The sequence below is a fragment of the Oncorhynchus kisutch genome, linkage group LG4 (genome assembly GCF_002021735.2).
Source record: "Oncorhynchus kisutch isolate 150728-3 linkage group LG4, Okis_V2, whole genome shotgun sequence".
Taxonomy (NCBI): Eukaryota; Metazoa; Chordata; class Actinopteri; order Salmoniformes; family Salmonidae; genus Oncorhynchus; species Oncorhynchus kisutch.
This window is the reverse complement of record NC_034177.2, coordinates 33,927,386-33,997,614: the sequence shown is the minus strand read 5'-3', so window position 1 is coordinate 33,997,614 and position 70,229 is coordinate 33,927,386. Positions and strand designations below refer to the sequence as shown.

Here is a 70,229-nt window from a genome sequence, read left to right as displayed (position 1 = left end):
GTTTTTCAAAGCTTGGCCTATCGAATACACAGTGTCTATGGAGTCAAATTGCACTTCCTACAGCTTCCACTAGATGTCAACCGTCTTTAGAAACTTGTTTGAGGCTTCTACTATAAAGGAGGGGGGAATGAGTGCTCTTTGAGTCAGTGGTCTGGCAGAGTGTTACAGGCTCGTGACTCGCGGTCACGAGAGAGTTAGCCCTCGTTCCATGGCTTTCTACAGACAATGGAATTCTCCGGTTGGACCATGATTGAACATTTATGATAAAAAACATCCTAAAGATGGATTCTATACAACGTTTGATGTTTCTAGGATCAGTAATCTAACTTTTTGGGAATTTTCGTCCGACCTTTCCGCTGGAAGTTGCAAGCGCGTTTCGATTTGTTTACCAAACGCCCTAACTAAATCAGGTATATGGACAAAAATTCATAACTTTACCGAACAAATCAAACATTTATTGTGGAACTGGGATTCCTGGGAGTGCATTCTGATGAAGATCATCAAAGGTAAGTGAAAAAAAATGTATCGTGCTATTTCTGACTAATGTTGACTGCGAAACATGGCGGGTATTTCTTTTGGTTGGTTTGGGCTCTGAGCTCCGTCCTCAGATTATTGCATGGTAAGCATGATACGTGTCAAAAAAAATCTGACACAGCGGTTGCATTAAGGAGAAGTGTATCTAAAGTTCCATGCATAACACTTGTATTTTCATCAACATTTATAATGAGTATTTCTGTAAATTGAATGTGGCTCTCTGCAAAATCACTGCATGTTTTGGAAGCAAAACATTACTGAACATAACGCGCCAATGTAAAATTTGATTTCTGGATATAAATATGCACTTTATCGAACAAAACATACATGTATTGTGTAACATGAAGTCCCATGAGTGTCATCTGATGACGATCATCAAAGGTTAGTGATTAATTTTATCTCTATTTGTGCTTTTTGTGACTCCTCTCTTTGGCTGGAAAAATGGCTGGGTTTTTCTGTGAGTTGGTGGTGACCTAACATAATCGTTTGTGGAGCTTTCACTGTAAAGCATTTTTGAAATCAGACACCATGGCTGGATTAACGAGAATTTTATCTTTAAAATGGTGCCTAATACTTGTATGTTTGAGAAATTTGATTTATGAGATTTCTGTTGATTTTTATTTGGCGCCCTGCAATTTCACTGGCTGTTGGCGAGGAGAGGAGTCACCGTTCCTAGACAGGTTAAGGTCACTAATTAGTAAGGAACTCCCCTGGTTGTCTTGAGCTTAATTGAAAGGAAAAATCTAAAACCTGCAGATACTAGGCCCTCCATGTATACAGGGCATACGATAGGCCTCTGCATATCAAAAGCCAAACACAGTAAATCAGGGTTTCCAAACTCAACTGGGTACGGTAATGGATAAGGTCCTCTGCATTCTTCACCACCTCGACAACACCCGAGAGGAGGATCCTCTACCACGAGTCGTCCCAGCGAGCCTGTCCCTCAGCCCATCCAGCAGTCCGCTCAGGTCAGCGATGCTCTATTGTCCCTCCCAGACAAATATGACAGGACTCCATCGACATGCTGTGGCTTCATACTCCCAGTGATTCTCTACTTCGCTCATCAGAGAGGAGCCCCCACCACCGAGATGTCCAAGGTTGCAACAGTTATTTCCCTGCTGACCGGATGGGCTTTGGAGTGAGCTACAGATATCTGAAAGAGAGGAGAGGAGGAGCTGGGTTCCTATGAGAGGTTCATGGCTCTGTTCAGGTCTTCGCGTGTTGGGACAACAACCTTTCCTTGGATGCTTTCATAGCACTGGCCATCCGTCTGGATAACCTTCTTTGAGAGCGCCAGCACCCTCCTCGTCTCTCGCCTTCCTCCTTTGGCCGTCCTGAAACAGAGCCTGAACCAATGGAGGTAGGGGCCACACACCTCCCTGCGGCAGAGCGGCATAGCCGGAAACAACTAGGGCTCTGTTCCTATTGTGGTCAGGAGCTTCAGCGGTGTAGGGTGCGTTCCAACCAGGAGTCCACGAGGGCAGAGGGGCGGCCCCGTGATCAACCGTCTCCCGGGGTAGGCATGAGTATTACGTCATCACTTTCCACCAATACCATTTCTGGTTTCCATTTCACTGGCTGGCTATCCCTCATGTGTTGTCTCTCCAGCTCTAGTGGATTCCAGGGTCGGTGGGAATTTCATCGACCAGGCCCTCGCATCCTCCCTAAACATCATCTCATACCTGCTCTCCTCTCCTTTTCCAGTCCAAGCACTGGATAGTCAACCATTGGGATCCAGCACCATAACCCACATCACAGCACCACTCATCCTCACATTGGAACCCATGCATCAAGAAAGCCTTCCTCATCATGAATGCACCAGTACACCAAATCATCCTCGGCCTCCCCTGGCTCCAACGTCATGACCCCACCATCTCATAGTCGAGGATGAGAATCACCGACTGGGCACCCGAATGCTGGAGGACATGCTTTCCCTTCCCCTGTGGTTCCACGTCGGTTGAGAGTCTTGTGGTGCCCTCCAGCCCAACATCCCGGAGATATACCAGGATCTCAGGGAGGTTTTCTCCAAGACCCACTCCACCTGTCTCCCTCTTCATCGCCCTTGGAACTTTGCAATGGACCTGCTTTCAGGCTCTGAGCCTCCGCATCTACCCTCTTTCTGGGGCTGAAACCAAGGTTACGGAGGAGTACATCCAGGAGGCTCTCCAACAGGGTTTCATCCGCACATCCACCTCCCCTACGTCGGCAGTCTTCTTCTTCATAGCCTAGAAGGACAGAGGTCTACTCCCGTGCATCGAATACAGAGGCCTCAATTTCATCATCACCAAATGCCGCTACCCTCTCCCGTTGGTGCTGGCCACGATCGAAACAGCTCTGCGGGGCCTGGTCTTTTACCCAATTAGAGCTGCGGAGTGCCTACAATCTCATCTGATTGCTGAAACACCCTTCGTGGTGGAGGTGAACACTTCAGAAGTGGGCGTGGAGGCCTTCCTGTCCCAACATCAAGGTAACCCACAGCAATTGTATCCATGTGCATACTACTCAAAAAAACGGCAGAGAGGAACTATGATGTTGGCGACCGGGAGCTCTTGGCAGTGAAGGTGGTATTAACAGAGTGGAGACACTGGCTGGAGGCGGCCAAGGACCCATTTCTCATCCTCACCGACTATCGGAACCTGGAGTACATACCGACAGCAAGGCGGCTGAACCCTAACCAAGCAAGGTGGGCACTTTTCACTAGATTCAATTTAACCTTCATGGAGAAGCTGGGGGTCACGGTTAGCCTCACTTCTGGGTACCAGCCTCAGTCCAACAGGCAGCTGGAAAGTATGAACCAGGAGCTGGGGAGGTTCCTTAGGAATAACTGCCAGAACCGACAGGGGGAGTGGGCCCGGTGCCTTCCCTGGGCGGAGTACACCCAGAATTGTGTCACTGTGTCACTCCTCCACTGGGTTGAACCCCTTCCAGTGTATCCTGGGATATCAGCCAGCCCTGGCTCCGTGAACCCCAAGCCAGACCGAAGTGGTTCAGGTGTGCAGAGGAGGTTAAGTACGTGAGCCTCCAAATCTCACCCTCTTTTCATGTTTCCCTCCTCAGGCCGGTGGTTCCTGGTCCTCTGGCTGGTGCTGTTCCCTGTTACAACCCTTCACCTCCCCTGGACATTGATGGGAGCCCCGCCTATACCTTCAGGTCCGCCTATGCCGTCAGGTCCGTCCTGTACTCCCAACATTGTGGGGGTTGGCTCCAGGACCTGGTGGGCTGGGAGGGGTACAGTCCAGAGGAGCGCTGTTGGGTCCTGGTGGAAGACATTCTGGATCCCGACATCGTCCGGGATTTCCACCTCCATGGTCCGGATCGGCCCGCTCCTCGCCATCTGGGCCTTCCCCTTGGCTTGCGTCGTCCTGCGGCTGGAGCCGCACATCAGGATGCGGGGGATACTGTCACGCCTACTACTGCTCTGGTACTCGATGTCGCCGTTCTACTAACCACCGTTCCAGGCAACCCAAATTAAGCACACCTGGCAACCATAATTGCGCACACCTCCTGGATGCACACCTCATCACCCTGTTTACTCTCCCTTTATTTAGCCCTCCTTAGCCTCCCTCTTCAGGCAGTATTGGCTTTGTTTATGTTCAGTATGTTACTCCTATTTTGTTTATTTTCATGTTTCTTGTCAGTAAACTAACCTTCTGCACCTGTTTCCTGACTCCCTGCCTATACATTACACCACCGAGCTAGGTAAATGTGGTTTTAGTTTCAATGCACCATATTGCTGGAACAACATTTTAAAAATAAATGTAATCTTGATGTTCTAGTGCTGTTCGAGCAACTTAAAGTATTGATTTAGTGATTTATTTGTGGAGGAAAGTAACTGTTTTTCTGGGTGATTTGGGATGTTTTATTTGTTCTCAGAATGTTTTTTTAAATACATTTTTCATTTAACCTTTGTTTAACTAGGCAAGTCAGTAAAGAACAAATTATTATTTACAATGTCGGCCTCCATCAGCCAAACCCGGACGACGTTTGTCTGCCTCCCTAGGGGACTCGGTTGTCATACAGCCTGTATTTTAATGTGTGCATACAGTGCATTCGGAAAGTATTCAGGCCTCTTGACTTTTTCCACATGTTGTTACGTTACAGCCTTATTCTAAAATGGATTAAATTAAACATTTTCCTTATCAATCTACACGCATTACCCCATAATGACAAAATGAAAATAGGTTTTTAGACATTTTTGCAAATGTATAAAAAACTGAAATACCTTATTTACATAAGTATTCAGACCTTTTGCTTATGAGACTCGAAATTGAGTTCAGGAGCATCCTGTTTCCATCTATCATCCTTGAGCTGTTTCTACAACTTGGAATCCACCTATGGTAAATTCAATTGGTTGGACATGATTTGGAAAGGCACACATCTGTCTATATAAAGGTCCCACAGTTGACAGTGCCATGAGGTTGAATTGTCCGTAGAGCTCAGAGACAAGATTGTGTCGAGGCACAGATCTGGGGAAGTTAACAAAGCATTTCTGCAGCATTGAAGATCCCCAAGAACACAGTGGCCTCCATCATTCTTAAATGGACGAAATTTGCTTCCTAGAGCTGGCTGCCAAGTCAAACTGAGCAATTGGGGGAGAAGGGCCTTGGTCAGGGAGGTGACCACGAACCTGATGGTCACTCTGACAGAGTTCCAGAGTTCCTCTGTGGAGATGGGAGAACCTTCCAGATGGATAACCATCTCTGCAGCACTTGTGGGAGAACATCATATACATGATTATAGTAATACAAGAAAAGATACATGTATGGGTTAATTTCCTGTTCTGGTAAAATGCATTGTCTATTGTATAGGACAGAAAGCTGAGAAAGACCATGGGAGTATGGAACAGCCGGGAACACTAAAGGAATGCAGACACATAGACGCCTAGAAATGACTGGATATACAAAGGTCAGAGTGATATATGAAGGAGGGTGTCAGCCAAATGACCCCAGACGAATTACAGATATCAGTTACATCGTAGGGGAGACACAAGTCTGTTTAATCTTATACAAACATATGAAGAGAAGGCGACCAGAACAGCTAGTCACAGGAAAGGGGGATGTATATTATCTTTAGGTCAAAAGAAGGGTCTTGTCATTATTTTTAATCTGACCGAAAGCAGATGTGGGCGTTACTGGGCTGAACAAGCAGGATGCACGAAGTAGGATGGATTCCTGGATTGTGTGTATAAAAAGTCAGAGCGAGAGCTCTGGAGGGTGTGGGTCCCGCGGGGCTCTCCGGCTTATGATATGGGTGTATTAAAAGTCTATCATTGAATTCAAAGTTCTTGGACGTGTCATTTTTGAACCGATTTTCCACTACACACTCCACCAATCAAGCCTTTATTTTAGAGTGATAAGACGGAAGCCACTCCTCAGTAAAAGGCACATGACAGCCCACTTGGAATTTGCCACCTAAATGACTATTATACCATGAAAAACAAGATTGTCTGGTCTGATGAAACTAAGTTTTAACTCCTGAATTCCAAGCGTCACGTCTGGAGGAAACCTGGCACCAACCCTATGGTGAAGCGTGGTGGCAGTATCATCCTGGGGGGATGTTTTTCAGTGGCAGGGACTGGAAGACTAGTCAGGATCGAGAGAAAGATGAACGGAGCAAAGTACAGAAAGATCCTTGATGAAATCCTGCTCCATAGCTCTCAGGACCTCATACTGGGACGAAGGTTCACCTCCCAACAGGAAAACGACCCTAAGCATACAGCCAGGCGATGCAGGAGTGGCTTCAGGACAAGTCTCTGAATGTCCTTGAGTGGCACAGCCAGAGCCTGGACCATAACACGACCGAACATCTCTGGAGAGACCTGAAAATAGCTGTGCAATGATGCTCCCCATCCAACCTGACAGTGCTTGAGAGGATCTGCAGAGAAGAATCTGAGAAACTTGCCAAATACAGGTGTGCTAAGCTTGAAGCATCATACCCAAGACGACTTGAGGCTGTAATTGCTGCCAAAGGTACTTCAACAAATGACTGAGTAAAGGGTCTGAATACTTATGTACATTTTTTATACATTTGCAAAACATTCTAAAAACCTGTTTTTGCTTTGTCATTATGTGGTATTATGTGTAGATTTACGAGGGAGAAAAACAATTGAATACATTTTAGAATAATGCTGTAACGTAACAAAATATAAAAGAATCCTGGGGTCTGAATACTTTCAGAATGCACTGTATGTACATGTGTATTTTATTGGTTTGTTTACTGTGTATTTTAAATTGTATTATACAGGGCGCATTTGGAAAATATACCTAGGTCTCAATATGTCTTCCGTGTCAAAATCAAGGTTATATAAAAAGTTGCCATACAACCAAACCACATCATATTCTCCTTTCTATCTTTCCTGTAACAAAGCCAATAATTTCTAGAGCAGTCACCAAGTAAATTGAAGTTTCCCTCTTTCTGTTCTGAAAATCAACCAAATGTTAGCTTAGGCTTCACCAGCGTCGACATGGGAGGGTTAGGGGGGAACCAGTTCAGCTGCTTCTCAAACCAGTCAATATTCAAGCTGTTTGCAAAGTTACATTTTATATTCCTAACATTTGAGAAAACATGTAACATCTGTTTTATCACAGCATGCATCATTAATGACTTTCAACGACAGAACACACTATGACCAACACATGATAAAAAAGAAGGGGAAAAAACACATTAGGACAAAGGCACCAACCATAGTATCCCTAAAATAATAGTCTGATTCAAGTGTTGTTTTTCATCCTACTCTGGGGAAAACAGGCAACAACATTTTCCAATACAAAACAATACAAAACAAAAATTTCCAAAACAGTTAATCAATTACACCCATTAAAAAGCTTCATGGCTGTGGGTAAAAATGACCATCCAAACCTCTCTGTGGAACATCTGGGAAGGATGAACCTGCTACTAAAGCTGCTCCTGTGTTGGATTAGAGTGCTGTGGAGTGGGTGTGTGTCAATGTACATAACCATATGTGTTTTTAGTTGCAGCCTTTTTAAGAACATGTCCTGCATTGATTCCAGGCTGCAGCCAATTGTAGCACTGGCTTTGTTAATGATTTTGTCAAGTTTGTTAAAGTCTTCCTTAGCTAAATTCCCTTTCCAGCACACAATGGCATAGGTCATTACACTCGCCACGACACTGCTATAGAACATACGGACCATTTTGTCACATACATTAAAATATCTAAGCTTCCTTAAAAAGTACAGTGTGGATTGGGATTTTTTGTAGACACTGAGGATTCTCCTTCCAGTTCAGTTTGTTGTCCACTATTACACCCAAGTACTTATAAGAGTCAACAGTGCCAATCTCTTAATAGAAATGGGATTAAAAGCATCTTTCTTTTTCCTAGAATTTATCACTAGCTCCTTGATACTTCAGTACATTCAGGTCCAATTAATTGGCCTCACACCATTCCACAAAGGACTCCGTTATATCCCTGTGATGAGCATAGTATCCTCTCCTGACACAGCTCACTATAGCAGTCATCAGACTGTGGTCTATTGGTCAGTTAGTTCACAATCCAATTTATTGTGTGTGGATTTACGTGAATGTCCTTTAGCTTTTGGGCCAGCAGGTGGGGTTGTGTGGTATTGAAAGCACTGGAGAAGTCAAAAGAAAATGGTTCTCACCACACAGCCGGGTTTCTCCAGGTGCTCATATACTCTGTAGAAGAGATCGAGCAGAGCATCTTCAACACCAGTTTTGGGCGGTAGGCAAATTGCAAAGGATACAGATAGGCTGCTACCTCACTGTATAGGATGTTTTCCATTTAGTAGCAATATCTGATAGTATTAGGGTTGAAATATATTGTATACTGCAGTATGAAAGTTGATTAGCACATACCTTGAGTACTCTGGCATTAAAAACATCAGGCCCTGCTGACTTACTGGGACTGATCCTCTTCAGCTGCTTCACCACTTGTTTCTCAGAGATTCTCATGGGCTCAGTGCTTCCCAGATCAGAGTCCAGCACATCCCTCATCTGCTGTTGCTCTGTTGAGAAATCGTACTTATTGAATCTGGTAAAAAAATAAAATAACTGGTTATGGCCTCCCGAGTGGCGCAGTGATCTAAGGCACTGCCTCGCAGTGCTAGCTGTGCCACTAGAGATCCTGATTTGAGTCCAGGCTGGGATGTGTTTCAGAGGACACATGGCTCTCAACCTTCTACTCTCCCAAGTCTGTACGGGAGTTGCAGCAATGAGACAAGACTGTAACTACCAATTGGATTCCCACGAAATTGGGGAGAAAAAAGGCTCTGTCCCTTCCCTCATCACTTGTAGTCGTGCTGTAGCTGGTTATCTTCTTCATACCATCCCAGACATCCTTCATGTTATACGCTTGCAGCTTGCTTTCTAGCTTCAGTTCGTATTTGTGTTTGCCTTTCCTGATCAGCTCTTTAATTTCCTTCTGTCAACTCATCCCTATTTCCAGGTTCAAAAGCCTTATTTTTCCTGTTCAGCGCCTCATTGATTCATTTTGTTTTGCTTGGCACCACATTGTCAGTACAGAAGTTAACATAGTCTCAAATCAAATCACATTTTATTTGACACGTGCCGAATACAACATGTGTAAACCTTACAGTGAAATGCTTACTTACAAGCCCTTAACCAACAATGCAGTTAAGAAATAATAAGTGTTCAGTAAAAAAATAGATAAGTAAAAAACAAAACAAAAATAATGTACTGGGCCATACGCATTACCCTGTGTAGCGCCTTGTGGTCGGAGACCGAGCAGTTGCCATACCAAGCAGTGATGCAACCAGTCAGGATTCTCTTGATGGTGCAGATGTAGAACTTTTTGAGGATCTGAGAACCCATGTCAAATCTTTTCACTCTTGTGAGGGGGAATTGGCATTGTTGTGCCCTCTTCATGACTGTATTGGTGTGTTTGAACCATGAGAGTTTTTTGGCGTTGTGGACACCAAGAAACTTGATGCTCTCAACCTGCTCCACTACAGCCCCGTCGATGAGAATGGGAGTGTGCTCCGCCCTCATTTTCCTGTTGTCCATGATCATCTCCTTTGTCTTGATCACATTGAGGGAGAGGTTGTTGTCCTGGCACCACACTGTCAGGCCTCTGACCTCCTACCTCTAGGCTGTCTCATCATTGTCGGTGATCAGGCCATCCACCGTTGTGTCGTCGGAAAACTTAATGATGGTGTTGGAGTTGTGTTTGGCCACACAGAGAGTACAACAGGGAGTACAGGAGGGGACTAAGCACACACCCCTGAGGGGCCCCCGTATTGAGGATCAGCGTGTCAGATGTGTTGTTGCCTAACCTTACCCCAGTTGCAGAGGGAAGTGTTTAGTCCCAGGGTCTTTAGCTTAATTATGAGCTCTGAGGGCACTATGGTGTTGAACGCTGAGTTGTAGTCAATGGACAGCATTCTCATATAGGTGTTCCTTTTGTCCAGGTGGACAAGGGCAGTGTGTTGTACAACAGAGAGTGTGTCATCTGTGGATTTGGTGGGGCAGTATGCAAAATGGAGTGGGTCTAGGGTTTCTGGGATGATGCAGTTGATGTGAGCCATGACCAGCCTTTCAAAGCACTTCATGGCTACAGACGTGAGTGCTACGGATCGGTTGTCATTTAGGCAGGTTACCTTGTTGTTCAGGGCACAGGGACTATGGTGGTCTGCTTGAAACATGTAGGTATTATAGACTCGGCCAGGGACAGATTGAAAATGTCAGTGAAGACAATCATTTGTATGGCCCTGCAGCCTTGTGAATGTTGACCTGTTTACGGGTCTTATTCACATCGGCTAAGCTGAGTGTGATCACACAGTCATCAGGAACAGCTGGTGCTCTCATGCATGCTTCAGTGTTGCTTGCCTCAAAGTAGGGCAGCTAGCACCTTGTCTTACCGGAGGTAGCTGCTCTGTCTTGCCGATGCACGGAAAACCCAGCCAACTGTATATTATCCATGTCATCGTTCAGCCACGACTCGGTGGCTGATGTCCCGTTGGTAGGATAGTCTTGAACGGAGCTCATCCAGTTTATTCACCAATGATTGCATGTTGGCTAGTACACACTCACTCATAAATTCTCACAAGGCACCCGGACCTGCGTCCCCTGAATCGGCATCTTTTCTTCATGGATTTCACATCTTTTCTCTATGGATTTCACATGACTGGCAATACAGATATGCATCTGTTGGTCACAGATACCTTTAAAAAAAAGGTAGGGGAGTGGATCGTAAATCCAGTCAGTATCTTTTGCCTCATGCAGCACATCATCTCCTTTGCATACAGATGATCAGGCTGTTGATTGTGGCCTGTGGAATTCTGTCCCACTCCTCTTCAATGGCTGTGTGAAGTTGCTGCACATTGGCGGGAACTGGAACATACTGTCGTACACATCAATCTAGAGCATTTCAAACATGCGCAGTGGGTGACCATGTAGGCAGCTGAGTATGCAGGTCATGGAAGAACTTGGACATTTTCCATGAATTGTGTACAGATCCTTGCAACATGGGGCGGTGCATTATCATGCTAAAACATGAGGTGAAGGTGGTGGATGAATGGCACGACAATGGGCCTCAGGATCTCGTGATGGTATCTCTGTGCATTCAAATTGCCAATCGATAAAATGCAACTGTGTTCGTTGTTCGTAGCTTATGCCTACCCATACCATAACCCCACCGCCACCACGGGGCACTCTGTTCACAACATTGACATCAGAAAACTGCTTGCCCACACGGCGACCATCTGCACGGTACAGTTGAAACAGCTACTCATCTGTGAAGAGCACACTTTTCCAGGGTGCCAGTGGCCATCGAAGTTGAGCATTTGCCCACTGAAGTCGGTTACGACGCCAAACTGCAGTCAGGTCAAGGACCTGGTGAGGACAACGAGCACGCATGCAGATGAGCTTCCCCAAGATGGTTTCTGACAGTTTGTGCATAAATTCTTTGGTTTCATCAGCTGTCCGGGTGGCTGGTCTCAGTATAGTATTTTTCATTTTCCATGATCAGGAAAGAAAAATTGTTTCAGCTCTCAGGATGCATCTCTAAACAACTCAGCTGCCAGGACGAAATTTGAAGCAACTTAATTGGCTAGTTCATCTACCTATCAATAAATGGTCAGGTTCCCACTGCTACGATTGGAGCTTCGCCTCACATCTCTCTCCATCACTCATTACTTGCTGCTGTTTACTGCTACTATGATAACTAGCTCAATGGCGATAACATTTGCTAGCAAGCTATAAATGTGTGTAATATCTAACAAGGAGAGCGAGGGTAGGGAAAAAGATGAAACAACGATACACGTTCAGTCTGAATTACTCGAATCTGCCCATAGTTTGAGATGTGAGAATGCGCACACTGTAAGGGATTTCCTCCTCTTCTTCCAAAGAGGAGAGGCGAGAAGGATCGGAGGACCAATATGCAGCGATGTTAAAGTTCATGGTTCTTTAATCAGAGAAACTATACATGAACAGAATACAAAACAAGAAACGTGAAAACCCGAAAACAGTCCCGTGTGGCACAAACACTGACACAGGAGACAACCACCCACAAATCCCAACACAAAACAGGCTACCTAAATATGGTTCCCAATCAGAGACAATGACTAACACCTGCCTCTGATTGAGAACCATATCAGGCCAAACATAGAAATAGACAAACTAGACACACAACATAGAATGCCCACCCAGCTCACGTCCTGACCAATACTAAAACAAGGAAAACACAAAAGAACTATGGTCAGAACGTGACACACACACACGCTAATATTCATCTTTATGGTCCATAAACATGCAGGAAAATTCTTAGGTAGGCCTATTGCTAACATTTATTTAGGCATTTTAAAACACTTCTTTCTTTCCCTATTATGACAATCCTCTAATCCAACTATCTGTCAATTTATGGATACAATTGCGGCTGGTCATATCAGCAAACTAGTAAATGGCTAACGTTACACCACAAGGCAGATGGCTCGTTGCCGAATATGGTTCATGTTCAAAATGACAACAAGCTAACGTTAGCTAGCTATGTTGGCTATTAGCTCCTATCTGATATCTTAGCACCCTGTTTATCTAGCCAGCTAACTACCATAGTAGCAATATATCTAGCTAACATCACAGATAAAGTTTAATATTCATAATCTTTGCTAACAAGTCACATAGCTATCTGATTATCTAGCTACAAGCCATATTATTAGTGAATTAAACTAAACTATTTACAACAGGAGTTACATTTTGGTTACTGTGTCAATTCAACCTTTTCTCAATACTGCACCTTTCAGTTGTAGAATGAGCTTGTGGCGGCTGGCATAGCAGCAGTTTTGCTTTGGGAAGGAACTATCTGCAAATCCGATCGAGAAGGGCCGATGGACCGATATTGGCCTTTTCTGGTCTGATATATCGGCTCTAATCACAATGGGTTTTGCTCAGTACAGTGTCTGACTTTCAGCTGACGCAGATGCACCTCCCAACTTCACTTGGCAACTTTTGTCTACAGTCGGATACTACTGCCTGAGGGAGTCAACCTGGTAACAGAGTGTTGCATTATGGGGATAAAAATTGTCAGACTTGCGCCTACATGTAGACTGCGTAAACTTGACATAAATCATGTGATCAAGGGTTATTAAGTTTTGACTGCAGTCCACTGCAAGTTTCTGCAGTCGCTCTTCATCAACTTCACCTTGCAGCCATCGTCTGCATTGTGGGCGGCTTTATTATCAACCAATCCCTAGGGTGTTCATGTTTGACCCAAGCGAATGTGACCAAAGACATGACTGAAAAAGGAAAAAAACTTTGCCGTGATTCATGTATACAGTGGATTTTACAAATGAATGTGATATGAGTCTCTCTCTCTTTCTCTCTCAATTGATTTACAATGTACACACACATAATTCCAGTATGTGAGTGTGTGATATGTGGGTTGGAGACATGTTTATTTCGACATTATAAAGAAAAACGTTCATAAATCTTCTTAGGGCTAGGCGTCCCGCTCGCGGGACAACTTCGGGTGAAACTGGAGTGAGCGCAATTCAAATAAATAATCATTAAAATTATGGATATTAAACATGTAGGTATATACAACTGTCTTACATCGGTTGAAAGCTTAAATTCTTGTTAATCTAACTGCACTGTCCAATTTACAGTAGCTATTACAGCGAAAGCATGCCATGCGATTGAGGACGGCATCCCACATCAAAATATTTTTCCACCGGCACAGGTTTCATAAATTCACAAATAGCAATTAAATATTCACTTACTTTTTGAAAATCTTGCTCTGATTTGTCATCCAAAGGGTCCCAGCTATAATATGTGGTGTCGTTTTGTTAGATAAAATCCTTCATTATATCCCAAAAAGTCTGTTTAGTTGGTGCCATCGATTTGAGTAATCCACACGTTCAACATGCAGAGAAAGGAATCCAAAAATCTACCGCTAAACTTTTTTTAAACAAGTCAAAATACGTTTCTATTGCCTCCTCAGATACCCTCAAATGTAATCAAACTATAATATTTAATATGGAAAGAAGTATGTTCAATAAGAAAACCGATATTAGCAAATACACCTTGTCTTCCTCGTGCGCCCAAACACGAATTTCAAATAGTATGTCCCAGTGCTAAAACTCAAATTTCAATTTTCTAAGAAACAAGCCTGAAACCTTGAACGTAGAGTGCTGACACCCTGTGGAAGCCATAGGAATTGAATACTGGGAGTTTGATTTAATTATTTCCCTATACTTTCCATTGTAAGAGCATGGGCTCTCAAAAATGTTTTATTCTGGTTGGTTTTTCTTTGGATTTTCTCCTACCATATGTATTATGTTATAGTCTCCTACATTATTTTAACATTTCTACAAACTACAAACTGTTTTCTTTCCAATGGCACCAATTATATGCATATCCTGGCTTCAGGGCTTGAGCAACATGCAGTTGACTTTGGGCACGTCAGTCAGGCGGAAATTGAGAAAAAAAGACTCTAGCCCTAAATGGCAACACTCCCATGTTGATCTGAGCCTTGCTGTTGGAAAACCACTTTAATGTCTGACTTTTAGCTGTTGCAGATGTATCTCCCCCTACTTCACTCCTCGACTTCCGTCTGCAGTCGGTTTCTTTAGCCTTACCACTCAAACGAGCCCAATGACTTCTCAAACCCCAGCCTGGTCTGCTTGGTCTGTTTCACAAGTGTTCCCGGAAGTCTCGCAATGTTGCGCCTATGGGTTTAGAAACTCTGTGGGTTCACTACCAGTGTATATCTTTTATTTCCTAATTGTGTGACGTACATTATGTCTGTCCAGTCTGTCCAGTTGTATGGAACTGTTTTTCTGACCACATCGCCATCCAGTGGAAACAAACTATGCATGCACATTTCCAGAACTCATGAAGTCAAACGTCTAATACAATGACACAATTGCAAATGCATTATTTTCAGGTTATCGATACAAGCCAGGGAAATCCATGTATAGATTAAATCTATTTGGTGTCCCTCATCTCTGAGCGAGTGTGTTTTTCTCTTCAGCTGCATTTCTTTCTTAACTACAGTGCCTTGCGAAAGTATTCGGCCCCCTTGAACTTTGCGACCTTTTGCCACATTTCAGGCTTCAAACATAAAGATATAAAACTGTATTTTTTTGTGAAGAATCAACAACAAGTGGGACACAATCATGAAGTGGAACGACATTTATTGGATATTTCAAACTTTTTTAACAAACCAAAAACTGATGAATTGGGCGTGCAAAATTATTCAGCCCCCTTAAGTTAATACTTTGTAGCGCCACCTTTTGCTGCGATTACAGCTGCTTGGGGTATGTCTCTATCAGGTTTGCACATCGAGAGACCGAATTTTTTTCCCATTCCTCCTTGCAAAACAACTAGAGCACAGTGAGGTTGGATGGAGAGCATTTGTGAACAGCAGTTTTCAGTTCTTTCCACAGATTCTCGATTGGATTCAGGTCTGGACTTTGACTTGGCCATTCTAACACCTGGATATGTTTATTTTTGAACCATTCCATTGTAGATTTTGCTTTATGTTTTGGATCATTGTCTTGTTGGAAGACAAATCTCCGTCCCAGTCTCAGGTCTTTTGCAGACTCCATCAGGTTTTCTTCCAGAATGGTCCTGTATTTGGCTCCATCCATCTTCCCATCAATTTTAACCATCTTCCCTGTCCCTGCTGAAGAAAATCAGGCCCAAACCATGATGCTGCCACCACCATGTTTGACAGTGGGGATGGTGTGTTCAGGGTGATGAGCTGTGTTGCTTTTACGCCAAACATAACATTTGCATTGTTGCCAAAAAGTTCAATTTTGGTTTCATCTGACCAGAGCACCTTCTTCCACATGTTGGGTGTGTCTCCCAGGTGGCTTGTGGCAAACTTTAAACGACACTTTTTATGGATATCTTTAAGAAATGGCTTTCTTCTTGCCACTCTTCCATAAAGGCCAGATTTGTGCAATATACGACTGATTGTTGTCCTATGGACAGAGTCTCCCACCTCAGCTGTAGATCTCTGCAGTTCATCCAGAGTGATCATGGGCCTCTTGGCTGCATCTCTGATCAGTCTTCTCCTTGTATGAGCTGAAAGTTTAGAGGGACGGCCAGGTCTTGGTAGATTTGCAGTGGTCTGATACTCCTTCCATTTCAATATTGTCGCTTGCACAGTGCTCCTTGGGATGTTTAAAGCTTGGGAAATCTTTTTGTATCCAAATCCGGCTTCACAACAGTATCTCGGACCTGCCTGGTGTGTTCCTTGTTCTTCATGATGCTCTCTGCGCTTTTAACGGACCTCTGAGACTATCACAGTGCAGGTGCATTCATACAGAGACTTGATTACACAAAGGTGGATTGTATTTATCATCATTAGTCATTTAGGTCAACATTGGATCATTCAGAGATCCTCACTGAACTTCTGGAGAGAGTTTGCTGCACTGAAAGTAAAGGGGCTGAATAATTTTGCACGCCCAATTTTTCAGTTTTTGATTTGTTAAAAAAGTTTGAAATATCCAATAAATGTCGTTCCACTTCATGATTGTGTCCCACTTGTTGTTGATTCTTCACAAAAAAATACAGTTTTATATATTTATGTTTGAAGCCTGAAATGTGGCAAAAGTTCGCAAAGTTCAAGGGGGCCGAATACTTTCGCAAGGCACTGTACCTTTTTAGTTTGGTTCATTTACTCAAAGTATGTATAAAGGGAGTTGAGTGAAATGAAAACGTAGCAGAAACATGGTTAACAAGGCAGATGTATTAAGTGGTGAAACCAAGCCAAATAAGGGGGAAAAACACCCACTAAGAGTCTGAGGTGGATTTTTACAAGATAATCCATTGTTTGAACTTTTTTATTTATAATATACCACTATACCATCCATATAGTATCTTTGCTTAGTAGCATCCAATACTTTGCACTGCCTGTAACAAGTAACGGTGAAGCAGGGACTTATCTGCAATCCAACTAAATGCACTCATCAACCCCTACTATGAAATACGAAATTCAGTGAAAAAGCACAGCAAAAATGTATGTTGTTTGTTTACATTAGTTATCTACTGGTTCCATACATTTCTTTTCAAAACCTGTAGTCAGATTGTTTTGTATTCATGTGCATTCTTTTACAGTCATTCAATTCACCTTCTTTTTTATTTTACCCCACCTCGTAATTTAAATGATTATTGTTGGACTTCAGTACACATTTGACTTCAGGGTCAAAATATGCACATTTTGTGTTGCATGTTTTGTTCTTGACTTGTTTGTTAAATGTGTGTTCATGTTTGGTAAATGTGTGCTCTGTGCATGGTGTTGGGTGCTGGCATGGACATAATACATAGAATGGCAGAGAATCAAGCTGCAGCTCAGAACTCCATTCATACTGTAGTTATCTGTTGCTTTGTAGTACAGTATGGAACACAGACTGATGGTCCTATTCATTTAGAAATAGTAACTTAGTGGCCGGAGGAACACAACAACTCTGTTGCCGGGCAAGATTGTATGTTAACACTTATGATCATCGAAAGTGTTAACGCTGTGGGAAAAAAGCAGATGCTCAATTGCATAGTAAGTCAAATATGTTCTTAAACAGGATGTTGTTTTTGACCTTTCTCTATGATGGGGTCTGTTTGAATGGGGCCTAAACTCAATGTATGGCCTACCTGTTTCAGCATTCTCTCTAGTTAAACTATTACAGCCAGTCTGTTTTAAGAGTCTCTAGAGTCATTCTACCTCTTCAAAACAATCAGGATGATTTTGCACATTTTATGTTTGCATGACAAATGAGCAAATGTATAAAGGAGTGAAACTAAATGATTCAAAAACATGTTTTTGGTTATAGACAATGGAAGCTAATTGCACAACATATCTCAGAGAGCAGCTTTTGAAAATAATAATCCTAGTTATATACTGTACAGCTTTCAGTATCAGAATGTGCTAAATATCATCATCCTTTTTTTGTTGTTGCTGAAAGCCGTCTGGCTTTTATGAAGTCATTGCAATCTGACTAGGTTTACCTTGCGTTCTAAAGCTGTTCCATTACTAGTAAATGGTATAGAACTGTCTGTCACAATTTGACTATTGTAACGGATCTATTCGTCGTCTGACGACGAGTATGAAATATCGGACCAATGCGCAGCGTGGTAAGTGTCCATGTTAATTTATTAACTGAACACACAAAACAAAATAACGAAGTGAATGGAAGAAACGAAACAGTTCTGCAAGGTGACATACACTAAACAGAAAACAACCACCCACAAACAAAGGTGGGAAAACAGGCTACCTAAGTATGGTTCTCAATCAGAGACAACGATTGACAGCTGCCTCTGATTGGGAACCATACCAGGCCAAACACACAGAAATATCAAACATAGAACAAAAACATTGAATGCCCACCCCAACTCACGCCCTGACCAACCTAAAATAGAAACATACAAAAGGAACTAAGGTCAGGACGTGACAACTATGCCCAACGTTTAGATGTTTGTCATTTTCCATTTCATACCAAGAACCACAATAGCTAAATAAAACTGTTCATGACTTTGAACAACAGATTTTGTGTCTGATTAAAATGTGCATTTGGACACTGTTTGTGTATGCCTAAAGTATAATTTAAACCAAGTGTAATATCATCTGCATGATTTTTAAATTCAGATCCAAAGATAATGAAAATGGGATCAGGTTGAAAGAAAAGTTATTTTTTTCCTTGGAATGGCAATCATTTGAACACGTCAAAATGTTGTTCAGTATAATTTCTAATGTTGTAAATGATTTAGTATATTTGTTTGCTAAGTGCAGTACCCTCAGTTTTGGTATGTCGGTTATAGTAAAGGTTTCCCTATGAATTGACCCTATAATATCAGAATTAGAATGTATGCTGTGGATATAGGCCGGTGTTAGATTTTAGAGAATATGAAACTGCCTACTTTAGAAGCCAGTGCGTCATCATCTAGCTTCATTTTTGAGTATTTTACATTACATCTCAATCCTGTCCAAAATCCCCCTGCGGTGTAAATATGATAAATTAACAGCTAATAAACATGCTTGATACCTGATTGATTATGGATATTACTTTATTGATATGGCAACAGTTATTTTCACCTTGTACGTGTACTGTAGAAAAACAATATATGTTCAGGAACCAGAGCTCCCCCTAATGGTACAATTCTTAGCAGATTTAGGGGAGTCGTATTTCACACTAGCATACTTAATGCTAATCTATAAGGATTGGGTAGATATTCAATATGGAAATAGCTGCACCTCTTAACTAGGTGGGAGTTTCACTATATCACTAACATCTATATTTCTTCCTTTCAGTGCATAGAAGGAAGGGGAATGGGGAGTACTTAGGGGTAGGGGCTATGGGTTCATTTGGAATTAGGCACAAGTCCCCCATGATGCCTAAAATAGATCAGTCCTGTAGAGCTGTTTTTCTGCACCCAGTTCCATGTAAGCCCTGCTTGGACTGTCTATGGAGAAGAGGCTTTATAACTGACCTTGTCTACTCTCACACGGGGATCGAAGCTGGATTTTGGATTTATGCACGTTTGGGATGTCATTGTTAGGGGTCCAAGCAACATAGTTGCTGTGGACCAATTGCATTTCTTTCTTCTTTTGTGTGGCCACTGGTGTGTGGCATTCAGCGAGTATTACAGCTGCTGCTGCTGCTGCTAGACTGTTATCTTATCAGACATGTGACTCTGAGCTGCGATGGATCAGGGAGATAAATGTGTGTTAGGACCCTCGAGTGTCTGTTCAGTGTTCAGTGTGTTTCCTTCGTGCTCTGTATTGTTGTTGTGTAATGCAAGCCCTTCTCCTTGAGTTCTCTATAGCAGGAGGTTGTTCAATGTTTCTAGGATCTAAGTTTAAATCTGGGTTTCTCACAGTTAGTGGCTAACATATGCCTGTTTTTCTTCCTATGACAAATAGTTATACAATATTAGCATAATTGGTCAAATGTATGACATGAATCTTTAAAAAATGACACAGATATATTTTGGCTAGAACCTAACACAGTTTTGAGAGACAGAAAATAAGATTGATTTGTGAGATAGATGAGGTAACGCCCTTTAATATTAGTAAATCATATTTTCTCCTCAGTATGATAAGTCATCTCAGACCGTATGTGAATGTTGTGGTGCTGTGGATCAGCGGGTGGTTGAAGTATGCGTTAGAGAGGGTGTGGAGAATGCCGTTCTCAGTGCCACACACCTGGGTGACATCACCAGGCAACTCAGGTGAAGGACTGTATGACAGGTTGTCAAAGGAGTGGCTAACCAATGAGGTGTATCGTACCTATCACCATGGAAGTGGAACAATGGTTACAGTCCAGACCAGCACACATGCCTTCTACGTAAGTTAACCGCTGCTGTATGTCATCACATCATCCCTGCATTGCCTTTAGAAATGGTACACCTCACTTCTCCATAATGGAGTTTGTCTCATCAGACATACTGCAGAATTTTTCCATAACTTGACATAATGACAAAGATAACATTCCATCTATGTTTTTTTGTTCTTTCATCTGTGTGTATAAGGTGAACCTTGGTCGACTGACTGACTGTAGTGAGTACTTCAGAGCCCTGTCCCAGTCCAGTATGAGAGAGACCACAGAGAGCCTGATTGTCCTGGACCACATTCCCTCCTCAGTCTTCCATTCCCTCCTAGAATTCTGCTTCCGGAATGACTTCAGCGTTCCCCCGGAGGAGTTGGGAGAACACATCCAAGTGGGTGGACGTCTTATTCCCCATATATCATACTTATTTTCCACTCATATGGAAATGAATCTGTCCCAGGCTGGCACATCACACAGAGCACCAGCAATTTATTGTTTGAAATGTTGTATGTATGATAACTTAATTTCTCTGTCTGACTCTGGAGGTGGGCAGCTACCTGCTGGCTGAGGCCTTTGTGTCGCAGTGCCTGTTGGCCCTGTCTGGTGTTCTAACCCCAGACACCTGCCTGTCCTACCTGGCTCTGGCCCGGGACATCAGCTGTACTGAGCTGGAGACGACTGTGTTCTCCTACCTCAGCAGACACCTTCTGGAGCTGTCTCACCTCACCAGGTACAGCATGACATTCCCCAATACTTGACCTCATTTAATCGGCCTATTCATGGGTTTCAAGTTCCACACCAAGCAAATAATCTTCAGCTGCAAGGAGTGAACTCTCCTTTCAACTGAAAATTGATTATTCTTCATATTGTGAATGCATGGCCAGGTGTTTGCCAGCTGAAGACAGGGCTGAACTGACCCGTCTGAGGTGGCAGGGTGATCTCCGGCTCTGCTGCGTGAGGAAGGAGAACCTGACCTCCTGGAATGACCTAGAAACAGAAGCCGCCCGCCACCTCTTCACCCTAGATGGATCAGAGGTCACTGGTGACTGGCGTCCACTAACAGAGCTCCCCTTCATGTCTGATAAGTGGTGCTTCACCACGGTGGTTCTACTCAACTACCTCTACCTCATCGGTGGCTACAGGCAGCGGGCCAAGAGGGGCTGGGAGTTCAAAATGGCCTCCTTTAGGTACAACCCCTTCACCAACACCTGGGTCTCCACTGCACCTCTCATCAAGGTACAGGAAAGACATCCACCTCATGAAAATCAATCATTGTTAATCATTGTTATATAAAACGTATATTTAAGTGTCTGTATTTGTTGTCTTCCCGACAGCACAGGAGGCATTTCAGTGCGGTGTCATGTGATGGCTGTATCTATGCTGTGGGAGGCTGGTACTTGGACTCTTTGGTGACTCCTGACTCTAGCACAGCCCTCTACACTGCTGTGGAGCGATACCACCCCAGGGACAACACATGGACGTAGGATACGGCTCCTACCTGGATATTATTGTGTATTATTATGTTGCTACTATGGCTGTCAAACGATAAAAACATTTCATCGTCTTAATCACAGTATTTGCTGTGATTATTTACTCGTGATTAGTCACAAATTCAGAATTGGAAGATCTTTTTTATATATATACAAAAAGCATTACATGAATATCGATGTCTTGATTTTGTCCAAAGTAACTTTTGACGGATTAACTCTGACAGCCCTAGCTGCTACTGTACCTCTTAGTCTAACCTATAGGTTTGTGTGTGTTCTCTGCTGCAGGTTTGTCTCCTCTCTGCCTTTGACTGACTTACAGTTCACCATGTCCCTGTCCCATGACCTCCCTCTGGCCACCAGCCTGGGCTCCCGTCTCTATGTCCTGGGGAACATCCAGAGGACTGGAGAAAAGCTGCTTCTACAGTATGACACCAGGCAAGGTAAAGCAGTATCAATCTTGAGTGGAGTTGTTCCTTGCAACCTTACGTGTTGGTCAATTGCAGGCTGTAGTCTAATCAATAACAGCCTTTGAGCCCCTATCACACACATACAAACACACACAGACAGACATGCACACTCCTGTTTTCTCTGTCTTTCCCAGACGTATGGTCTGAGCTGCTCCCTACCCTAACCAAAGCCAACGCTGACCTCCCCAGCCTCTACTTCCTGGGTGCCACGGACCGGCTGTTTGTTATTGGAGGAAACAACTCAGAGAATGTGGTGACATCATTCTGTGTGGAGTCTGGGAAGTGGGGGCAGGTGAGACCACCACCTAAGCGTTATCTTGAATGAGATTAAGTTGCTTTAAATGCCATAGGCCTATCTATCTAATCCTCCCGTTTCTGGTCCTAGGTGAAAGGGGCTGAGAAGGTAGCATTAGCTGGACAGGGGACAGTGCTGGGTGACCAGGTGTACATGCCAGGTATAGAACACAACGCTGCTGTAAGGCTGGATCTCCACTCCCTATCTCTCACTGTCCTCCCTCCTCTACCCATTTGCATTCGCTATGAAGCCCTCCTTCACCTTTCCTTCTAAAACAACTTTCATCAATTAGTCTGATTTGACTTGCCTTGCTGTTTCTGGGGTTCAGGTCAGGGTTAGTGCTTCTGGACAAACGCAGACTCATCATCAAGGGGGTCTTTGCTACATGTGGACACCATTCTGTGTCAGCAACAATATGCCTTGTCCTGCTTTCATTCTGCCTTACATGACAATTTTTAAAACTTAAGTAGGCCTAATCTAAAGGAGATAACTCACCGGACCGATTGTTGGTCTGTACAGTAGGGGGCTTGCACGGTGTCCTCCGGCTTGTGTTCAGTTTGCAAATTACAGCCAAGACTGTTCAGAGGTGCTAAGTACTCTCGCCAGCAGATGCTAGACAATCCTACCGGTCTGGCCGTCTTGACCCGGAGGAGGATGGGCTCCCAATCTAATTTTCTTCTTAGTCAGGTTCCTTTTCAAGGTTTCCTAAGGAGTTTTTCCCAGTAACCACGTTTCCTTCCAGTTTTTATGTGAGTGAAGTTATATCATATAAATAAATAAAAATCACGAGAGCTGTGGTGGAAACAGGAAGTTTTGGTACAATTGTATAAATGCCGACAGATCATTTGTGCGTTCGTCGTGGTGGGATCTTTTTGTGTTGGTAAGATTCATTATGGCGTTGCAGTGGAAACAACTTAATGCGCAAGTATTGATATATTATAACAATATCGAAGGTAACCTGGAGTCACGTGTGATGATATGGTGTGTGGTCCTACTACTAAGACTTGGGAAATCATGCAGTTTATTAGGATGCAGATGAAATAAGTTATGATGAATTTCACAAAAGTGTGCGGTGATGAGTTTGATGCGCCTTTCCAATAAATGTTGAGTGTGAAATCATGATTGATGCTTGACTGCCATTTGACAAATAAAGAAATTCTGTCTCTTATCCATAATAATCTCATCATGTAGACTCACTAGCCTACCCGTACATTGTGCACAGCCTATCCGCACTGTACAGTATCTGCCAGCTCTTGCGTAGAGCGCACATGCTAAGTACAGAGTAGGCACATTTGCTATTTAATGCAACAGTTTTTATGACAAAATTATCGGTAGAATTTGATAGGCATAGAAACACAATGAACTCTAGATATTTATTCAGTACATGAAAGCGTGTGTGCACTACATCATTAGTGTGCACTACATCATTAGTGTGCACTACATCATCACATACTGATTTTTAACAGAAACATGTCAGTTTGGTGGAAACACCACTGGTGGGACAATGCACACATTTTCTTTATGCAGAATTTGGAGTATCCGTGTGTGAAAATCATTTGCTAATTGGATTGAAATATAGCTACTATTAACTTTGTTTACTCTTTTGGGAGGTTTACTTACTTATAAGCACTTTGTGACAAATGTATTTGTGATATAGAGGTTAAAGGAGAATTAACTGCTTGGTTGACTGCCTAAAGCTTAAAGCCTGCCAAACCATAAAAAAAGTGTGTCCACAGACGTAGACACACTGTTCACAGAGAGATGAAACTCGCCTCAAAAGTTGCCTCATAACTATGAATTATTAACCATTTGTCACTGGGTACCACGGCCAAAACAATATATATATACGTAAATAGATTGATGAATAAACATCAGGTGTTTCTAGTAGTACTCTGCAGGGATTTGAATGCTATGTGGTCAGCAGGCACACGAGGATACAGTCTAGCTCTAGATGGTGTCCAGTTGCAGAAAAGAAAGGGGGTAGAATTTTGCTCCCAGTACCTGAGGAAAGCCGCTTCAAGGGCATAGGAGTCACAGACAGAGCACAGAGGCAGCACACACACAGAGAGCTCAGCTCTGGTCCAGAGGGATTCCACTGTGAGAAACCAACGTCCCTGTCTTCTTCTGTTTCACTTCAGCCAAGATTGAATTGAATCGATTTTCAAGGTATTGAATTACTGAATGTTTGGTTTTTGGATTGTTATTATGTATCAATTCTTTGGCTACTGTAGATGTCTATGTCTCTGAGAAACACTAAGTATGTAATACTGTACTAGTGTAGTTAGTTACCATATAGATTTGTTGCTGGTGCTGGGTTGGGTGTCACCGTCTGTGCACCTGAGAGCTATAGGAAACATTTCAGATGCTTGACAAACAAAAGCAAGTCAAAAGTTAGTTATTCTCTAGCCCCCTTGTGCCACACAATAAGTGTGTGTAATAGGCTAACGGAAAGTTAATTCATAGGAAGTCTGCATCCTCACAATTGATTTGAAAAAGTAAATGTTAACTGAAGGAAATGACTTGTCTCATTCTTCAGTTGATATTGTTAAAAACTAAACTTTTAGCTGACCGGACACATATTATAAAGCTATACTGGAGAAATATCCATTTGGCACTGATGGCACTGTATTATGTATTTGGCACTGTAATATGTATTTGGCACTGTATTATGTATTTGGCACTGTATTATGTATTTGGCACTGTAATATGTATTTGGCACTGTATTATGTATTTGGCACTGTATTATGGCCCTGGTGATCAAACCTAATTATTATAATATTTTTTATGAATACACCATGCAAAATGTTTTGTTATGTGGTCAGTGGTGTAGTAGGCTGCTCTTCCTAGTCTGCAGTGTTTATATTTATAAACCGGTTCCACTTCTGAGCGCATGCCAGTAACCCAGGCTACACCGGCCTCTATATCTGCCATTTCAACTTTGCCCTACTTGGCTGCCGGGCACGGCATATGACATGGAAAAAGGAATTCAAGCCCAACTTGTCAGTCAACCGGGCCACAACATAAACAGACTTATGACCTCCACATACAGTTAGAAAATATTGAACTAATCCTTGAAATTACAAAAGGGCTGCCTATGGCTATTTCTTAGTCATTGTTTCCATGAGTCTATGAAAATTAACGTTTCTCTCACCTGAAATTGATGTGAGAGAGGTTCGACTACATTCCTGCATGCATCCATTCCCAACCATCAGCCTAAAGTTGGTTTGGTTTTAACCATTAGGCTAGAGCAATAGTAATGGCGTCTTTTAGTAGGCACTAACTCCGCCATGGCTCGTTGGCCAATGCCTATGGGGAAATTACTGTTTTTTTGTGTGTTTTTGGATAAACGCCAAAAATAAGGTCTGTGGTTAACACAGGTTTAGGAGATTTTATACGTTTTGTTCTATGATCTTCATTGGCTAACGTAACCTTTTGTGAATTTCGAAGCATATATGTAATCAAAACAAGCACATAAAGGCTTCATATTCATGAAGGTCATGTTAACTGACTGATGTTATCTCATTAAAAAAAGTATATGATCTCCTAATTGCGCATACATAGGTTCTGTTAGGTCCTATCAGAACTCGGCTAGGAGAAGTGAACATCTGTTCTCACATACTCCTTAAAAACCATTGTTTGTTAAACTAGAAAAAAGCAGCAATATTACTGTTGTTTGTCTCTAGAGCCACCATGGCAACAACATTTCCATGCACTTCCTCAAAATAGTCAGAATGAATCAAAGAAAAATCAAGAAATCTGTAATACATTTTTACGTTTGACATCTACCTAAGATGTTTGGTGCAGTACTTCTCAAGTGAAAGATTGTGCATGAAAACTAGTAGTGCACATACAGTAGGGCCTAGCTGCTGCTTAGCTCTCTTGTCTCTCGTTGAATGACAGCAAGCACTTCATTGAACAATCCCATCCACATGTCCTACCCCTACTGTTGACCAATCACCAATGAAGGGGTGTAGACATTAGCTACCAAATTTCAACTTGCCTCAAGAAAGATGTGTGTGGCGAAGAGCTGGAGAAAAAAAACTGCCGAACACCGAAATTAACAAAAACGCCACAAAATGGCGTCATAATATATTTGTGAAACAGGCGTAAGCCTGTGTTAACTTTAGAACTTATTGCCGGCATTTATCCCATAACCCCATTCTTTCCCCATTCATATCCCCCATAAGAATGGCTGGAACCAAGCAGAAATAACTAATTTCCTGGTTTTTAGAAATATAAACAGACATGCTCTATTTGATAATTGCGCGAAAAAAATAAGGATTTAATATTTTAAATATATTTCCACACTATGAAGTTGGAATAATACTGTGAAATTGGAATAATACTGTGAAGTTGTGAAAATTAAGATAATGTTCTTTTAGTGTATGAGCTGTTTGAAAAGCCTGCCTGACATTTTTGCTTGTTTTGCATGGGTGGGGTTTTAAACCACCGGTGACAACACTAATATTGAATCCTACTACACCGGCTTTGATGCTCGTCGGATGTGGCAGGGCTTGTTTTGCATGGGTGGGGTTTTAAACCACCGGTGACAACACTAATATTGAATCCTACTACACCGGCTTTGATGCTCGTCGGATGTGGCAGGGCTTGTTTTGCATGGGTGGGGTTTTAAACCACCGGTGACAACACTAATATTGAATCCTACTACACCGGCTTTGATGCTCGTCGGATGTGGCAGGGCTTGTTTTGCATGGGTGGGGTTTTAAACCACCGGTGACAACACTAATATTGAATCCTACTACACCGGCTTTGATGCTCGTCGGATGTGGCAGGGCTTGTTTTGCATGGGTGGGGTTTTAAACCACCGGTGACAACACTAATATTGAATCCTACTACACCGGCTTTGATGCTCGTCGGATGTGGCAGGGCTTGTTTTGCATGGGTGGGGTTTTAAACCACCGGTGACAACACTAATATTGAATCCTACTACACCGGCTTTGATGCTCGTCGGATGTGGCAGGGCTTGTTTTGCATGGGTGGGGTTTTAAACCACCGGTGACAACACTAATATTGAATCCTACTACACCGGCTTTGATGCTCGTCGGATGTGGCAGGGCTTGTTTTGCATGGGTGGGGTTTTAAACCACCGGTGACAACACTAATATTGAATCCTACTACACCGGCTTTGATGCTCGTCGGATGTGGCAGGGCTTGTTTTGCATGGGTGGGGTTTTAAACCACCGGTGACAACACTAATATTGAATCCTACTACACCGGCTTTGATGCTCGTCGGATGTGGCAGGGCTTGTTTTGCATGGGTGGGGTTTTAAACCACCGGTGACAACACTAATATTGAATCCTACTACACCGGCTTTGATGCTCGTCGGATGTGGCAGGGCTTGTTTTGCATGGGTGGGGTTTTAAACCACCGGTGACAACACTAATATTGAATCCTACTACACCGGCTTTGATGCTCGTCGGATGTGGCAGGGCTTGTTTTGCATGGGTGGGGTTTTAAACCACCGGTGACAACACTAATATTGAATCCTACTACACCGGCTTTGATGCTCGTCGGATGTGGCAGGGCTTGTTTTGCATGGGTGGGGTTTTAAACCACCGGTGACAACACTAATATTGAATCCTACTACACCGGCTTTGATGCTCGTCGGATGTGGCAGGGCTTGTTTTGCATGGGTGGGGTTTTAAACCACCGGTGACAACACTAATATTGAATCCTACTACACCGGCTTTGATGCTCGTCGGATGTGGCAGGGCTTGAACAATATTATAGACTACAAAGGGAAACCAGCTGCCCAGTTACATGAGCGTACCAGACGAGCTAAATGCTTTTTATGCTCGCTTCGAGGCAAGCAACACTGACTCAGATGCATGAAAACACCAGCTGTTCCGGATGACTGTGTGATCACGCTCTCCATAGCTGATGTGAGCAAGACCTTTAAACAGGTCAACATTCGCTGTTCTACCTCTCCCTGGCCAAGACTGTAATACCTACATGTTTCATACAGACCCACACAGTCCATGTGCCCAAGAAAGTGAAGGTAACCTGCCTAAATGATTACCGCCCCGTAGCACTCACGTCGGTAGCCATAATGTGCTTTGACCAGCTGGTAATGGCACACTTCAAGACAATCATAACAGAAACGCGAGACCCACTCCAATTCACATACCGCCCCAACAGATCCACAGATCGTGCAATCTCAATCGCACTCCACACTTCCTTTTCCCACCTGGACAAAAGCAACACCAATGTGAGAATGTTTTTCATTGACAACAGCTCAGCGTTCAACACCATAGTGCCAATAAAGCTCTTTACTAAGCAAAGGACCAGCAACTCCTGCGGTGGGCCGGGCGCAGTGTGCGCTAACCAGGTGCACAGTGTTTCCTCCAACACATTTGGTTGGGTTGTGTTTCGGAGGACGCATGGCTTTCGACTTTAGTCTCTCCCGAGCCCGTATGGGAGTTGTAGCGATGAGACAAGATAGTAACTACTAACAATCGGATACCACGAAATTGGGGAGAAAAGGGGGTAAAATTCAACAACAAAAAACAAAACAAAAAGTTAATGAAAGAAAGTGTTACTACTTCACAGACAGTATCTCTTCACAATCATTACCAATTTGGGGTAAAATGTTTTACCCCTGTTTGCGCTTTTAAGATAAAAATGTGTTGGCTCATTTAGGGTTAAAAAAGTTGAACGCCTCTGGAACGCCTCTGTCTATATCTCTCTTTTTTAACAGGGTCTTCGACGTCACCGGGATGGCAGAGGCACATCAGGCAGTTGGCTTCCAGTTCACCGTCACCTCAGACGGCATCGACCTCCACCTGAGCCGCGAGGTACTCAAACACATCTACCTGTCGGGAGTGACGTCATGGACAAAGCGCGCCATAAGATTTAAAGTTTGTTTTCAAATTATTAAGTAGCCCTACAGTTATTACCAATCCTGGACATGATAGCTAGCTTGGTGTTTGTTGCAGTCCAGCAATAAAACAAATTAGTCAAGTTATTATTATTGCCTTGATTTATTCAGGTGTGTGTAGCCTACTGCTGAGCTGGGACAAATGCTTGCACATCTAGGAATAGCCTAGTTGGTCTGTTTGTAGGCTAACTACCTAAATGAACATTGAATTATATGATTTTATTTCAGAATGGGATATTGACAGGTGTCTACCCTGCCAGCCCATCCAGTTTGCTGATCGTTGTGATAGCCATAATGAGCACCATATATGCCAGGATAGACCCATCACTGGGAATGATAGACACAATCAAGAGGACCATGTCTGTCAGGTCAGTGAGCAAATAACACAATGATGAACAGGCACTGTGGAACAATGATACATCTTCTTTTCAGCCTGTGGTTATCTGTCAAAATAATTTCCTTGTGAAGAACAATAAACATAATTTTGATTGTTTGATGGTTTGACTTTTTGCCTAATGCTATTTTGTTGTGATAAAATTAGGTAAAGTTGTGTTCTCTCCTGTGTCCAGTGGCTACATGACAGTGATGAGTGCCATTCCGTTTGAAAAACCATTTTTAAAAATTTGCTTGCTGCATTACCTGACTGGATTTTTTCCTTTCCACTCTCTCGTCTCCCCTCACTCCAGTGGCTACATGACAGTGCAGACCCAGACAGTTCTGAGTGCCATCCTGTTTTCCACAGGCCTGTGGCTCTCTCTCATCCTCATGCTGAGGTACATTCTCAAGGCCCTTCTCTCCTACCATGCCTGGATCTTTGAGTCCCACGGCAAAATTAGCTTCTGCACCAAACTCTGGCTGGTATGTCTGTTAAATGTCTCTATTTCAAAATCAACATGACCAAAAGTGCAGCTCACTCATAGCTCAGAATCAAGACAATATATTGTCTGAGCTCAGTATTGGATTATTCTGGCAATTAACCCAGTCATTGTGTTGTGTTGTTTCTCCTCAGAGTCTGGTGAAGATGTTCTCTGGGCGCAGACCTCTCCTCTATAGCTTCCAGACCTCCCTACCCAGACTACCTGTGCCTAGTGTGGATGACACCATAACCAGGGTGAGAGAAAGAGAGATGTTTATGTGTCTCATCTGCTTGGTTGAAATACAATATCAAACTGATCATTTGTTCAGGAGAGACCAGGACCAGTATATAAACATACATGTACACTACATATCGGTATTATATCATATAATCTCTCTATGACCTTGCAGTACCTGGAGTCAGTGCGCCCCCTGCTGGATGATGAGCAGTACAACCAGATGGAGGTGGTGGCCAATGACTTCAAGAAGGACCAGGCACCCAAACTCCAGAAATACCTCATCCTCAAATCCTGGTGGGCTACTAACTATGTACGTATTCAGTTTCAAAGTGCCATGTTAGGATACATTAAACAATAATGTTGGTAGCTTTATTTATAAAAAATAAATGACTGTATTAATGTTTTGGTGAGTGATGAAATTGCTCTTTAAAACAAAATAGTAGTCAAACAAATGATTGTAATAGATTGTTTTACCTGTTGCAGGTGAGTGATTGGTGGGAGGAGTACATCTACCTTAGAGGCAGGAGTCCCATCATGGTCAACAGTAACTTCTACTCCATGGTAAGACATGTCTGTACTGTACGTGTACTGTAGACATTATACAGGGAACATGGCATTAATTAAGATGCATCCAGTACCCTTCCCTAATGCTGTAATGATGATCTGATTTAGGATCTGCTGTACGTGACTCCCACACACAGACAGGCAGCTCGGGCAGGGAATGTTGTTCACGCTATGCTGCAGTACCGCCGCAAACTAGAGAGAGGAGAACATGCACCGGTAACGAAAACCCCTCTCTCTGTCTCGCTCACCGCTCTTCTCTCCCTCTCTCCCTTCCCCTGAGAGTATTTAGGTCCCTCCTCCATTCCCCTTGGACCCATGGCCCTCTCTCTACCCCTTAAATAACCCAGGTCATCTTCCTCCTCCTTCTCTGTTAACCTAAATCATCCTCCCACTGCCTTTGACTTATTTCTGCTCTACTAAAGTAACCCCACTCTCTCTCTTTTCTCTCTCTCTCTCTCTCTCTTCTATCTCTCTCTCTCTCTCTTTTCTCTATATCTCTCTCCCTCTCCCTCTGTCTTTCTCTCACTAGTTGAGGGCTCTGGGGGTGGTGCCAATGTGTTCTTATCAGATGGAGAGGATGTTCAACACCACACGTATCCCTGGTATAGAGACAGGTGAGAACACTGCTGCCTGCTGGGGGCATAACACTATCAGACTATCGCTGGGTAGTTGCATGACTAAATATGAACATGCATTTGTGTAAGACACATCTTCTGACAATCGAAGATAAAAGCTATAATTCAAAAGGAGCGTTATGTGCATCCCCCCCAACCCACAAATAATGTTCTATGTTCTCTCCTCTCCCCCTCTCCTTCTCCATGATCCAGACTTTGTTCGGCACCTGAGTGACCGGAAGCACCTGGTGGTGTACCATAAGGGCCGCTTCTTTAAGGTGTGGCTGTACTACGGGGGGCGTCACCTCTGGCCCTCTGAGCTGGAGACTCAGTTCCAGAGGATCCTCGACGACACCACCGAGCCACAGCCTGGAGAACTCAAACTGGCTGCCCTCACAGCCGGCAACAGGTATTCACACATATAGGCATGAAAGCGCAAACACACCTGCACACACACACACAGAGGGGTACATATACAGCCTCCTTCCTTACACACACATCAGAAATAAAACAGCCACCTCTCCTCCAGAGTTCCGTGGGCGCGGGCTCGTCTGAAGTACTTCAGCCAGGGTGTTAACAAAGTCTCTCTGGAGGCCATCGAGACGTCAGCTTTCTTCCTCAGCCTTGATGACGAGGTGCATGGTTATGACCCTGACCAGCTGAGGTCATTGGACCTGTATGCCAAGTCCCTGCTGCACGGGAAGTGCTATGACAGGTGAGACAAACAGGAAGTGCTATGACAGGTAGGACAGGAAAGGAAATCAGGAAGAAAACATCTATTGTGAAGTAGGCCTATTTTTCACTAAACTGTAGTTTCGTGGTAAATTGCTGTTCTGTGCACTGCCTTGTGATGAGTGTGTTACAGTGTTTAACCCGATATGCATTCTTTCTCTCAGGTGGTTTGACAAATCTTTCACTCTGATCGCTTATAAGAACGGTAAACTGGGGGTTAATGCAGAACATTCGTGGGCAGACGCTCCCATTATAGGACACATGTGGGAGGTAATAACCATATTATTGATGGTATTAATGATGTATTGCATTAATGAACAAACAAGTTTTTCTAAAACACATTATAAACTGGGTGGCTCTTGCCCTGAATGCTGATTGGTTGAAAGCCGTGGTATATCAAACCATATACCACGTGTATGACGTTGGTAACCAGTTTATAATAGCAATAATGCACCTCGGGGGTTTGTGGTATATGGCCAATATACCACTGCTTAGGGCTGTATCCAGGCACTCCACGTTGCATCGTGCTATGAACAGCCCTTAGCCGTTGTAAATTGGTCATATACCACACCCCCATGCCTTATTGCCTAAATATAGACTAAGTGTACAAAACATCAAGGACACCTGCTCTTTCCATGACAGACTGACCAGGTGAATCTATGTGAAAGTTATGATCCCTTATTGATATCACTTGTTAAATCCACTTCAATCCGTGTAGATGAAGGGGAGGAGACAGGTTAAATAATGATTTTTAAGCCTTGAGACAGTTGAGACATGGATTGTGTATGTCTGCCATTCAGAGTGTAAATGGGCATGACAACAGTGTCTTTGAACAGGGTATGGGAGTAGGTGCCTTGCGCACCGGTTTGTGTCAAGAACTACAACACTGCTGGGTTTTTCATGTTCAACAGTTTCCCGTGTGTATCAAGGATGGTCCACCATCCAAAGGACATCCAGCCAACTTGACACAACTGTGGGAAGCATTGGAGTCAACTCGGGTCAGTGGAATGCTTTCGACACCTTTGTAGAGTCCATGCCCTGACGAATTGAGGCTGTTCTGAGGGCAAAGGGGGGGTGCAACTCAATATTAGGCAGGTGTCCTTAATATTTTGTACACTCAGTGTACGACATTGTGATTAATTGGGATGTGTGTTGTGTGATTCTAATGATTGTTGTGCTGTCTCTGTGTAGTATGTCCTAGCAACGGACTGCTTCCATTTGGGCTACACAGAGGAGGGACACTGCAAAGGAGACATCAACAAGGGCCTGCCTCCCCCCACCAAACTACAATGGGACATTCCACTGGAGGTATGGCTTCTAATGGGTTAGGGATAAAAGTTGAAGCTTTAGTAAAGAGGAAATGGGATGAATGAAATTTCTCTCTGTTGAGTCAGTAACGCTAGTTTAGACTGTGTTGTGTTCAGTAGACCAGTCAGTAGTTTCTACAGGCTGCCCTGTGTCTTGTCTGACCCTGTCTGTCCTCTGGTCTCTCCTCGTCCCTCAGTGCCAGGAGGTCATTGAGGAGTCCTACATGGTTGCCAAGGTGATAGCTGATGACGTGGACTTTCATGGCTGTCTGTTTGATGAGTTTGGGAAAGGCCTGATCAAGAAGAGTAGGACCAGTCCTGATGCCTTCATACAGCTAGCACTACAGCTGGCCCAATTCAGGGTGTGTGTGTGTGTGTGTGTGTGTGTGTGTGTGTGTGTGTGTGTGTGTGTGTGTGTGTGTGTGTGTGTGTGTGTGTGTGTGTGTGTGTGTGTGTGTGTGTGTGTGTGTGTGTGTGTGTGTGTGTGTGTGTGTGTGTGTGTGTGTGTGTGTGTGTGTGTGTGTGTGTGTGTGTGTGTGTGTGTGTGTGTATATGTGTGTGTGTGTGCGTGCTTTCATCATGAATAGTCATGACACCTGACCTGATGTCAACGGATGATACCAGACAAACAATACAACACAATGATTGGGTTAACATTAACAACACAAGACACTATCAAGTCCATAGCAATGCATCTGAATGTATTTTGTTGTCTATGTGTTGTAGGATAAGGGGGAGTTCTGTCTGACGTATGAGGCCTCGATGACCCGGATGTTCCGTGAGGGTAGGACAGAGACGGTTCGCTCCTGCACCTCAGAGTCCACAGCCTTTGTCAGAGCCATGGAGGACAAGAACACTGCGGTGTGGACACGCCTCGGTTAATCATGTCAGAGAAAATATAGAATGAACTAATGACAACACAAGACCAGTAACAGTCACCTTCCACTTACATGCTAGTACGTGCCAGACCATCAGACGGTTGACAGTATCTGATGTTAAACACAGTGTGGGTTCAGCACTACAGGTCAGTAGTTCCACAGTCAGTAGCCTTGTCTGTGGGAGTTACTGATAGAGAGTGACATGATGTAACTTCCAGTAAGGCTCAGGTCACTCTGACTGAAAACTAGGTGACCAGGACCCAAATGTTTGTTTCTGGACTCTGATCTCTGAACTTGGCCAGCTACTGGCTATGTACTTTTTACTTTTGCTCCTGCGCTAACATACCTGATTTAGCTCATCAAAGTGCTGATAAACAGCTGATAGGTAGAATCAGGTGTGTCTGAGTAGGGCTGCACCGAATACCTGCACACTCAGTAGCTTTCCAAGTGGAGGGTTGGCCACCACTGCTCTATCTGTTGTGTTTTTGAGCTGTATCTAGGTTTTGATTGAATACCCTCTGTTTCCCTGTGGAAAGAGTGCCCAAAAGTTGGACCTCTTCCGGAAGGCCGCAGACAAACACCAGAACATGTACCGTCTGGCCATGACAGGCTCTGGCATCGACAGACACCTCTTCTGTCTCTACATCATGTCTAAGTACCTCAGCATCGACTCACCATTCCTCAAACAGGTGTGTGGGTGTGATGTTAACACCATTATACATGTTAAATTATACTTTGGTGACCAAGTGAAATGATATCAGAGATTTACGCTTACCCCCTCACCCTTCTCCCTCTCCGTTTAGGTGTTGTCAGAACCCTGGAGGTTGTCCACTAGTCAGACTCCTCAACAGCAGCTCAACATGGTTGACATAAAGAAGTTTCCCAGATACGTGGGCGCGGGGGGGGGGTTCGGCCCTGTGAGTCAACCGCCCACACGCACATGCTATACACACACACACACACGTACACAGACAGACATACGGTAATAAATTAGCTGGTACCAGAATCTCAAGTCCTACTGCCGTTGTGTCCTTCTCTGTTACTTCTTCTGTCTGCTTTTACTTTCATGATGTGGTCAGAGTTAGGGGTGAGTGGTACTGTCTCTCCTGCGCCCCCAGGTGGCTGATGACGGCTATGGCGTCTCTTACATCATTATAGGAGAGAACCTGATCACATTCCACATCTCCAGCAAGTTTTCCAGCCCTGAGACGGTGAGACCACTGTCTAACACTACACAAACCTACTGAATCGCACAGTATATAGCCCTCACATATTACCTTAATGGCAATCTAGGTGAATATTTATCAGGTTAAACAACTGTCTTGTTCTCTGTAGGACTCGTACCGCTTTGGACAGAACATTCGACAGGCCATGCTGGACATTCGTGCGCTATTCGACCAAAAAGACAAGGAGAAGGAGAAAGAGATGTGATGAGAAGACAGTCTGGAAGGTCTTTATAGCCTTCATACCACATTTTTGTGCTCTGTGACTTTACAACATTGTTTCCCAACGGCTGGTCACCACTAGTCTCTTCTGGGTAACGACTTTAGACTGGGTTAAGTTATAAAGCTTCTGGATATCTACTCAGAGAGCAGGAGGAATTGCTTTGCAGAAGAATACATATTTAATAAAGCATTTTCACTATTTATATCAGACACTATCCTTTCTATAAAAGGGCAGTGAATTTTGAGTATAGTTTTGAACCGATTCTGGCAAGAGCAATGGAGCACATAATGCCTTGGTGGCCATATAGAACTATTATTAATCTGATTTTGATTGTAGTAGAATGATATATGAATGTAGCCTTGTAAGGATAGGCCACTCATCTGTTTAGAGCGGTCATAGTATTTGCTTCTGATTGTAATATGTGTACACTTGTATATACCATTGTTTTGAGTATTTTAAAGTGTTGTAATATATAAGGTTGTATATCGGAATCTGTTATGCTTATGTATTTGTGTTTATTAGTATATTATAATAAAGGATATGTTGATTGTTTGACTTCTTCTTTGGACTCCAGGACAGTTGGAAACCTCAACTGTGTGGCCAGCTGCTGTTGCCATGTATAATAGAGGAATGACATTCTGGTGTACAAGGTGGTTAGTTACTATATGGCATAATGACAATTTAGGGCTCTATTCAATCTGGATCGCTGTAGCGTTAGATTGCGCGCTGGAAATGTTAAGTTCTTTTCCGATTGAGCCGACATATGCAGCGTTTACCGTGAATGTAGTCTCCACTAATGCTGGAACGTTGCCTTTAAATTGCATTCACGCTGTAATGCTGAACTTCCACGAGTCAGATTGAATAGAGCCCTTGATGTTGCTGTGTAGATGGCTACTTCATGCTTTAAGAAACAAGATGAGAGAACACACAGTCCTTCAGTGTAAGAGAAGATCCAGTTTTATTTCAGTTTGGAAGCAGTGCCATACAACCCTTTATGGTACCAGATATTAGAAAAGGCCTTATATCAGATGACTGGAGAGTATTAAGACTACACTGATCCCAACCAGGATGATTAGAAACAGATTGTAGATTTGAGATACTGTGAACGAAGTACACTACCGGTATACAAATGATGGAACCTCTAGGTACTGGAAGATTATATGGCACATCAGAGGAAGCTCTGCTACAGATGGGTACACTGGTATTATTTTCATGGAGAAAAGTGTCAACCAAGACTTGAGTGCTTTCCATTTCACCTGCCTCATCATGACCCCTGCTTCCTGAAAAGGTAGTCAGTCGTACAATGCAACAGAGATGAGACAGAATGCTCCGACTTCTTCAAAATCCTATTGTGTGATCACATCTCTATAGGTGAGTATATCAAATTATCCCAGGCCGTTGTGTTCTTTTCCTGTAAAATGATTTAATGTCCTTGTTATGAATGATCATATCACTGATTTAAAGTTCAGGGCAGCAATGTGAACAGAAGGAGTCCACCTTAGATTCCATCAGTTTGATAGTGCTCTCGTAAAACAACGCAAGAAAAGAAAACATTTGATTTATTTTGTGGGGAAAAAAATACAAAAAGTCAAAGTAAAAAAAGCAACCCTTACGTTCACACTCTTTAAAGGCATCGCTTATAGCTTTCAACTTGAACTAGGCTTTTGAACTGTACACATAGTGAACGGACAAACAAAAACGCTATCTCGCTACCCATCACTTACACATGCTTAGCACCCTTTAAAAAGAGCCCAAAAGGCAACGGACACCCAGTCTCCAAAAGATTCAAAATGAATCAACAGTATCGGATAATCTTCATCATCATCAATTCTCAAACCCAGAAGCTGCCTGCCTCTACAATTAAACGTAACAGATTACAACAGACACAAAAGGCAAATGGATTTTTACTTTCGTTCTATTCTTTTGAGAGAATTTTTCTTTTTAGTTGTGTGATGACCTGCCCCTAAGGCTTCTGTCTGAGGCAGGTGTGCATACACAGCAACCCAGTTAATTGTGTGTGTGTAAATATATATACACATACATACATACACACACGTGTATACATTTAACACGCTCTAGTTCAAGAATATGCGAGAAAAAAAGAAGAAAAAAAAGAACTTGTCCGAGCTTGTGGTTCTGGTCTGCGTTGCAGGGGGGTGGGGGTTATTATGAGGTTGCGCCGGGTGTGGGATTGACATTCTGTGTGGAGAGCTGAGGAGCGACCTCGATGATTCGTGGTTTATCGATTATGCGGGCAGTGCGGTTGCCCTTCTCCACGATGCCGATGATCCAGGCCTGGTGGCCCTCACCGTATTTAGGAGATTTGATCTCAGCGCAGAAACGAGCTGCTTGCTCCCTGGGAAGACAGATCAACAGACCCCCTACAGGTAGGTAGAGAGAGGTGGGTGATGATTATGTGTGTGAAAGACAAGCAAGAGACAACAGACCGACAAAAACGCCCAGACACACACACCTGATGTCTCAGGGCAGGTTCCGTGCATGAGTCCGAACATATTCCCGCAGGCCTTGGACACAGCTGCCATCTTGGCGAGCACAGGGAGGTTGTGGATGACGAACGACACCTCGCTACGTTGTTGCCGTGCCAATGTCTGGGCGTGGCCCAGGATCCCGAAGCCAGTGATGTCAGTGGCAGCGTGTGCATTGAAGGTGTGCATCAGACCAGCGGCTGTAGAGAGGAAAACAACGACATCAATATTTAAAATCATATTGGTTAAAAAAATGGTAGAAGACAGGAGAGAAGAGAAAGAAGGGAAGGAGTACAACTTGAGGAAATGTACTTGGTCTGTCGAGTTGGGCTGTGTGTGTGTGTGTTTCTAAGACAAATTAAAGCTAACTAAACGTATCAAATGGACAGTATAAATCACACTTCATTGTCCTTCATGAGAAAAAGTCCAGCCTCAGTATTTTACACACGTGTGCGTGTGTACCTGTCCTGTTGAGCCGGGCCATGTTCATCATGGCTTCTTGATAGGCCAGCTCTACATCCTCCTGAGTCACCACTAGCTTGATCTTATTCCACTTCTCAGGCTGAAGGACAGACAGAGAGACACACACAAACGATATATACAGTACCAGTCAAAAGTTGACACACCTACTCATTCAAGGGTTTTCCCGTATTTTTTACTATTTCTACATTATAGAATGGTGAAGACATCAACACTATAAAAAAACACATATTGAATCATGTAGTAACCAAAGGTGTTAAATCAAAATATATTTGAGATTCTTCAAAGTAGCCAACCTTTGCCTTGATGACAGCTTTGCACACTCTTGGCATTCTCTAAACCAGCTTCATGAGGAATGTTTTTCCAACAGTCTTGAAGGAGTTCCCACATATGCTGAGCACTTGTAGGCTGCTTTTCCTTCACTCTGCGGTTCAACTCATCCCAACCCATCTCAACTGGGTTGAGGTCGGGTGAGTGTGGAGGCCAGGTCATCGGATGCAGCACTCCATCACTCTCCTTCTTGGTCAAATAGCCCTTACACATCCTGGTGGTGTGTTTGGGGTCATTGTCCTGTTGAAAAACAAATGATAGTAGGACTAAGCATAAACCAGATGGGATGGCATATGGCTGCTGAATGCTGTGGTAGCCGTGCTGATTAAGTGTGCCTTGAATTCTTAATAAAATCACTGACAGTGTCACCAGCAAAGCACCCCCTCACCATCACACCTCCTCCTCCTCCTCCATGCTTCACGGTGGGAACCACAGGCACGTTCATCTACTGTGCATTTCACAAAGACAGCGGTGGGAACTAAAAATCTCAAATATGGACTGATCAGACCAAAGGACAGATTTCCACCGGTCTAATGTCCATTGCTTGTGTTTCTTGGCCCAAGCAAGTCTCTTCTTCTTATTGGTGTCCTTTAGTAGTGGTTTATTTACAGCAATTCGACCATGAAGGCCTGATTCGCGCAGTCTCCTCTGAACAGTTGATGTTGAGATGTGTCTGTTACTTGACTCTCTGTGAATAATTCATTTGGGCTGCAATCTGAGGTGCAGGTAACTCTAATGAACTTATCCTCTGCAGCGGGGCTAACTCTGGGTCTTCCATTCCTACGGCGGTCCTCATGAGAGACAGTTTCAGCATAGCGCTTAATGGTTTTTGCAATTGCACTTGAAGAAACTTTCAAGTTCTTGAAATGTTCCGGATTCACTGACCTTCATGTCTTAAAGTAATGATGGAATGTCGTTTCTCTTCGCTTATTTTAGCTGGTCTTGTCATAATATGGACTTGGTCTTTTACCAAATAATATGGACTTGGTCTTTTACCAAATTCTGTATACCACCCCTACCTTGTCACAACACAACTGATTGGCTCAAATGGATTAAGGAAAGAAATTCCACAAATTAACAAGGCACACCCGTTAACTGAAATGGATTCCAGGTGACTTCTTCATGAAGCTGGTTGAGAGAACGCGTGTAAATCTGTCATCTAGGCAAAGTGTGGACACTTTGAGGAAACCATTTAGATTTTTTTTTTACTTTTTGGGTTACTACTACTACTACTATTCCATATGTGTTACTTCATAATTTGGATGTCTTCACTATTATTGTACAATGTAGAAAACTGTACAAATAAAGGAAAACCCTGGAATGAGTAGGTGTCCAAACTTATGACTGTACATACATACACAGTGCAATTGGGAAATATTCAGACCCCTTGACTTTATTTTGTAATACCCATTAATCACAAAGCAAAAACAGGTTTTTATAATTTTTGTAAATGTATTAAAATAAAACTGAAATAATACATTTACATAAGTATTCAGACCATTTACTCTGTACTTTGTTGAAGCACCTTTGGCAGCAATTACAGCCTTAACTCTTCTTGGGTAGAACGCTACAAAGTTGGGGAGCGTTGCTGCACATCTATTTTCAGGTCTCTCCGGAGATGTTCGATTGGGTTCGAGTCCGGGCTCTGGCTGGATCACTCAAGGACATTCAGAAACGTGTCCCGAAGCCACTCTTGCATTGTCTTGGCTGTGTGCTTAGGGTCGTTCTCCTGTTGGAATGTGAACCTTCGCCCCAGTCCTCGATCCTGACTAGTCTCCCAGTCCCTACTGCTGAAGAACATCCACACAGGATGAGGCTTCCACAACCATGCTTCACCGTAGGGATGGTGCCCGGTTTCCTCCAGACAGGACGTTTGGCATTCAGGCCAAAGAGTTCAATCTTGGTTTCATCAGACCAGAGAATCTTGTTTCTCATGGTCTGAGAGTCTTTAGGTGCCTTTTAGCAAACTTCAAGCAGGCTGTCATGTGCCTTTTACTGAGGAGTGACTTCCGTCTGGCCACCCTACTTTAAAGGCCTGATTGGTGGAGTGCTGCAGAGATGGTTGTCCTTCTGGAAGGTTCTCCCATCTCCACAGTGGAACTCTGGAGCTCTGTCAGAGTGACCATTGGGTTCTTGGTCACTTCCCTGACCAAGGCCCTTCTGCCCCGATTGCTCCGTTTGTCCAGGTGGCCAGCTCTAGAAAGAGTCTTGGTGGTTCCAATCTTATTCCATTTAGGAATGATGGAGGCCACTGTGTACTTGGGGACCTTCAATGCTGCAGAAATATTTTGGTACACTTTCCCAGATCTGTGCCTCGACACAATCCTGTCTATGAGCTCTACGGACAATTCCTTTTGACCTCATGGCTTGGTTTTTGCTCTGACATGCACTGTCAACTGTGGGACCTTATATAGACAGATGTGTGCCTTTACAAATCATATCCAATCAATTGAATTTACCACAGGTGGACTCTAATCAAGTTTTAGAAACATTTCAAAGGAAACAGGACGCACCTGAGCTCAATTTCGAGTCTCATAGCAAAGGGTCTGAATACTCATGTAAATAAGGCATAATAATACATTTGCAAAAAATAAAATAAAAAAAATGTTTTAGCTTTGTTGTTATGGGGTATTGTGGGTAGATTTTTCAATTCAATTTTAGAATAAGGCTGTAACGTAACAAAATGTGGAAAAGGTAAAGCGGTCTGAATACTTTCCGAAGGCACTGTAAACATACACACGACATTAGACGACTTTGAATGAATGAAAACCACCGATAAAGCTTTAACTCGACTGTAGAGGTTGATATTTTGGAACAAATACAGACACCTTGTTTGTTGACATTTTAGTGTTGAAGTTACAATATAGGCTATTAAATCAAATGAAAGGTGGTTTGTGTGTTGACACTTACGATGTCCAGCCACTGGTGTACAGCCACAGCCACCTGAGTCCCCAGAGGTTTGGTGAGCACCAACACATCTCCTGGCACTGCGTTATCTGGCCTGGGAGACAGCAGAGAACACATCAACATGATCAATTCTGATATCATGACCATAACAACGCAAAACACAGCTCACATGAACAAACTAGCAATAGTTCAGAGGCTTAAACAGAGAACAAGAACGAGACGGAGAGAGCGACCGAGAGGGGGCAAGAGTTGGACAAGAGGGTTGCTGTCTATGAGAGCGTTCTTACATGATGAACTCATTGGGTTGACAGACGGTGGTGGCCACACCCCCCATGACCACCCAGGGGTTAAGCACAGTCTGTCCCCCTGTCACAGACGTGCCTGCTTCCTCTGACGCGTCTTTGAAACCCTGGATGATCAGAGGCATCACCTTGTCCCGCTCCTGACAGGGAAATAGAGAAAGGAGAGGGACAATTTAGTGGCTGGGTGCTAGCCATTGGTGGTGGTGGTGGTGGTGTGTGTGTGTGTCAATGCAATTTACCTTTTCTGACAGTTTGTTACTGATCCCCAGTAGCATCAGCATGTTGTCACATTCCGTCACTCCCATGGCATACAGGTCACTTAGAACATTGGCACACGCAATTCGCCCCTAGACAGTTATCAAGAAGGCATTATTGACATGATTTAGAAACACTACATGACCAAAAGTAGGTGGAGAACTGCTCGTCGAACGTCTCATTCCAAAATCATGGGCATTTATATGGAGTTGGTTCTCCCCTTTGCTGCTATAACAGCGTCTACTCTTCTGGGAAGGCATTCCACTAGATGTTGGAACATTGCTGCGGGGACTTGCTTCCCATTCAGCCACAAGAGCATTAGTGAGGTCGGGCGATGAGACGTGGCTCACAGTATGCGTTCCAATTAATCCCAAAGGTGTTCAATGGGGTTTAGGTGTGAGGTCAGGGCTCTGTGCAGGCCATTCAAGTTCTTCCACACCGATCTCGACAAACCATTTCTGTATGGACCTCGCTTTGTACATCGGGGCATTGTCATGCTGAAACAGGAAAGGGCCTTCCCCAAACTGTTGCCACAAAGTTGGAAGCACAGAATTTTCTACAATGTCATTGTATGCTGTAGCGTTAAGATTTCCCTTTACTGAAACAAAGGGGCCTAGCCCAAACCATGAAAAACAACCCCAGACCATTATTCCTCCTCCACCAAACTTTACAGTTGGCACTATGCATTGGAGCGGGTAGTGGTTCTCCTGGCATCCACCAAAGCCAGATGTGTCTGTCAGACTGCCAGATGGTGATACATCACTCCAGAGAATGGGTTTCCACTGCTCCAGAGTCCAATATCGACGAGCATTACACCACTCCAGCCGACGGTCTTGGAAACCGATCTCATGAAGCTCCTGACGAACAGTTATTGTGCTGACGTTGCTTGCAGAGGCAGTTTGGAACTCATTAGTGAGTGTTGCAACTGAGGACAGATTAATTTTACGCGCTTCAGCACTCGCCGGTCCCATTCTGTGAGCATGTGAGGCCTACCACTGTTGTTGCTCCAAGACGTTTCCACTTCACAATAAATGGACTTACAGTTGACCGGGGCAACTCTAGCAGCGTATAAATTTAACAAACTGACTTGTTGAAATGTTGGCATCCTATCATTCATGTTGAAAGTCACTGAGCTCTTCAGTACGGCCATTCTAATATCAATGTTTGTCTATGGAGATTGCATGGCTGTGTGTTCCATTTTATACACCTGTCAGGAACGGTGTGGCCGAAATAGCCAAATCCACTAATTTGAAGGGGTGTCCACATACACTATATATACAAAAGTATGACTGAAGATAGCACATACTCCGCTCAAGGTGAAAGACTCCTGTCCAAAGCTCTCCGTAACTATTCAATCTACATTCGGAAAGTTTTCAGACCCCTTGACTTTTCCCCACAATTTGTGGAATTAAATAAAAAAATGTTCCTCATCAGTCTACACACACTACCATCTACCCCATAATGACAAAGCAAGAACAGGTTTTTAGAAATGTTTTTTTAAATGTATTTTTAAAAATACCTTATTTACATAAGTATTCAGACCCTATGAGACTCAAAATTGAGCTCCGATGCATCCTGTTTCCTTTGAAATGTTTCTAAAACATGATTGGAGTCAACCTGTGGAACATTCAATTGATTGGACATGATTTGGAAAGGCACACACCCATCTACATAAATGTCTCACAGTTGACAGTGCATGTCAGACCAGTAACCAAGCCATGAGGTCAAAGGAATTGTCTGCAGAGCTTCGAGACAGGATTGTGTTGAGGCACAGATCTGGGGAAGGGTAGAACAGGCCGCCCGGCAAACTGAGCAATTGGGGCAGAAGGGCCTTGATCAGGGAGGTGACCAAGAACACAATGATCACTGACAGAGTTCCAGAGTTCCTCTGTATAGATGGGAGAACCTTCCAGAAGGGCAACCATCTCTACAGCACTCCACCAATCAGGCCTTTACGGTAGAGTTGCCAGACAGATACCAATCCTCAGTAAAAGGCACATGACAGCCCGCTTGGAGTTTGCCAAAATGCACCTAAAGGACTCTCAGATCACGAGTAACAAGATTCTCTGGTCTGATGAAACCAAGATTGAACTCTTTGGCCTGAATGCCAAGCGTCACCTCTGGAGGAAACCTGGCACCATTGCTACGGTGAAGCATGGTGGTGGCAGCATCATGCTGTGGGGATGTTTTCAGCGGCAGGGACTGGGAGACTAGTCGGATTGAGGGCAAGATGAATGAAGCAAAGTACAGAGAGATCCTTGATGAAAACCTGCTCCAGAGTGCTTAGGACCTCAGACTGGGGTGAAGGTTCATCTACCAAAAGGACAACAACCTTAAGCACACAGCCAAGAAAACGCAGGAGTGGCTGAATGTCTGAGTGACCCAGCCAGAGCCCAGACTTGAACCGGATCTAACCTCTCTGGAGAGATCTGAAAATAGCTGTGCAGCGACACTCCCCATCCAACCTGACAGAGCTTGAGAGGCTCTGCAGAGCGGAATGGGAGAAACTCCCCAAATACAGCTGTGCCAACCTTGTAGCGTCAGACCTGAGGCTGTAATCACTGCCAAAGGTGCTTCCACAAAGTACTGAGTAAAGGCTCTGCATTACTTATATAAATGTGATATTTCCCGTTTTTCATTTTTAATACATTTGTCTAAAAACCTGTTTTTGCTTCGTCATTATTTGGTATTGTGTGTAGATTGAGAGGGGGAAACGATTTAATCAATTTTAGAAAAAGGCTGTAACGTAACAAAATGTGGAAAAAGTCAAGAGGTCTGAATAACTTTCAGAATTCACTGTATATGATATTCTCAGGACCTAAAGCATGTGGTATAGCTGAAAACAGTAACACAAAGAGTGGTACAGAATGAAAACATACCATCATGTAGGGGTCGTCCACTATGGGGTAGATGTAGTCTGTCGTCTGGACGAGAGAAAGGCCCCCGTGTCGGAGGGGGATGACACAGGTGTCCATACCAATGCCTGCATAGAACAGAGTTATTATTAAACTGTAAAAGTTATCTAAAGAATGATGTGATTAAAGTGCATATGTGTATGTGTTCATACCAAGTCTGGGCATGACAGCCCCAAGGAACTGTTCATCCTCCTGATAGTGGTTCTCCTGCAGGGCTTCTAGAAGCTTCTGTAGCACATCCTGGGGCACCTATGGAATAACAAGCAGATTACCTTAGAAGTACAAGTGAAGCATAATCATAATCATCCTAATGTTAACATTTGTAGTGCTTCTCACACTCGTCACAGTTTACATTGTATAGTTATGAACATAGAGTAAATGTCTGCTCGTTGCTCCCAAACATTATTTAATATTGAAGCTAGGGATACAGCAAATAATATTCGTACGCAGCAAAGACTGAGTGGACATTAACATTCTATTTAATGCCATTATACCAGTAGGCAGTCTTAGATGTCGCCTAATAACTCTCTCTTTACAGCGCCAGGGGTGTAGAAAAACCCACCTTGCAGCCCGTTCCTTTGAGCTCAGTGAAGCGTGTGAGTCTGAAGCTTTTGTCTAGCTCATAGCTCTCTGGGTTAAACGACTCTCTGACAGACATGGCTGGAAACACTTTGGGATCTCAGTCAATAACCTGAGGTGGACAGAAGAGCGGGAAAAGGGAAGAGAGGAGAGAGGGATGAGAAACATGTCTGGAGTAATGCTGGACATTCACCACTGACTACACCTCTACTCTGTTCAACTAATCAGCATCTGGGATCAGGATACAGTGACTTATGATAACGGAACAGAGAAGGACTGAGGGATGAGTGAAGGAGAGAGTAAAACATGAAATATCCAGTTGTTGTGTAACTACGACTAAACTGAAAAGGTACAGGTATAGCGGATGCTGACATTTGGTTAAAATGTATCCTCGGGTATCAATAGTGTGGAAGAATGATTGACTACGTTATAGTGCTATTAATGGAGATTAGGTTATAACTCCAAAATGTCCAAAGTGAGAACTTGCAAATACCTAATACAACCAAAACTGCCTATTAATTTATGTATCGTTTAGTGGCTGAATCAGTTGATTCATGTTTTTAATTTGTTTCAAAATCCTATCTAAAATCAATCATAAATGAATTACTCAAAATACATTTGAGGGAAAAAGTGAACTTCTTAGAAAAGTCAGAGATGTTTAAAGTAGGATAAATCCATCTAGACAGATTGTTTCAAAGACAGTATTGCTAAATCTTATTTGATTGTTCTAGTGAGCTGCCTACCAGGGATGTAGTGCTGCCATAGGGCTGCATGGGGAGCACAGGCAGAGCCGCAATTTCAGAATACAAAGCTGGTGAAAATATTTCTGGAAATGTATTCTGATCAATTCTATTTAATTACCACTCAAATTCCATGAAAATTATAGTAAATGAATATGTAAGCTATAGTAGCCTATAGGTAGGTAAATGGTGGTTTCTTCCCTGCCTTCCCTCTCTCTGGCGTGTGTGCAGAAGCAAGTTGGTCGGAAGCTTGACCACTTTGTGCGGGCCAAAACCAACGTAACAAGCCACAGACAGAAAACTCTACCAGGGGTTGCTAAAACAGCTGTCCTCAAAACAGGTTGTTGTGGACTTCGGGATCACGTACGATGCACTTGAACTCGCCCTACTGTCCGAGTGCTTAGCTTACAGAAACGTACCACCCCTATTCCATATGCAAACAAACGGATCCACCCCATGAATCATCAAAATAACAAGATCTAGGAACCAAATTCACTGTGCCTGCCTTGATGATCAGAAAACTCCACGGACCCCTCTTCAGTAGTGGAACCCAGAACGATGTGTGACCACTTGGTTAAGGTGCAGTCCTTTCACCACCACGATTCAAAGGGCCCTCAAATCACTTAAAATAACCCTCAACGAGATATGCTGCCCATGCTAAGTCCTACTCATCACTTAGTATTATTACAAATAGAAGATGATCAGTTCTCACAATGGTGATTGTTTAGTAATCAAAGCTGAATCAATGCCTCGCAAGCTCACAATTATTAATTAGTATGTTACATAACAGAACTGAAAATAATAGTAGGGCCTATATACACTGTAGCTTTGTAGCAGATTAAAGCAGATGTGTTACACCAAAAACACCTCCTCAGTCATTTCTTATCTGAAGCTGAATAGTCATTTTCCCCCCTCGTGGCCAAAACTAGGCAGGATATAGGTCTATGTTTTGATTGAAACAATATAGGTCTACAAGAAAGGCTAATAGTTTGTTAACACCATCTCCTTTAATTCGCATAAGAAAGAGTAATTCAAGAAGATCAAAATACATATTCCCATGAAATCTATTGAGATCAAATGGATTGGCGTGCAGTTTGGAGTGTCCACTGGTAAAACGTGAAGATTTAACATTCACAACTGACAGTCATGGCATATATTGAAATGAGGTATGCCAAACTTGGTGTTTATGAGTATTAAATGTTATGACAATATGTGTGGGCATAGGAAGACGTTACATTTGGAGGATGCATTTTATGCATAGGCCTGTTCTACAATGATATTAATTAAATAGGCTACATATGTTGGTGCAAACTTTAATTGAGAAATTATGACATCATTTTTTTTTTTATTAAATCGCTCCCTCCCCTAAATTCAAATAGCACTACATCAATGTTTACAAACACCTTTAAGGACATAGAATCAGACCTAACTCATGTCATTTCTTTGATAAATAAAACAGAAAATCCCAGCCGCAGGCTAGGACTAGGAGCAAACTTTCCCTGTGTGCTCGAGCCTCTATTTCATCATGGCTCTGGCTAAATTGTTGCGCTCAGGGCCTAGTTTGAAACGGTTTAACAGGGGCGTTTTGGAGGCTCCTGAAACAGTGCGAGGAGGATGTGAAGTTGGGCTAGTGTGCGCCAGCTCCAGTTAAATCATGCACCAGTCATTTGCAGCCAACTTTCAACTTCAGCAGTCAAAAGTTTGAAATATTAACTATCTACAGACAGTAAAACATGATGTTAACAATAATTCGGTGGGCTAGCTGCAAGACAGGAAAAGCCCACCGATTTGAACAAACCTGCCTGAGAGCTAACGTTTGCTAATCAAAGAGTTAGCTATCAATCAAGTATGACTGATTGGGCCTCATACAGGATTTAAAAAACGTACAGAATAGTACTGTATTCATAATTTCCGTTATAGAAACCAGAACAATAAGGAGCATTTTATGGTTCGAAGTAAGCTGGAGGCGCAGTGTATAAAAATGTCGGCGGTGGAAAAAATTAACCCCTTCGTGTCCAGCGCCATGCGAGACGTGCAACAACAGACTTTGTAACAATAAAATAGCGCCATACATGCAACTTGCACACAATTTGTCATCATATGCTGCCTACGATATATTTAAAGTACCCACCCTTGCATTTACAGGGCTGAAGCGGAGGTGTATTCCTATAACATTTCCCCTTTAATTGCTCTCACCAGTTTATCCTTACCGGTTTTGCTTTAGCTTCGGGTCTCCCGATACAAGAGAAGGGACGGTACCAGAATGCATTTGGAGTAAATCGGGTGCCTCTGAAGATAGCCTGACGAAAAATACATTCCTTTTTATTTCTTGTTTTACAACAGAATATTACATTTATTCGGCGTTGGGAGGTGCATAAAATAAATAGATGTACATGCGTCAGATTATATCGCAACGTGAGAAAAGTAATCACAACTGGGAGTTTTTTTGATTAAGCACGAGCAAAAATACTATTTTGTCTGTGGCATGAGATCACAAAGGGTCCTTCACAAGGAGACTAGCGGTTTTACCTCCCCTTTAAAGAACCGCAGAGTCTGGCAATAAAAAGTCAACAATGGATTGTACCTTTAATTTAGTATTTTCCCTCCAATGTGATCCCTCACATCAGTAGTATTACATATGCTGTAATCTAGTTTATAGTATTCACAGTAGAAACAGTGCATGCGTAATGTTATATGATTATACATTCAATGTTAAATTACCTCTGAATTCCAGTATATGTTCAGTAGGCTATCGTTTTTTAAATAAAAACGTGTCATTAGTGTGTGGTTTTAACCATGTGGGAAAAGACTGATAACTTTGCAAATTAATGACTGAATGAATGATTTGCATTAATCGACTTGCTAAATGTATTTTTAATTAGGTCTTACAATTATACTCATAATATCAGCACAAAGGCATTGATGCATCTGGAACTGCTGATATGAGGGTTAAGCAATGGGAACATAAACTATAATTTATAGTAGACAATTCATAATGTCTAGGGGCACGTTCGAGTGGATCATTTTTGTAAAGTTGGTGACCATCTTTCAAAGTATATTGCATTATGGGGTTAAAAATGTCCGACTGGCGCCTACATGTCGACTGTATGAACTTTACAAAAATCATGTGATCAAAGGTTATTTAAGGTTTTGGTCGTGTTCCCCGGCTCAGACGTTGCATACCACGTCAACCTCAGTTGGGCACAATATTGCTATAACAAATGATGTGGTTAGCTGATACGTAACATATTAAGGTGTTTTAAGATCTGGCAGGCGTCAGCAACGTCTGATCAGATGAACGGAACTTTAGAACTGCAGTCGACTGCAAGTTTCTGCAGTTGTTACCAACTTCATCCTGCAGCCATCACCTGCATTGCGGGAGACTATTGCCAACCAATCATTACGGTGTTTTTGTTTGACCCACGCGAATGTGACCAAAGACATGACTGAAACAGGAAACAACTTTGCGTGATTCCTGTATACAGTGGATATGTACAAATGAATGTGATATTTGATGCTCTCTCACTGATTGATTGTACAATGTACACACATATGATTTCAGTTTGTGAGTGTGTGATGTAAGGGTTGGAGCCATGTTTATTTCGACATTACAAAGAAAAGTGTTTATAAATGCAACGCTGCAATGTGAGCCTTGCTGTTGGAAAACTACATTAGTGTCCGACTTTCGGATGTCGCAGATACACCTTTCCCGACTTCATTCCGCAACTTTTGTCTACAGTCAGTTGCTTTCGCCTTACCACTCAAACACACCCAAGATGTTTCCACCTGTCTGTGGTAAGGACAGGAGGCGTTTGATATGTTCAAACAGAACCAGAATGGTGTTGGGCTCCTGGCAAACACTAGATGGAGAAAATCACTGTTTTAAAAATGTTTAAACTTTTGATGATGTCATCGGGTAGAACTTTTTAACTTTGTATTGGTATTGTGCTGGAGATAATGAAAATTAGGTTGGAAAGTGGTGGAATTGCCCTTTAACTCAAACCATAATTTCACCCCAACACCTTGTACTTGCTCGTTATCAGTTCTGACAATCTCACTTGAACTCATGTTCATAATTCTAGCACGATACTGATATAATCAAAGGAGCTATCATTTACAGTGTTTGCTCTCAAAGCAGCACTCATCATCAACTAAAACACAGTACCATCAGATCATATTTAGTTTAATATGTATTATACACAGTCAACTGTACATGTACACAAAGGAGCCTTACATGAAGGTGTTGGCAGGTGGCACAGTGAACACAAATAAAAACAGTACTGTCCTATTGGTCACATTAATAACATAAATGGCACTGAGGTGCATAGTGAGTGGCAGGTTAGAATGCCATTAAGACAACACATTACAGTCTACATGGTATACAAAACCATAACTATTTTAAAAGGCGCAATCCGTACATTTGAGGTTCATAAGTTCAAAGATGTCACCTGGAAGAGATGTTGTATTTATATTGTAGGACTGAGGGACTTTACAAGTGCAAAACAAAGAGTTACCAGGAAGTTATCCACCTTTGTTTTCAGATAAACAGTCATAAAGAGACAACAACCCTGCTGAAAAAAACAGCATAGACCAGCACAGACTAGTGACCAGCCTTCGTTTTGTTTTCGCTGGTGACCAGCAGGGTTGGGGTCAATTCCAATTGTATTTCAAATTCAATTCTCGAATTCAAGCAGGAAGTACAGAATTTACTTGGAATTGCAGCAATCTTCAAACAACTTAATTTGATTTAAATAAGAATTTGGATTGTCTGAATTGGAATTGGAATTGAACATGAACCTTGGAATGGAATTAGATTGGATTTAGACTGTCTGAATTGAATTGGAATTGAAGAACAAAACCATCCTTGGAATGGAATTGGAATTGAATTGGAAAATAAAAACATCCCAATGAATGGAATTGGAATTTTAAAAATGGTCAAACTTGAATTGTATTATAATTGTGCAATTTACATTTACTGGAGCTAATGCATTTAGCACACTGGGATATATGCAAATGTGGGCAAATATCTGGATATATCCCAGAGTGCCAGTTAGTGAACATTGGAATTACCACCCGTGAGTCACCGTGACTGTGTTAGCTAGTGACAGAAACATGGTTTTGCATTTAATTCTTATCAAACCAGTAGCTTTCACCAAGTGAGTGCCTAAGTGAATATAGTATCCTTAAAATGTTACCCTTCATGACAATACATTACATACGGTATCATAAGGCTATACCTCAACAGCCTAGTTTTACCCTTACACAGTGGTCTGAAACTCCTGGTTTGCAGGCCACAACAGGCACAACAGGCATGTCACATTATGCTGTCTTGCAAAGTGATATGTAATACCCAGCAATTGGAATGCTCAACCTGCATTTAGAATGACTGCCAAGGTAGGGAGAATTGGACAAAGGAAACTACCTAAACCAGGGATGGGCAACTTTGGGTCGGGATGGGGGCCACAAAAAAATCTGAACTCATCATGAGGGGCCCACAGTGGCTTGCGGGTCTGCGTAACCACATCCATACCCACATATGCAGTCAAAGCCAGCCCTAACATTATAGTGTCCCCGCTGGACAGGAGAAAAAAAACAGAAGTTAATGTCCTGAAATAATTTTTTGCCACTCTACATATTTTTCCATTGGTCATATAAAATATTTTACAATTTAACAGCTAATTTCCTGCAAATCTTCACATTTTTCCATAGGGTGGAGAGAAATGTTTGCCGTTTTTAATATGATATCTGAGGGAGAGTGATAAACAAAATCATGTAATTCAACCATGATTACTAAGTTTAGATAGCTGGCTAGACTAATTTAGCAGTCTAAAAAATGTTGGTTGACATGGGATAATTGAGTGACTGTCAGTTACCACATTTCCATCCAGTTTTAATGTGGGTAAAGTCATACCATATTTAAAAAAATAATCACGTCAGCTGTGATGAAAACAGGTAGTTTCAGTACAATTTTATAAATGCTGACAGATCATTTGTTCGTTCGACATGGTGGAATCTTTTTGTGTTGGTAAAATTTACTATGCAAGAAGTTGTGTTGGAATTGCCTTTATGCGCAAATATTGATATGATAACCATCATTTCGAAGTAAACTTCAGTCATGAGATGATATGGTGTGTAGTCCTCCCAATATGACTCGGGAAACCATGCAGTTTATTAGGCTACAGATCAAAAAGGTTATGATGAACTTCACAGGGTGGTGAAAGTGAACAGTGATATTGATGCACCTTTACAATAAATATTGAGGGTATTATTCAGGTGACATGATGATTGATGCTTGACTGCCATTTGACCCAAAAATATATTCTCGCTCTTATTCATAATAATCTCATCATGTAGACCACCGCACAGCCTACCCACACTGTATCTGCAAGCGTTTGGCTAGAGCACACATGCCAAGGCCAGAGTAAATTCAAAAAAATATACCTGCAATAAAGCAAAAAAAAGTCCTGCACTCTCTTTATGGAGAGTGGAATTCCATTCTACATTTAGTATTTTTTGCATTACTTAGACAGACACATAGCATTAAGGGTGGAGTCGGATTTGACCCCTGGTCTATGGTGGGGAGGCCCATTTGCTTGTTGCTGGGAGTGTTTCCCATATGACCTCGACTCTGGACAATCCTCTCATTTCTAACATGAATCTTGTTTCGAACAAGATACGTGAAAAGGGATACGTGAAAATTTTGGCAATGAGCCCCTTTATCTACTTCCCCAGAGTCAGATGAACTTGTGGATACTGTTTTTATGTCTCTGGGTATCTGCTAGCATGTTTTTCAATGATCACCAGTGTCCAAAACCCAGCAAAGGCTGGTCACCAGCGAAAAACACAACGAAGGCTTGTCACCAGCGAAAAACACAACGAAGGCTTGTCACCAGCAAAAACACAACGAAGGCTGGTCACCAGCATAAACACAACAGATGCTGGTCTGCCAGCGAAAACACAGCGAAGGCTGGTCACCAGCAAAAACACAATGCAGGTAGGTCACCAGTGAAAACACAACGAAGGCTGGTCTGCCAGCATAACCAGCTAGCCCATGCTGGTCAGACCAGCTAGACCATGCTGGTCTTCCAGCATAACTAGCTAGACTTTGCTGGTCAGCCAGCAGAACCAGCTAGTCTATACTGGTCAGACTGGTGTGTGTGTGTGTGTATTTCTGTGTGTGTCTGTGTGTGTGCATGTGGTGCGGATATGTAAAACAAAGCAGTCCATGGAAACTAACTACATTTCACTAACCAACTTATTTTGGTCACTGTTCCGTTTTTTTCTCTACAACCACAATACAATTTTGACATAGCTGTAAAAGAACAATACATCTTCCAAAATGGACTTTCTAAAGTGGCACAACGCATCAAGTTAGTGGAGCAACAAAGACATAAAGTACAGTGCGTTGTATCTTCATTGCAAGTTGTTGATTCACAGCACCGGAATCAATCAGTCACATTCTTCCCCACCTTAACCAAACATGCTGGCTTGTTGTAGTCACAGCCTACAGGACACATTTTCAATTAAAACAGTGTTATATCAAATGTAATTAAATGATCTAATTATAACCTGAGTGTGTGTGTTTCTGTGTGTGTGTGTGTGTGTGTGTGTGTGTGTGTGTGTGTGTGTGTGTGTGTGTGTGTGTGTGTGTGTGTGTGTGTGTGTGTGTGTGTGTGTGTATGGTGTTACCTGTAGTTAGAAACTCCCTCTCCTCCCTCTCTCCAGACAGCTGAAGAGATTCTATTGCAAGAATATGATATCACCATAGTTATCAATCCACATAAAAAAATGTATTTATTTATTTAACCTTTATTTAACTAGGCTCCCGAGTGGCTCAGTGGTCTAAGGCACTGCATCTCAGTGCTAGAGGCGTCACTACAGACCCTGGTTTGATTTCAGGCTGTATCACAGTTTTGTGTGAAGCAAACATACAGATGTTCAGCATTTACTACGATACTACTGTCAGTGGTGGAAAAAGTACCCTATTGTCATACTTGAGTAAAAGTAAAGATACCTTAATAGAAAATGACTCAAGTAAAAGTGAAAGTCACCCAGTAAAATTCTACTTGAGTAAAAGTCTGAAAGTATTAGTTTTAAAATATACTTAAGTATCAAAATGATAGCCAAAGGCCCACTCCAACACTCAGACATAATTTACAAATGCAGCATTTGTGTTTAGTGAGTCCGCCAAATCAGAGGCAGCAGGGATGAGCAGGGATGTTCTCTTGATAAGTGTGTGAATTGGACCATTTTCCTGTCCTGTTAAGCATTCAAAATGTAAAGAGTACTTTTGGGTGTCAGGGAAATGTCTGCAGTAAAAACTACATTATTTTCTTTAGGGATGTAGTGAAGTAAAAGTAAAGTACAGATACCCCCAAAAAACTACTTAAGTAGTACTTTCAAGTATTTTTACTTAAGTACTTTACACCACTGACTACTGTTAATGTAGAGTTTGCTAGTCTCCAGTGTACTGCTGTTCTCATATGAGAGCTGCTGTTAAAGGGGGTGAGCTCAGTCCAGTCTAACACAGTTCAATACATCCTCTGGACAGTGTCCACATCCCCCACCCTAATGTTACAGAACTTCTGGACTGATACACGATGAGGTAATAGAGAACTACCGACAGACAGAGGGAGAAAGGAGCAGGGTAGACAGAGGGAGGGAAGACAGAAACAGATGTGGAGGGCAAAAAAGAGAAAAAGAGCGGGAGCGACGGAAATAATAAGAAAGAAAGAGTGCGAGAGAGATAAAGATGGGAGACATGAGAAAGAGAGTAGAGGGATTGGTGAAAGAGCGTAGGAGACAGAGGAGAGAGAAGGGGAGTGTGTGTGTGTGTGTGTGTGTGTGTGTGTGTGTGTGTGTGTGTGTGTGTGTGTGTGTGTGTGTGTGTGTGTGTGTGTGTGTGTGTGTGTGTGTGTGTGTGTGTGTGTGTGTGTGTGTGTGTGTGTGTGTGTGTGTGTGTGTGTGTGTGTGTGTGTGAAAGAGTAAGTTGAAATAGAGAGGAGCAGGAGAGAGAGTAGCACCGTGTGAAACAAATTAGCTGACATTTTGGGAGTCTGAGAAGAGAATGTCAAATGTCAGGGGGATCGCCTCACTTAAACATACCGGCCAAAGATAGAGCCATTACACCCAAGGTGCATAAACCAGGGACGGGTGGGTGAGCGAAGGAGGGGAAGGGGTAATGTCAGGTGCAGCGACTATTGTCATGTGTGTGCATATGTGTGTACCTGTGCACGGTCTGTTGAAGATGTCCTGAGGGTCTGTAGCCTCTGCTGAGTCCACAAAACAACAGAGTTTCAGTAAGATACATTCTGAACCCACACACAAACACAAACACACACACACACACCTACCTCTCTTTAGTCGTCTGCGGGCAAGTTTGATCTGGTCCTGTAGTATCTGGACCCAATCTCGAGGGCCTGGCAGCTTCTCTATTCTGTGAGCTGTGCAGTACTTCTCTGTAAACACTAGCATGGGAGATTTACAGAAAACCCAACAAAACAAGTAGATATTACATCTCTCTCGCTCCATGCCCGATCTCTCTCCACTCCACTCTCACAGTGTGTTTCATTCCTACCTTTAATGGCTCCCACAATGTTCTGGTCCAGTCCTTTCCTTTGGTCGTTCAGACCTCTCTTCCTCTTGCCATTGGGCAGTGAGTTAGCTAGTGTGGTGTCGTCAAAGAAGGCGCACACCTGTGACCAAGATGGTGTGTCAATCAACATAAATAAAGTGAATAAAGCCAGTGATAAGGTTAATAAGACCCACCAACTTCCTGAAGAGCAGGCTTCCAGAGCGTGTGTAGTTGACCAGGATTGAGTCCAGCTGGGCCTTGGGAATAAACACCTCATAGTCCTCCGCTAGACGCACCTCACTCTGGGGGAGAGAGAGAGAGAGAGAGAGAGAAAGAGAGGCATATTCATCCCACAACAGAGACAGACAGACTGATAGTACACTACCCCCCCACCCCCCCCCACACACACACACACACACACGCACACACACACAGTGCACCATACCTCTGAGGATTGAAGACCTTTGGGTTGTCTATAGTTAGGATTGTGTGTGTCGTCACCAGGGATGGGCTTGTTCTGCATGGACAGGGTTTGAATGGAGAGCTCGGGTGAGGTGGAGGTAGAGGGTGAGGCAGGGGTGTGCACAGGTCTCTCCAGCTCTCTGCTCCCCCTCTCCCTCCTTCCCCCGGACTCCAGGGGTACACAGGCAGGGGATGAGGGGGGGAGAGGGGGAACAGCTGCCCTCTTGCTGGGTGCGCTCAGTGGAGCAACTTTGTGTACAGGACGTCTCTTGCGGGGTCTGCGACGCGGAGCTGTAGGGACAGGGCAAGGGGGGCAGGGAGGGGCCCTGTGCTCCTGCTTCTCCTGGGAACCTTTCTGTGTCTGCATTAGCCTCCTCATGGTGCGTAGCTCCTGTAGAATGGCCTGTAAGGTGCTCTTACAGTTACACATACAGCAGGGAGCCTCTACCACTGCAGGAGCCACATCTGCACGGGAACACACAGACACACACATATACACACATGTGTCATAACATTGGACAAACGTTTTGCCCAGGCAGCTCTAACACCCCATGCCTCTGTCTGACTGTTTAAATGACACAAGCTTCTCCACTGTCTGTCTGCCTTACCAGACAGGGACTGATAGAGGCCTCTTTATGATGTCACTGCTCTGTATAATGATGTGGCTGTCTGGTTCTGCAGACATTGTCTGGATGGAAGATAGGCCTTCTGCTCTCTAGACCTCATAAAGAGACCCCCCCCCCCCCCCCCCCCCCCATTACCATTAGTTTTGACTGTGCCTTTGGTGGTTGTGTTGAGCATCCTCTGGGTCTTGGAGCGTGTGCCGTATTGGCCAGACCCCTGGCCGTTGGGGACTGGATTGTGTATAGACATGGGACTGGGCTCTGTTTCCCCTGCTGAGCTCCAGACACTGATCTGGGGGTCCTCCAGGTCTGGGGGCAAAGCAGCCGGCTGCGCCCAGCTCAGGTGCTCCTCCTGGGGCTCCTGTTTGAGGCTGTTTCCCTCTGCTCCCACACGCTGGTACATCCGGCCGGCCTTGTCACTCAGCAAACGCATCATGCCTGTGATCTGTCTCTTAATCTCCACACCCTCATCACCCAACCAGGCTGGGGAGGAAAGAGAGGAGTTAGAAAGAGAGGATGTGTGTGTGTGTGTATTTTTCCTGACTAAAATAAAGAGCATGAATATCATACCTTCTGGCATGGCAGTCTCTTTTGATGCTCCATTGACATGTATATTGACGGCATTGTCAAAACTCCTTGCGTCAAAATCTGTGAAAGTAAAAACACCAGAGATCTGTAATATCTAGGGTACAATCAGGGTAGTTTGGTGTAAATCCAAAATAATGACATTAAAATAAATAAAATTATGTTTGTATGACTGATGATAATATACATATGAGGGTTGACATACAATGAATGTACAAAACATTAGGAACACCTTCCTAATATTGAGTTGCACCACCTTTTTCCCTCAGAACAGCCTTAATTCATCGGGTCATGGACTACAAGGTGTCGAAAGTGTTCCACAGGGATGCTGGCCCATGTTGACTCCAATGCTTCCCACAGTAGTCTCAAGTTGGCTGGATGTCCTTTGGGTGGTGGACCATTCTTGATACACACAGGAAACTGTTGATCGTGAAAAAGCCAGCTGCGTTGCAATTCTTGACACACTCAAACCGGTGTGCCTGGCACCTATACTCCTTTCAAAGACACTTCAATCTTTTGTCTTGCCCATTAACCCTCGGAATGGCACACATACAAAATCCATGTCTTAAATGTCTCAAGGATTAAACTTCCTTCTTTAACCTGTCTCCCCTTCATCTACACTGAATGAAGTGGATTGAACAAGTAACATCAATAAGGAATCATAGATTTCACCTGGATTCCCCTGGTCAGTCTATCATGGAAAGAGCAGGTGTTCCTAATGTTTTGTACACTCAGTGTATGTATGAAAACATTGCATTCCTCTGTCTAGGCCCACATCATACACTATGCTATGGTAATTATGTGGGCTGTGATGTAAACCAATGATTCTCCACCCTCCTCCCATTCAGCCCAGAATCCACCACCTGTGGGTGGTATTGTATGACGAAATCTTTCTCACTAAAAACACTCTCTCAGCTCTCAGAAAGATTATTCTCACTAGTTCACAAAAAAGTGCCCTAAAGGCTAGACAAATACAAGAGTAAAACACATAAAATAATATTATAATCATATTCTGTACAAAATCACTGATCCACTGCCTAAATGCTCTCTGGATTTTCTTAGTTCGTTGCGTTGGTTGAATTTCCTTTTTTAAATACTCACTCACCTATCTATTTTTTTGTAAACCATGACGAGTGAGTTATACATGCATAACAGGTACATACCTATGTACTGACGTAGCCATCTCTATCCTATTGTTTACAGTGTAGCACTGACTTGCTCACAGCGCCAGACGTTCACAGACACACAGACAGACACGCAGTCTCCCGTATCCCCTACCTTGCTCATGCTCATGGACCAGTTTGAAGCTCTGAGATTTCCTTCTTCTTTTCCTCTCGCCAAACTCCATCTTTACAGGATCTGTGTGTTGAAGAGCCGAGGATGCCTCATCAGAAAGCGAAACGCGCAGTGCATCCGCACACAGAAGATCACTGACCGTCTGCCCTAATAATTCTCCGTTAAAATTCGCCTTCAAAATCTTTTATAGTTCCATCAAACATTCGCTCTGTAAAAGCTCTTCAAATAATAACTGAGGAACTAATTATTGTTTTTCATCACAGTCATCTTTTAAATGGGTTGTCCTCAGAGGGCTGTCCGTTTTTTGGCTATGTAAATAAATAAATGACTTAATTCTTACAAATTCGTCACATCTATGCCTTTGCGCCACCTGATGGTCGCAACAATCCAGTTCTCTGCTATATTCTGGACTGGAGGGTCAACACTTAAATGATAATGCCCGAGACGCCGGCTTCGTCTCCGGCCTAACTACACCAGTGCCAATATATTCTTTAAACAGCGGCATCTCGGGGATTATCACTTAAATAACAATTGAAAATATTAATAGGATTGAGAAATTAGAATAGCTACATCAATATATTCTATTCTATATTCTGTTGGCAATAGAGTATTGTTCTGTCTTGTGATGTAAATTATTTTATAAGACTTGATTATTCAGTCTTAATAACACATTCTTAATTTCATATTATTATAATTTTATTTTTCAACACTGTTGGCTCCTGCTACATTAGGTAAGAGTTTTGGTGAACGATGTGGCTGCGGTTTCGGATTTTCTGGAACCCGATTTGCAGTGGCTAATTATACATATATTTCTGCACGTGTGTGATTCTTATGTAGCTACTGCCTAGCTAGAAACAAGTACTTGGCCCAATCGTGGCCCTATTCTGGCGAGCCAGAACTGATTTAATCAGTCGAATCCGGGTGCCATATTGAATGACTGCCCAGAATCGGGTTGATTCTGTTTACCATAACTTTTTTTGTATTGTTTATTTACCTAGGCAAGTCAGTTAAGAACAAATTTGTATTTACAATGACGGACAAACCCTAACCCTGAAGAAGCTGGGCCAATTGTGCGCTGCCGTATGGGACTCCCCATCAAGGCCGTTATGATACAGCCTGGAACCAGGGTCTGCAGTGACGCCTCTAGCACTGAGATGCAGTGCCTTAGACCACTGCGCCACTCTGGATTCGGTATCTTGCCAGAATCCCATCAGAAGTGTACCGATGCAAAGTCATATGAATAAATTCATATGAATTATTAATAATACCCATCCACCCCCTCAAAGTCGGCATGGTGTTGGTCCAGTTGACGACACTCAATGCTGACTCTCAGCTGATCATGCCTTCACCCAACCGAGTGTGTGTGAGTCCTGGTGCTAGCTGGGTGCCCAAGTAGGTGCTCAGTGCACCCACTACTCAGCTGCCTCTTCCCCTTATTGACACGGAGGGGGAAACTTCATGTTGTACACAGTATATTTAGGCAAGAATATCAAACACAAGCAAGACACATACAGGCAGTCAAAATAGCGATGATTTTCTATACGATTTTATTTCGGTATTACTGGGCTATATTGTTAAGCAATAAGCCATATGGCCTATTTACCACAGCTAAGGGAGTGCCTGGATACAGCCCTTAGCCGTGGTATATAGGCCATATACCATTAACACCCGAGGTACCTTTATAAACCGGTTGCCAACACAGTATGGCAAGGAACTACACATCTAATTTGAAAATGTTGCTTTAATAAATCAATTCCGCCAGAAAAAGTAGTCCGGACAAAAGTCTCATTACTATGCAACAACCACAGGCTAGCTAGCAAGCTTACATTAAATATAGGCAAAAACCGAGCATTAGCGCCACTTCTAAAGTGACCAACACATTCAAATGATTTATTCATGTTGATCTGAATGTTGCTATTTATTGTGTACAAATGAAAAAAATGGTCCTATGTTATCGTTTGTTGTTGGCTCCACGCTGCTGGAAATGGACGGTTATTTTAGCTGGGGGAGCTGCTGCTGTGCTGTCTGAGAATAATGCTTCCAGATTTGGCCTAAAGTATTTTTGAAGAGAGATTGCGAATCTGTGTTCTCTTGACAGAGTATTCCTCGCGCCTATAGTCAAGCAACCGCACAGGCGATTTTAGCATGTATATCTGGATGGCAAAGCCACTACACAACACATGAATTGCATTATAACGGTGACAAACGGTGCCCACAAACTGATAGGGCCTACATAAAGCTGTCCCAACAGCAGAGTTCATGCCAACTGCTAAACCTGGCTTTCAGCTGAGCCTTGTCTGGCAGCGAAACAGTTCATTCAGCCTCATATAATGCCTTTAAAAAATGCATAGCTGATATGGCAGACTTGCTAAAACAAATGTGGTTTCTACTGACAATTGAGATGTACAAATGATGGTATAAGACTACACGCTGATGAGAAGCAACCCGAATTTCGATGAAGACGTTCAAGTATTTTCTACTGCCATTCACACCACCACAGAAAGCACTGCGCTAGGCTGAAACGCCTGCATTTTTGAGCTGCCTTACGCAAGAAAGCAAGAGACCATGTTTGTATGCGGCTTTATTAACTCAATTACATTTTTTTTGTTACATTGTTTGCAAACTGATATAACATATATTAATGCCAAAATAACAAGCAAAACAGGCAAGCCCCGCACCCCCTAAAAAAAAGGTGGGGCTGCCCACCTGTCCTGAATGACGGGTCGCCATTGATCATCCGACAGTTTCTGAATCACGGTGGTTCGGAGGCAGTGGTTTGTTTAAATCTGCGACGGGACAGGTATTTTGCAGGGGTGAGGGTGGTCACTCCCATCGGCTCGTCTTTTGTGTACCTGAAACATATAATACAAAATAACGTGAACTAATAGTTAGGCCTACAACACTACCGGTTATATTGTCAGGGTAGGTTAGAATGATTTAACTAGCTAGCGTTAACAGTTAACTTACATATGTATCAGTTCACTGGTGGGCAGCTTTGTTGAGGCCCTCTTTCCTCAACTTTTTAATTACGCCGACAGACACATTGTTTGTTGCTCGTTGTGAATTTGGTGTCCTTCTGTCTACTCCATTCCAGACTAAGGGGGGTGGTTGATATGTCGGTTTAAACCAGCTCAGAGTCCAGCGTAACGTTAGCTGCTAATCCTATATTATTCGCCATACATGTTTCTCACAAAACCATGAAAGTATCATAGAATGACGTTCGGTTCCGTTTTAGTTGTATTCCCAAACTCACAATGTATCCCATGTTCTGCACACCAGTCGGTGAAGCAGGCAAGTGCCCATTTAGTTTGTTTCGGTTTCTATCAAGTTGATCGAAAGGCTTATTTTCTACATCGGCATGTCGAACTATTGTTAATGTTGCCATTTTATCGACGTGAAAAGGCGCAACGATATCAAGGTGACAAGCCTAAACAGTCATAGTCATGGTATACCGTCTCACACACTAAATGCTGTTTTAGCCAATCAGCATCCAGTATCCAAATATGCGTGATCAATATTTATTTCTAGGCAATGTAGTAAACTATAGCCTAATCATATGTAGGAAGTAAACTGCCCCGTGCTTCTCCGCCCATGCATAGGCAGCCTACTCTATTTCATTGAGACCACACATATACTAGGGCACTTGATCTCGCACGCCCAATGAGCAGAGGTAGGCTACTTACTGTAACTTGAAGCAGCGAATTCTGATTGTGTGAATACTTTGACAAAGATGTGCTTTTAATACAACAGGTAGGCTAACGCATACAAAGCAGAAAGACGAACATTTTCAAATAATCTACGGGACAACAATATATTTGAATCGCAAAATTGCCCGCTCCCAACTGCAGCATGAAAAATGCCAACCATGCCGCAATGATCTCTGTCGGGAACCGCAGGTACTACAGCCCTCTACTACGTGGCCCTAAAAGTAGGCAAACAACCTTTCAAAAAATAATAGGCTACTAAATTTGGTAAAAGGCTTCAAAATATTTTAAAGGCCTATGAAGTTTAGTAAAATGCTAGAACATATTTCAGAGTCCTGCAAAATTTGGTAAAAGGCAGCAAAATATGTCGGCCTGCTTGTTTATTAAAATGCTGCATAATATTTCAAAGGCCTGCAAAAGTTGATAGAAGTCATGAGAAATATTTTAAAGACCTGCAAAATGATTTATAGGCCAGCAAAATATTTCAAAGAAGCTAAATATTTCAAAGGCTTTAAGAAGCATTTGACAATGGTCTGAGTACATGTGTTTTGTTCATAAAGTCACTCTTGGGTCATCCCCAGAGAACACAGTTTGAAAATCCACTTTCTCAGTGAGGCAAAAACGGCAACAATGACGAGCACTAAATGATTCCACAAAACCAAAACAGGCTATGTTTACCAAGATTATCTCCAGTTACTTGGACAATACTGCCATGTATACGACCACTGAAGAAGGGAACTTCAATACCCTCAGTCTCAAGCACTTTCAAATCACTTACTATTGGCTTAAGAATGGAATCAAATCCATGCATTTTAAGGTCCTGATATGGAAGAGTGCACATAAGGGAATATTTACAAAAATGTAATTAAACTTTGGGGTAAAATTAATCAAAGTAAACTCAGCAAAAAAAGAAACATCCTCTCACTGTCAACTGCATTTATTTATGAACATAAGATTCAACAACTGAGACAATGAACAAGTTCCACAGACATGTGACTAACAGAAATGGAATGTGTCCCTGAACAAAGGGAAGGGGGGGGGGGGGTCAAGATCAAAACTAACAGTCAGTATCTGGTGTAGCCACCAGCTACATTGAGTACTGCAGTGCATCTCCTCCTCATGGACTGCGCTAGATTTGACAGTTCTTGCTGTTAGATGTTACCCCTCTCTTCCACCAAGGCACCTGCAAGTTCCCGGACAATTCTGGGGGGAATGGCCCTAGCCATCACCCTCCGATCCAACAGGTCCCAGACGTGCTCAATGGGATTGAGATCCGGGCTCTTCGCTGGACATGGCAGAACACTGACATTCCTGTCTTGCAGGAAATCACGCACAGAACGAGCAGTATGGCTGATGGCATTGTCATGTTGGAGGGTCATGTCAGGATGAGCCTGCAGGAAGGGTACCACATGAGGGAGGAGGATGCCTTCCCTGTAACACACAGCGTTGAGATTGCCTGCAATGACAACAAGCTCAGTCTGATGTTGTGACACACCATGACAGACCCTCCACCTCCAAATCGATCCCGCTCCAGAGTACAGGCCTCGGTGTAACGCTCATTCCTTCGACGATAATTGCGAATCTGACCATCACCCCTGGTGTGACATAACCGCGACACAGAAGAACACTTTTTGACAGTCCTGTCTGGTCCAGCGATGGTGAGTTTGTGACCATAGGTGACGTTGTTGCCGGTATGTCTAGTGAGGACCTGCCTTATAACAGCCCTACAAGCCCTCAGTCCAGCCTCTCTCAGCCTATTGCGGACAGTCTGAGCACTGATGGAGGGATTGTGCGTTCCTGGTTTAACTCGGGCAGTTGTTGTTGCCATCCTGTACCTGTCCCGCAGGTGTGATGTTCGGATGTACCGATCCTGTGCAGGTGTTGTTCAAATCAAATCAAATCAAATGTATTTATATAGCCCTTCGTACATCAGCTGATATCTCAAAGTGCTGTACAGAAACCCAGCCTAAAACCCCAAACAGCAAGCAATGCAGGTGTAGAAGCACGGTGGCTAGGAAAAACTCCCTAGAAAGGCCAATACCTAGGAAGAAACCTAGAGAGGAACCAGGCTATGTGGGGTGGCCAGTCCTCTTCTGGCTGTGCCGGGTGGAGATTATAACAGAACATGGCCAAGATGTTCAAATGTTCATAAATGACCAGCATGGTCGAATAATAAGGCAGAACAGTTGAAACTGGAGCAGCAGCACAGTCAGGTGGAAGTTGAAACTGGAGCAGCAGCATGGCCAGGTGGACTGGGGACAGCAAGGAGTCATCATGTCAGGTAGTCCTGGGGCATGGTCCTAGGGCTCAGGTCAGTTGAAACTGGAACAGCAGCATGGCCAGGTGGACTGGGGACAGCAAGGAGTCATCATGTCAGGTAGTCCTGGGGCATGGTCCTAGGGCTCAGGTCCTCCGAGAGAGAGAAAGAAAGAGAGAAGGAGAGAATTAGAGAGAGCACACTTAAATTCACACAGGACACCGAATAGGACAGGAGAAGTACTCCAGATATAACAAACTGACCCCAGCCCCCCGACACATAAACTACTGCAGCATAAATACTGGAGGCTGAGACAGGAGGGGTCAGGAGACACTGTGGCCCCATCCGAGGACACCCCCGGACAGGGCCAAACAGGAAGGATATAACCTGTTGTTAACCTGTTGTTAACAGGAAGGATATAACCTGTTGTTACACGTGGTCTGCCACTGTGAGGACGATCAGCTGTCCGTCCTGTCTCCCTGTAGCGCTGTCTTAGGCGTCTCACAGTACGGACATTGCAATTTATTTCCCTGGCCACATCTGCAGTCCTCATGCGCCCTTGCAGCATGCCTAACGCAGATGAGCAGGGACCCTGGGCATCTTTCTTTTGGTGTTTTTCAGAGTCAGCAGAAAGGCATCTTTAGTGTCCTAAGTTTTCATAACTGTAACCTTAATTGCCTACCATCTCTAAGCTGTTAGTGTCTTAACGACCATTCCACAGGTGCATGTTCATTAATTGTGCATGTTCATTAATTGTTCATTGAACAAGCATGGGAAATGGTGTTTTAAACCCTTTACAATGAAGATCTGTGAAGTTATTTGGATTTTTACAAATTGTCTTTGAAAGACAGGGTGCTGAAAAAGGGTCGTTTCTTTTTTTGCAGCGTTTATATACCTCCCAACTTGTGAATACCCTTTTTTGATCCCAATGGATTAGCAGTGTCAAAGTCATCATAAAATAGTTGAATTTGCAATGCATTTTTCTCTTTAGGAAAGAGAGGATGTCTCTTCATATACATTTACATGTAAGAGCGGTCGCTTTAGCTTGACTCTCTCTCTTGAACTGTTTCTTCCATGGAAGTTACAAAACTATTTATAGTCGTCTGACCTACACCTGCAGTTGTGCAATAGCAGACGCACACATATCAAGTGTGTTCTTGTTAGACATTGGTACCACATGGTTACAACTAGAACTTGAAGGAAAATCAGCATGACTTGGCTGATTATCAACTGCTGTATTAGCATCCAAGTTAGCGTAACAAAATTTGATAGTCTCTGGAATGTGCCCTGTTCAAATGCTTCCTAAAGCCTGAAAATGTACCAAATACACAACATTAATCTGCTTGACCACATTTTAGTCAAAGAGTTCTAACAGGGAACATTCCATGCATCAACTTGAGATGCCTCACGAGCAAGTTGGTACTTCCATGACAAGCTTGGCAAACAAAACATATCATCATAACTTAAAATGGCATTAGTGCAGGAGTCTAGCTCTGAGCTCAGAAACCATTGGAGTCTCCTTAACCTTCCCAATGTCTATGTTGTACACAGTTGTCTGTATGAAGGTGTACATGTTGCGCAGCATTGTACTGTAAGCAGTACCAAAAACAAAGTGAGTCTTAAAGCTCTTCGAAGGCACCAAGATGATGAAGTAAGCATGAAAGCTGCTCTTCCTGGTCCCGACTGCAAGAAGATATGGTTGGCGGCTCTGGTCAATCGCGTCAAGGTGCTCCTGGATACTGGTTCCTGCCTAAAGACAACAAAAATGAACACCATCATTAGTTCATCATAACGACTGCAGCACTGTCCATGAATAAGAATACCAATACAAACCTTTTGGAATATCACAAGATGCTGTTCAGCTTGGGATGCAGACATCATGCCTTGTCTTTTGCAGCCTTGTGATGAAGGAATAATCAAATGGAGCAGGAGAAGGATGGAGGAAAGGTCACCGTTCCATCCTAAACAAAGAAGAGATCCTGATTTAAAATGGTAAATTCCATCATCAGTGACACTAACATTTCAGAGTTACTTGAAATATAAATTATGATCATCTAACCATCAGCATTCGTGTCAGCTCCCTCATCAACTGCAAATTCTGCTATCTGGATCAGCTCCTGAAGTTCAGCTCCCTGAGTGGCCTTGCTTAGGGTCTTGCTTAGCATGATGATCTTTTGCTTGAATGTAGTTGGCCACCTCTCCAAAAACTTGGCTGATGTCCCCTCTCCAAACAGCAGCACAAAATCCAATTCAATCTGAAACAAATAAGACAAAGAACAAAACATTTGTTTTGTGCAAGTCAATTTCTTTCTCACAAAACATTCCATTTTAACCTCAGAGTTGAGTAAATCGCCAGCCTACACATTAATTGAACTACTATTACAGAAGTGTTGTTTTGTTTAAATTTACTGGCATCTGGCAAACTGTTTTTTTTTAAGTCTTAAAAGCTCTTCACATCCAGAAAGCGTGGAAATTTGGTTAGGAGGGTGGAGCATTTACTCGGGTCGTGGGTCATCTTCTTCCTGTACTCAAAGGTCAATTTCATCTTCTGTTTCTTCATCAGAAGAATGCTTCACAAGAGAAACCGGTCTTCACTCGGTAGCTAAAGTAGATGGACTGGACTCCCTCTCAGCAGTTGGTCCTCCATAGTATAGTTGAGTGGGCCGTTTCTCAGATGAAGCCAAAATCCTCTGAACGGTTTTGATTCCATACGAGAGGTACCCTTCTCCACTATTAGGGTCATAATAATGTTCCTTAAGAAAATGACTAATCTTACTAATCTTGAAAGAAAAAACAAATAACCAGGTCCCATTTGCTCAGACACCATACCAGACGAATTAAACGCAGATGCGCTTTAACAGTTGAAATCTATACTTCCATATCCATTTGTGGTGTAGGGATCCTTCAGGTATGGGAACAAGGAGATGATGCAAATGTTTTCCCTCACACTGCGCGGTGGTGATATCCTGACAATATAATGTTCTGTTTAGGCGGCAATCAGAATCTCCACAAGCAGAATTGGTCCCCAGTCAGCTAAATATCAGGAGTGATTTTTGTATCAGTATCATGCCCATCGAGTTTAATACAAGAGAATTCTTCTACCAATAGCAGTGGATGGTCAGCAGTAGCCTAACCAATTATGTGACTGAGATACTGATACAGAAGTCATTTTTAACATTCAGCAGATATGGGAGCAAGTAATGCTCAACAATCCTCATTATGAATCTTTCCTTTAAACTTACCCATAAGTCTCATCGCTGAAACAAGAATGTTGATCATCTTTCGTCTGGTGCAGTCAGTCAGGTTTTTAGTTTTGAAGTATTTCTTGATGACACCCTCTCCACCAGACTTTTTCTTCAGTATGCTCTCTAGTAGCTTTGATGGCAAGTGAATTGAAGAATGAATTACAAACATACTTTTTTTGCTTCTTCATCAGATCTTTGATGCTGTCGTGAGGAGCTTCCATCACTCAAAATGATTGCATCATCCGACTCATGGTCTGAACCACACATTACAGAACTGGCAGAGACAGGACTCATCAGGGAAGATTCTGAAATACACGATGACAATACAGGCATGTCAAATGTATGGTTATATTGAAAGTGATGCCACAAGTAGTCAAGACTTGAAAACCAGCACATACCTTTAGCATCAAACACCAAGATATGGCCGTTTCACCACCTCATCAACTTTAGTTCCAGACCCATCATACAGCTTTGCCTCTGATAAACTAATGGGATCTCAAATTTCAGGAAAGCTGTGACAAACATGAAAACAACAACCTCCAATTAGAATTGCAATCGTAATGGTAAGAGTACTCAGACTGACTTGGATGAAAAAGCATTACATTTGTATTTCAAACATGACACATTATATCAGGATGACTGCAAACATTTACCAATACTCCTTTACTTAGCAATGCTAATTTAAAAATATGTTCTGAAAATATTGGATCATGACCAGAACTTGTCTGATATTACTTGAACAGGTCCCAACTACAGCAAAAAGACTATTCCACTCACATTCACTGTCCCGAAATGTGAACATGGCCTAATTAGTCCAGTAAAATACACTCGTAATTCCAGCTAGTCACTACATAATGTTGTCATGTTCTAGGAGCAGTCTTACAAGACCGCCAAAATGAACTGGTGATAAAGTGAGTGGAAAACGCAGTTAGCTTGCTGCCGATGCAATGGCCACAATATTTATCTATAAGCATCACCCACAAGTCGAAAATGCAGTTATAATTTGACTAAATAAACAACTCACCTTAAATTAGATTAGTCCTCAATATTTTTGTAAGCAGCTGAAATAAAGAGAACAAACTAGCATAAGGCTAAAAAAACCTGGTGCTGAAATGAGACACGCGCCCATGAAACCACCACGTGGAGCAGACTAACTGCACAGGACAGGGGCAAGCTTTTTTTTTCTTCTTTTTTTATTTTTAATATCAAATCAATACATAAAGCACATGAGGGAACACAAGCATACATAGATTACAAATAATAGACAATCGAGCTAGGGGCGGGGCTGGGGTCGGGGCTAGGGGGTACAATATCACATTACAATTACACAAGGACCTTAAGGGACATGCATATACTTACAATTCTAACTGTTTTGTTATTAGAGCATTTAACCGTCTTAAAATACAGTTCAA

The 70,229-nt window shown here is 43.0% G+C and overlaps 4 protein-coding genes and 1 long non-coding RNA gene across 13 annotated transcripts; 2 read left to right on the top strand and 3 right to left on the bottom strand.

The window, feature by feature from the left end:
- Positions 1-19,287: 19,287 nt before the first annotated feature.
- Positions 19,288-23,721, top strand: LOC109889422 (kelch repeat and BTB domain-containing protein 13). 3 transcript variants are annotated; one of them, XM_020480841.2, is made up of 9 exons: positions 19,292-19,685; positions 20,057-20,309; positions 20,494-20,682; positions 20,837-21,021; positions 21,176-21,527; positions 21,626-21,771; positions 22,067-22,221; positions 22,383-22,540; positions 22,634-23,721. In XM_020480841.2, exons 2-9 carry the CDS (start codon positions 20,058-20,060, stop codon positions 22,814-22,816), a joined length of 1,620 nt encoding a protein of 539 aa, XP_020336430.1. In that variant the 5' UTR covers positions 19,292-19,685; position 20,057; the 3' UTR covers positions 22,817-23,721. The 3 variants fall into 3 exon arrangements, with proteins under 3 accessions (XP_020336432.1, XP_020336431.1, XP_020336430.1); XM_020480842.2 differs by having other exon boundaries at positions 19,290-20,309; positions 21,176-21,478; positions 21,631-21,771; XM_020480843.2 differs by lacking the exon at positions 21,626-21,771 and having other exon boundaries at positions 19,288-20,309; positions 21,176-21,478.
- Positions 23,722-24,454: 733 nt separating this feature from the next.
- On the top strand, positions 24,455-36,629 carry LOC109889420 (carnitine O-palmitoyltransferase 1, liver isoform). Of its 4 annotated transcripts, XM_031822873.1 has the most exons (20): positions 24,579-24,709; positions 29,263-29,359; positions 29,671-29,810; positions 30,129-30,300; positions 30,452-30,553; positions 30,709-30,846; positions 31,020-31,097; positions 31,209-31,316; positions 31,630-31,714; positions 31,928-32,123; positions 32,244-32,429; positions 32,611-32,716; positions 33,358-33,444; positions 33,638-33,754; positions 33,951-34,115; positions 34,480-34,614; positions 35,168-35,320; positions 35,435-35,548; positions 35,750-35,842; positions 35,967-36,629. In XM_031822873.1, the coding sequence occupies exons 2-20, from the start codon at positions 29,282-29,284 to the stop codon at positions 36,060-36,062; spliced, it is 2,349 nt and encodes a 782-aa protein (XP_031678733.1). In that variant the 5' UTR covers positions 24,579-24,709; positions 29,263-29,281; the 3' UTR covers positions 36,063-36,629. The 4 variants fall into 4 exon arrangements, with proteins under 4 accessions (XP_020336425.1, XP_020336424.1, XP_031678734.1 ...); XM_020480836.2 differs by lacking the exon at positions 33,358-33,444 and having other exon boundaries at positions 24,455-24,709; positions 35,967-36,626; XM_020480835.2 differs by lacking the exon at positions 33,358-33,444 and having other exon boundaries at positions 24,557-24,709; positions 29,263-29,422.
- A 382-nt stretch (positions 36,630-37,011) lies between these two features.
- LOC109889421 (selenide, water dikinase 1) lies at positions 37,012-49,607 on the bottom strand. Of its 3 annotated transcripts, none has more exons than XM_020480837.2 (10): positions 49,203-49,323; positions 46,315-46,443; positions 45,905-46,001; positions 45,717-45,820; positions 42,822-42,929; positions 42,568-42,722; positions 42,284-42,374; positions 39,026-39,125; positions 38,551-38,763; positions 37,012-38,458 (listed from the first exon to the last, which is right to left on the bottom strand). In XM_020480837.2, exons 2-10 carry the CDS (start codon positions 46,408-46,410, stop codon positions 38,244-38,246), a joined length of 1,179 nt encoding a protein of 392 aa, XP_020336426.1. In that variant the 5' UTR covers positions 46,411-46,443; positions 49,203-49,323; the 3' UTR covers positions 37,012-38,243. The 3 variants fall into 3 exon arrangements, with proteins under 3 accessions (XP_020336426.1, XP_020336428.1, XP_020336429.1); XM_020480839.2 differs by having other exon boundaries at positions 37,019-38,458; positions 49,282-49,607; XM_020480840.2 differs by having other exon boundaries at positions 37,019-38,458; positions 49,268-49,357.
- Positions 49,608-51,238: 1,631 nt separating this feature from the next.
- On the bottom strand, positions 51,239-59,988 carry bend7 (BEN domain containing 7). Of its 2 annotated transcripts, none has more exons than XM_031822871.1 (10): positions 59,594-59,988; positions 58,301-58,378; positions 57,869-58,213; positions 57,091-57,572; positions 56,840-56,947; positions 56,649-56,766; positions 56,425-56,538; positions 56,299-56,343; positions 54,761-54,811; positions 51,239-54,575 (listed from the first exon to the last, which is right to left on the bottom strand). In XM_031822871.1, the coding sequence occupies exons 1-10, from the start codon at positions 59,661-59,663 to the stop codon at positions 54,517-54,519; spliced, it is 1,470 nt and encodes a 489-aa protein (XP_031678731.1). In that variant the 5' UTR covers positions 59,664-59,988; the 3' UTR covers positions 51,239-54,516. The 2 variants fall into 2 exon arrangements, with proteins under 2 accessions (XP_031678731.1, XP_031678732.1); XM_031822872.1 differs by having other exon boundaries at positions 56,299-56,340.
- Positions 59,989-66,388: 6,400 nt separating this feature from the next.
- LOC109888669 (uncharacterized) lies at positions 66,389-69,927 on the bottom strand. The gene is made up of 6 exons (XR_002255176.2): positions 69,842-69,927; positions 69,216-69,329; positions 68,815-69,122; positions 67,632-67,827; positions 67,406-67,533; positions 66,389-67,322 (listed from the first exon to the last, which is right to left on the bottom strand). It is a non-coding gene; the product is annotated as an uncharacterized LOC109888669 (long non-coding RNA).
- Positions 69,928-70,229: the final 302 nt, after the last annotated feature.

What these genes read in the sequence shown, in the direction of transcription:
- LOC109889421 (XM_020480839.2), bottom strand. Translation starts at nt 46,410, where the DNA reads ATGTCTGTCAGAGAGTCGTTTAACCCAGAGAGCTATGAGCTAGACAAA. An exon ending in TCAAAGGAACGGGCTGCAAG is followed by an intron (nt 46,002 to 46,314) that starts GTGGGTTTTTCT and finishes GTTATTCCATAG; the next exon opens with GTGCCCCAGGATGTGCTACA. An exon ending in TGGACGACCCCTACATGATG is followed by an intron (nt 42,930 to 45,716) that starts GTATGTTTTCAT and finishes ATAACTGTCTAG; the next exon opens with GGGCGAATTGCGTGTGCCAA.
- bend7 (XM_031822871.1), bottom strand. Translation starts at nt 59,663, where the DNA reads ATGGAGTTTGGCGAGAGGAAAAGAAGAAGGAAATCTCAGAGCTTCAAA. An exon ending in AGAGACTGCCATGCCAGAAG is followed by an intron (nt 58,214 to 58,300) that starts GTATGATATTCA and finishes TTTCCTCCCCAG; the next exon opens with CCTGGTTGGGTGATGAGGGT. An exon ending in CTTCAACAGACCGTGCACAG is followed by an intron (nt 54,812 to 56,298) that starts GTACACACATAT and finishes TTCTTGCAATAG; the next exon opens with AATCTCTTCAGCTGTCTGGA.
- LOC109889422 (XM_020480841.2), top strand. Translation starts at nt 20,058, where the DNA reads ATGATAAGTCATCTCAGACCGTATGTGAATGTTGTGGTGCTGTGGATC. An exon ending in AGTTGGGAGAACACATCCAA is followed by an intron (nt 20,683 to 20,836) that starts GTGGGTGGACGT and finishes CTGACTCTGGAG; the next exon opens with GTGGGCAGCTACCTGCTGGC. An exon ending in CCCAGGGACAACACATGGAC is followed by an intron (nt 21,772 to 22,066) that starts GTAGGATACGGC and finishes TCTCTGCTGCAG; the next exon opens with GTTTGTCTCCTCTCTGCCTT.
- LOC109889420 (XM_031822873.1), top strand. Translation starts at nt 29,282, where the DNA reads ATGGCAGAGGCACATCAGGCAGTTGGCTTCCAGTTCACCGTCACCTCA. An exon ending in TATCCCTGGTATAGAGACAG is followed by an intron (nt 31,715 to 31,927) that starts GTGAGAACACTG and finishes TCCATGATCCAG; the next exon opens with ACTTTGTTCGGCACCTGAGT. An exon ending in CACGGGAAGTGCTATGACAG is followed by an intron (nt 32,430 to 32,610) that starts GTGAGACAAACA and finishes TCTTTCTCTCAG; the next exon opens with GTGGTTTGACAAATCTTTCA.